General features: G+C 34.7%; 3 protein-coding genes across 3 annotated transcripts; all 3 read left to right on the top strand.

Moving 5' to 3' along the window:
* Positions 1-16,810: 16,810 nt before the first annotated feature.
* On the top strand, positions 16,811-36,335 carry LOC103491559 (uncharacterized). Its single transcript, XM_008451555.3, has 12 exons — positions 16,811-17,144; positions 18,072-18,218; positions 18,319-18,433; positions 18,548-18,642; positions 20,992-21,095; positions 21,531-21,568; positions 25,155-25,390; positions 26,104-26,197; positions 26,301-26,491; positions 28,055-28,274; positions 35,798-35,965; positions 36,060-36,335. Exons 1-12 carry the CDS (start codon positions 16,926-16,928, stop codon positions 36,209-36,211), a joined length of 1,779 nt encoding a protein of 592 aa, XP_008449777.1. The 5' UTR covers positions 16,811-16,925; the 3' UTR covers positions 36,212-36,335.
* A 1,349-nt stretch (positions 36,336-37,684) lies between these two features.
* Positions 37,685-43,213, top strand: LOC103491550 (glucose-6-phosphate 1-dehydrogenase 1, chloroplastic-like). The gene is made up of 10 exons (XM_008451544.2): positions 37,685-38,122; positions 38,811-38,995; positions 39,080-39,174; positions 40,007-40,121; positions 40,886-41,091; positions 41,164-41,313; positions 41,428-41,548; positions 42,054-42,283; positions 42,395-42,595; positions 42,720-43,213. The coding sequence occupies exons 1-10, from the start codon at positions 37,897-37,899 to the stop codon at positions 42,973-42,975; spliced, it is 1,785 nt and encodes a 594-aa protein (XP_008449766.2). The 5' UTR covers positions 37,685-37,896; the 3' UTR covers positions 42,976-43,213.
* A 10,353-nt stretch (positions 43,214-53,566) lies between these two features.
* LOC103491899 (uncharacterized) lies at positions 53,567-55,992 on the top strand. Its single transcript, XM_051089241.1, has 4 exons — positions 53,567-53,571; positions 53,666-54,145; positions 54,857-54,979; positions 55,086-55,992. Exons 1-4 carry the CDS (start codon positions 53,567-53,569, stop codon positions 55,435-55,437), a joined length of 960 nt encoding a protein of 319 aa, XP_050945198.1. The 3' UTR covers positions 55,438-55,992.
* The last annotated feature ends 16,097 nt before the right edge of the window (positions 55,993-72,089 follow it).

The raw sequence follows: 72,089 nt of genomic DNA, 5'->3' as shown, positions 1-72,089 counted from the left end.
TCCTCCTAACCTTATCATCGTGCATTTCACTAGTCCGATAATACGTAGGACAGCAAATTCACAACTTTCATTCTCCTAATATCCTTCTCCTAACAAAGATTTAATCGTCTAGCTTCTACCTCTGTTATAAAATTTTGAGTTGTACCGGAACCTACCATAGTGCTCTTGATCAAATCTGATTGATCCAAGTGTCAACATACATTTGGCCCCTTGTACTTGCCTCCTCTACCCTTTTTTTAAGAGACGACATGAATTTTAAGGCCTCCATTCGAGGGTTATCACTTTCCTCTGTCTGGCCCACTTTCTCTTCTGTTTGACCCAGTCTATCATTTGAACCTAAGACTAAAGATGCCTGAAAGGCATTGAAGGTGGTTTTGTTCAGACATTCTCTAGCCAAATATGTTTCCTTACATATGAAACAACTTAGAGGACGGTTGGACACATTTTGATTATTTGGTCCTTGCCAAGTATTTCCTGTATTCGGTTGGCAAGGCCTGCAATCTCCACTAGGACGTTTGTCTCCTCCAGCAGCTTTGGGAGAATTTGAGCGGTTGTTTTTATTTCCTCCAGATGAAGAGTTTTGGGACGTCTCACATCTTGAGAGTCATTGGACAAGTCAAACAACTGTTCGATCACGACATACATTAATGTGAGGTCTAAAGGAATGGAATTCCTAAAGCGGAAGCGTATGAACGCCGTGCAAGTAAAATTCAATTTATGAAACCAATAAATTCAAAGAAAAATAATAAACATGCTTCTCATGGAGGAAAAGGTGAAAATAAACTAACATTTGTAAAACCAATTCTTCTTCCAAGCTTCGAGACACCACAAAATCTTCCTCGTTATTCTCCAAGTAAAGAATCACAGAGAGTTGTGGGCTTCTGTAATTTTGGTGAGGGAAGAAGTTTTTGAGAGAATTTTTGTTTCCTTTTTTTGAAATACAGAGAGATCGTAAGATTGTTTTTTCTTTTTACTTCTTTTTCTTTTTAAAAACAAATCTTAACTATGGAGGGGGAAGTTATCAAAATAACTTCCCCTTCTTTCCCACGTAGAATAACTCCCTGGGAGTTATTCATTCTATATATATATATATGTATGTATGTATATATATTAAATAAAATAAAAATAATATAAATATAATTAAAATATATTATATCTCATATAATATAAACTTTATATTATATCATATATAATATAACCAATGGTTTAGATCTCTCATATAATCTATAGTTCTAATATGAATCGAATTCAATTTTAACCTTTAGTTTATTTATGAATCTTATTCATATTATTATTATTATTATTTGAATCATATTCAAATATTAACTTCTCTCATAAAAACTTTACATTATAATGTATCAAATACATTATATTAATTGTATCATATACAATTTATTCCCTTTAATCAATTTGAACAATTCAAATTAAACCAAAATAAATTTGATTCTCATTTATCCTTATTGAGCTAACAAGGGGACCTTATGGACCTACGATTGAAGCTCCAATGAAATGAGATTAATTAATTAAACTCTTTAATTAAATTAATCTTTATTCATTAACTATTAGTCATTCCACTAAAGACTAATAGTTGCACTCTTCTTACTGTAGATATATTTTTGTGTCCATTAGATATAACCAATCAACAGTGCAATGACCCTTCACAAATTGCTCGTAAGTACAGCTAGGCCAAAATTACTGTTTTGCCCCTGTAGTTACATCTAACTCCTTAAGTACCACTGATTCCTCTAATGAACAATAATTATAGTCCTACTATAACTGAACTCCTCTCAGGCCAAGAGAGGGTGTGACGCCACATTGTTCAAGCCCTGAAATCAACCCTTAAGAGATCAATTTCTCTACTTACTCTATCTATAAAGGAGTGAATTCCTTCTTGTGTAGTTGCGTTCCCAGCTCCCCAATCAGACGAATCCCTAAAATGGTAGGCATATTGAGTCGGCTACATAGGCCACTCTCACCCATACAAATCAAAGGATCGCCTTCATAGGCAGGAGTTCACAACTCACTCAGGATTCAAGTCAAGTCACCTATAGTCATCCTGGTGAAATGTAGTCTCAACTAGTAACGGTGTTAATAAGAGAGACTATTCATTTCATGGTCCGGTCTTATACAAACTCTTTGTATAGAATACCCCCACTCTAATGTCTCGACATGAATGATTAAGATCAAATCATTTGTAGCACTTTAGAACAACTGTAACAACTACAAAGCAGGTTGTATTCGTAGTGTCACCAGGATAAGGTATCCAACCTTATCCATTTACTACAGACCATTTAGGTTATCACTTAAACATGATCCACTTATATGTCTCCACATACATGTTTAGGTTACAGAAGATAACCTTGGATGTTAGTTTATTGGTTTTGTGAGTTAATGCAACTAAATGTCAAATAAAATAAAACACTTTATTTTATTAGATAAATAAAAAGTTTGTATAATATATACAATTACAAACTACAATACCACGAAATTTAGGGCATCAACCCCAACAAGGTCTCGGACCCTTTGTTCACATAACTTTGTCTTTACCCACGGTTTCAGCCCTTTGACAAAACAGAAAACAGTCTTTCTTTGACATATCGCGTATGTCTAACATGAGTCCCGCAAACTATTTTACATACTCGGAATACGGTCGGTGTGTTTCAGTTCATGCAATTTTTGACGAGCCAAGATTTCAACATTCTTAGGAAAGAATTGCGAGCGGAGTTCTTTCTTTAAAGCATCCTAAATGTCTATTATGCAACATCCTTCTTGAATGTCAAATACCAAAACCTCCACCATAACTCTACATCCTCAGATAGATGCATCGTCGCCAATGTCATTTTGGTTTCTTCTATGATCATGTTTGTGGCCTTGAAGTATTGCTCGAGATAAAAAATGAAGTTCTCTAAGGCCTTTACATCTCTTGCTCTATAGAAGGGATTGGGTTTCGGAATCTTTACTCTGCTAACAGGAATTGCTCCTCCAACCGAAGCTTGGTTTGCCATTGCTCGCATTGTGAGATTCAGTCTTGTGCTCACATCTGTGATTTAGTTCCTGACGACATTGAAGGTAGCTAAAAAATCCTCCGACATGCCATTTATCATCTCTAAAAGTGTCTTTTAAGAGTTATTTAGCACAATGACACGTTCCTCAATATAGGGAACAGAGCCCGTTGAACTGTCTTAATGTCCGTGGCTACTAGTTCTTTCAACTTTTCCTTCTAGAGTGTTGACTCTTGCCAACAACTCTTGTATCGGTAATCCTTTAACACGATCAGCCACCGTACCGATAGTACCAGTTTTCTGAATAATTTCTTTAAGATGGGACTCCAAGAAGTGGATGGAGTCAAGAACTTCCACTAGGTAGAGCATCTGCTCTCCTAGTTCTACTAGTCGATCTTTCTAGGCCTTGTCCGACTGTTTCGTCGTCGACATGTTTTTGTCTTAACTGTCAATTTGCCAATTTGGCTCTGATACCACTTGTCACAATTGTAACCTTTCAAACATGATTATCCGACACTTGTTTTGCTTAGTCAACAAGTCAGTCGTATAAAATTCGAAAACCGTGGACAAACTCATGTTATGATGTAGCCTCCTTTCACGTTCTTGAGAAAATTATTTCTAAAATGTGAGAGAGAAAGGAATAGTTAGCAACATTCATGAAAAATCACTAATGGTGTAGAGAATAGTTAAAACCATTTTTGACGTTATGCATGGGGTGGTGGGAATCTTGATCTGACATAATTAATGTTTGAATATTTTTCAATGGCTCGTGCACGACGTTAGGAATGGTTTTAACTATTCCCAACACATGATGATTGTCGTCGAAAATAGGGTGTCCATTCTTGATATCATGCATGGAGCGTTGGGAGAATATATATATTTTATTTAATTATGAACTATTTTCGACGCCTTAGACCCAAACATCATGAATGATGTCTTGTTTCCCGACATCCCATCACGACATCAGAAAAAGGTAATATTAAAATATTGTGTTAGTCGTTTTCTGACGTGTGCAAAATAGTGTTAAAGAAAGGTGTCTGTCCCGACGTGCTTTCTTTAGATGTTGTTTTGTGCATCGAGAACTCTCCGATTTCTTGTATTGTCCACCATGTAGTCCTTTTCTACCTGGATGCCTTTAGTTCTTATGTGCACTTAATAGTTAGCTCATTTATAGATAGTAGAATAATGGTTTAAACACTATTTCATAATCATTGAAACACAAACATGCTTTAAACATAGAATAGACTTTACTTAGAAATCTCTTTAGAAACATTTGTATTGAAATCATCACTTCAACAGTAAACACTTTATTAAAGAAGGTTTGAAATCATTTAAATACTTTGACCAAAACACTCACAACACTTGATGAACTAAACCCGAAATGCCTTTCTTCTTCCTCTTCTCGCGTAGTCTAGTAGCAAAACTTCAGCACTTGGTCTTTTCCTCTTTAAACTTTCAAAATAACATCCCTTTAACATTCTAATCCCATCCTCTATTTATACTAATCTTAAAATAGCTTAGTCACCCTTAAATCCATAATAAGTCGCCAACTCCTACTTCTTAGTGGTACACGTTTAAACTTAAGGTTTAGCTTAATCATGCTTAGCTTAAACCTTACACGTGGCTCATTAAGTAAATTTAGGACATTTATGAGAAGTTTCCTTGTTTCTTCTTGTCAAGTTCCATTTCGCAAAAAACTCTAATTGCCTAATATTACCATGATCATTAAGTTAATCTTTCATAGGTTGTTCGTAACCTTAGTTTGGTTAAAATACCATTTTATCCTCGAGACTACAATTTGCTCTTTAAGTCCCAAATTGCTCTTTAAGTTTTACTGATCCAGTATTGAACAATTGGTTTAAGGTCCAATAAATCGAATCCCTCTCGGACCAATGAAAGGGGGGCCCCTTGTTCAAGACTTAAATTCAGTCCTTATGGGTACAACCTATCTACTAGCTCTAAAGCAGGTAGGAGTGAATTTCATCTTGTGTCTTATGTCCCTACCTATCTGTTGGGTTTTATGTCCTAAAACTCGTAGATAGTAAATATAATCAATTGACCGTCATTAATAAAGTATTTTATTATTTAATTTCAATAAGTGTTATTGATTATTTTATTAGTTTTGTCTTAATAACCCAAATCCAATAAACTAACATCCTAAGCTGTTTGATGAGTCTTGAACAGTATGTAGAGACATACAGGGATTAATGTTCAAGATCAGCTTAAAGAGTCTATAGTATAGGGTTAAGGTTGGGTACCTTATCTTGTTAACACTATGGATACGGCTCACTTTGTATTTGATACAGACACATTGATCAAATGCGTTCATGTATGTGACATGCGAGTGAGGGTATCCTATGCAATGAGTTTGCATAAGACTGGACCACGAAATAGTAATCACTAGATGTAACTCCGTTAACTAGTTGGATTGCTATTTCATTAGGATGACCTAGGTAACTTAGTCTTAATCCTGAGTGTATTATGAACTCCTGTTTGCGAGGGATTGTCCTTTGATTTATACGAGTGAGAGTGGCCAGATTGCCGACTCAATATTCTTATCATTTTGGGGACAATACCGAGTGGAGAGCTGGGAACATAATCACACAAGATGGAATTCACTCCTTCCCACCTTTAGGGTAAGTAGATAAGTGTTCCCTTAAATGGTGTCTCCGAGACTTGAACAAAGGGCCCTACCCTCTCAATGGCACGAGAGGGGTTTCTGTTTAGTGGTTGGACCATAAACAGGTTGTTCACTAGAGGAGCACTGGTATTTAAGGACCAGAGGTAACCCAGGGGTAAAACGGTAATTTGACCCAGCTGGAGTTACGAACACTTGTGAAGGACTAACTTACTGGTATTGGTCTATATCCGTGGACACAGAAATATATCTACAGTGAGAAGAGTTCAGCTGTGAGTCTTTAGTGGAGTGTACACACAGTTAACGAATATTGATTAATGTGGTTAATGAGTTTAGCCAATTAATCTCATATCGTTGTAGCTTCTGATCTGTAGGTCCATTAGGTCCCCTTCCTAGCTCATAAAGAGTAATGAGATTTATTTATATTGGTTGTAATTTGAAATGTTCAAATTTACTTTGGGAATTAATATAATGTATATTGATACATTATAATATAAAGTTTATATTTTAATTAGACTTTATTATATAAATTTAATTTTGGATATGATTCAAAATTAAATTATGAGAGAATAAAATATTTGAATAAGTTCAAATATCAGTTTAATGTGAATTAGATTCATATTAAAACTATAAGTTAAAATTTAATGTGTATATGATACATATTAAAACTATAAGTTATGAGAGAAATTTATATTTGAATATGATTCAAATTATGGATTAAATTAAATATAAGATATTTAATTTAGAAATTAATTAATTGGAGCATTAATTAATAGTTTTGTTTAATTTGATTTAATTAAATTTGATTTAATTAAATTAATTAAATTAAAACTATAGGTTATGTGAGAGATATTCATTTAAATATGATTTAAATGAAATATTAATTAAATATGATTTAATTATTTAATTATTTATTTAATTAATATAATTAATATAATTAATTAATTAATTAATATTAATTTAATATTAATTTATTTAATAAGGAACGTGGGTGGTTTTCCCACGTTCCCAATTATTCTCTCTAACTTCCCTCTTCTTCCGACTGAAGAAGAGGGAATTTTTGCGTAACAAATTTTTTCTCTCAAACGGGAGAGAGTTCTGCGAAGAAGTCTATCCATTCTCTCTAAAAAAAAAAAAATCTCTCCATTCCCTTATTCCAATTTTGGTTCCCACAAACCATCTCAATCAGAGAATAGGAAGGTTTTCAAGTGGTGGTGCCCCAAAAATTTGGTGATTGGCAGATTCAGAGTCGTCAACGAGCGTAAGTTATATTCTCTGTAATTTTTAAAGCATGTTTAATCAATATTTTTTGCCAATGTATTGGTATTTTTAAGGTTTTAATTAAAATTGAGTTTCTGTATATTTTCCGCTGTAAAGGGTTTTCATCCCTTCAATTGGTATCAGAGCCATCTCAGTTTTAATTGAGAATTTTAAAAATTTGCATTGGTTAGGTGGGATCTCTGCATTATGAATGTGGTTTTTGCAATTGAATGTTTCTGTAATTTTGGCCATAGATTTACTGTTTTGATAAGATCAAAATGTAAAGGCCCCTGCGTTTTTGGGCATTTTAATTTGTAAATCTGTAATTTAGAGTCCAATTTTTGGATTCGGGGTGTTTTTCTGAGTTTTTTGACACCAAATTTGCCCAAAACGGACACCCGGAAGGCCATCAACGAGAGTTTTTCGATTCTGTACGGAAACCGAGAAAAAAAAAAAAAAAAAAAAAAAAAAAAAAAAAAAAAAAAAATCCGCGGCTGGAGGTTGAAGAAGGGATGACGTCATCGTGACGTCACTGGATGTACGGACGGCTCCCGCGGCTCGGCTCGGCGGCACTTGTACGGACGGCTCGGGTGTACGGACGGCTCGGCTCGGGGTGTACGGACGGCTCGGCTCGGGGTGTACGGACGGCTCGGCTCGGGGTGTACGGACGCTCGGCTCGGCTGTACGGACGGCTCGGTTCACTCGGCTGTACGGACGGCTCGGCGCGGTCGGCTCGGTTCGACTCCGATTTTTTCATATGGTGCCGGTTCAAGGGGTTTTGGGCCGGTTCTTCCTATTTTAGGCCGGTTCAAGCTTTTTTTAGCCGGTTTGAAGTTTTTTGAAGGTTTTGAGGCCGGTTTTGGAGCTTTGAAAGCACTTTTAGGATTTTTTAAGGCTTTATTATTGTAATTATTGCTTTATTTTATCCTAGAGGCCAATTTTACAGGTTCAATTGTTATTTAATGCTTTATGGATGTCATTTAGATGAATCCCACCTTAGGTTAAGCATGTTCATGCATTTTTATATATTATAAATGTTATAATGTATGGTTTTAATGCATGATTATGAATTTCATGAGTAATTTAAAATATGTTGATATTTTAAATATATGAAATTGAATAAGCATGATGCATGACATTACTTAGTTAAATATAATTTGTTATATTTAAATTAATGTATTGTGTATGCTTGATTGTTTTTCATATTTTTTAATATAATTGTTATATTAATAAAAGATGAAAATTAATTTGCATTGTGCATATTACATCCATAGTTTAATATAATTGTTATATTAATATAATGTATGCATGTAATATGGTTTTATTTAATTATAATTTGATTTTAATTATTTAAACCATAGTATGTATGATTATAGGGCTAATTAACTAATTTTATAATAGTTATAAAATTTGATTATTAGAAACCGTCAACCTATAATAAAGAGTTGCATGCAAACGTAGGATCTTAGGATTAATTTGGTTTAATTTTAAATTGTTTAAAATTAAATAGACCTAAGATCACATTAATTCTAATAGGATTAGAATTAAGTCTTATTTTTAGTTTAATGAAACTAAATAGGACAAATAGGATTTAAGGTTATAAGGGAACTCCACCGGTAAAGTTCTGTCTAAGGCTGGGGGTACTTAAGTTGACGGTTTACGAAACACCTCCTACCTGGGAACTGACCCGGAACCGGCGTTGAATTAACCTTATTCCTATTAGCATAAGATGTCACTAGGTAAATTAAATGGTTTAATACACCTAGAAACTTTAGTGTAAAGTTTTATTATAAGTGTTATAATAAGAATAGACTTAGTTAGATTCATTTAGCCGGAATTTAGCTAAGTGCAACTAAACCTAAATTAATAGAACATTTTAGTGGGAGAAAAATGGTATATATGATATATCAATTTTTATTTTTGCTTTCACGTCCCTAAGAGTTCACACGTGAGATCCATACTCGGCTTCGTGTCGCCCTGGGCGCGGCCTCCTTTCGGAAAGTGTTTGTATGGGTCAATAACAAGGTGAATAGGGGAAATGTTCATAGTAAGTGGGAGAAGGACGCGTGTCAACGTATCCTACGGTCTCCTCCATTAGGTTGCACCGTGAGATTTCTATGATCCGCCTGCGTGTCGTCCTGGAGCGACCATCCCTTCGGAGGGCTTGATCATATAAGTCGGAACATCGCAAACTCCAGAAATGGATAGGATTTCTTAGGTTAATCTTCAACAGTTGTCTTTCCTAAACGGTAGCCTGTTGAAGCGTACCTCTGGGATCTGAAAATGGTAGGGTCACACTTACGGGATGAATTAAGTTAGTTAATGAATCCTTGACCGAACAACGATAGCTAAGAACTATAGGAATAAGAGTTATTCTGGTATTAGTAATTAGTTGAGATTGTCTCAATTCAGAAGAAGAGTAATTGATCACCCTTCGGTGATTTTTGTTCTAAACTTCTGAAGTATCGTTGCAAAAACTAAATCATTAGTTTTATTAGGGTTCTTTGATTGTTTGTTTTTGCTGAATTGATTGGATTGTTTTATGTAATGGGTTAAGACAAAGATAACTAATATGGTCAATTGTTTGCTATTTCAGCATGTCTTCCTCAATTATTGCATTGCTTAAAAAAGATCAATTAACCGGTGAAAATTATGCGACGTGGAAATCGAAACTGAATATGATTTTAGTTATCGTTGATCTAAGCTTCGTCTTAATGGAGGAATGTCCTCCTTTCCCCACTAAACATGCATCCCAAAGTGTTAGGGATGCATATGACCGTTGGACAAAGGCCAATGACAAGGCTCGCCTCCACATCTTGGCTAGTATGTCTGACATACTAAGCAAGAAACATGAGATCATGGTCACTGCACGTCAGATCATGGACTCTCTTAGAGAGATGTTTGGACAACCGTCCATTCAGATCAAACAAGAGGCAAATGTTGCCCATTCTAAGAGGAGGTTTGTACCTTCACCTTCTGGATCTGAGAAAATTCAAAAGAGGAAAGAAGGGAAAGGGAAAGGTCCTACTATTGCTGTTGAGGACAAAGGGAAGGCTAAGGTAGCCATCAAGAGGAAATGTTTTCACTGCAATGTTGATGAGCATTGGAAAACAAATTGCCCTAAGTACCTTGTTAAGAAGAAAGAAAAGGAAGGTAAATATGATTTACTTGTCTTGGAAACATGTTTAGTGGAAAATGACCAAAATGCCTGGATACTTGATTCAGGGGCCACTAACCATGTTTGTTCTTCTTTACAAGAAACTAGTTCCTTCAAGCAGCTTGAGGACAGTGAGATGACACTCAAGGTTGGAACGGGAGATGTCATTTCAGCTCGTGCAGTGGGAGATGCTAAGTTGTTTTTCGGAAATAAATTCATGTTTTTGGAAAACTTGTACATAGTTCCTAAAATTAAAAGGAACTTAGTTTCCGTTTCTTGTCTTATTGAACATATGTACTCAATTAATTTTTCTATGAATGAAGCGTTCATTTATAAGAATGGTGTACATATTTGTTCAGCTAAGCTTGAAAACAACTTGTATGTATTAAGACCTAATGAAGCAAAAGCAGTTTTAAATCATGAGATGTTTAGAACTGCTAATACTCAAAATAAAAGGCAAAGAATTTCTCCAAATAACAATACCTATCTTTGGCATTTAAGATTAGGTCACATAAATCTCGATCGGATCGGGAGATTGGTAAAGAATGGACTTCTAAACAAGTTAAAAGATGTTTCATTACCTCCATGTGAATCTTGTCTTGAAGGTAAAATGACAAAGAGACCTTTTACTGGAAAAGGTTATAGAGCCAAAGAGCCTTTAGAACTTATACATTCAGACCTCTGTGGTCCGATGAATGTAAAAGCTAGAGGGGGTTTTGAATACTTCATCTCTTTTATAGATGATTATTCTAGGTATGGTTATTTATACTTAATGGAGCATAAGTCTGAAGCTCTTGAAAAGTTCAAGGAATATAAGACTGAAGTTGAAAATCTATTAAGTAAAAAGATTAAAATACTTCGATCTGATCGAGGTGGAGAGTACATGGATTTGAGATTTCAGGACTATATGATAGAACATGGAATCCAATCCCAACTCTCAGCACCTGGTACACCTCAACAAAATGGTGTATCAGAGAGGAGAAATAGAACCTTGTTAGACATGGTTCGTTCAATGATGAGTTACGCTCAATTGCCTAGCTCGTTTTGGGGGTATGCAGTAGAGACTGCAGTTCATATCTTGAACAATGTTCCCTCGAAGAGTGTTTCTGAAACACCTTTCGAGCTATGGAGAGGACGTAAACCTAGTTTAAGTCATTTCAGAATTTGGGGTTGTCCAGCACACGTATTAGTGACAAATCCCAAGAAGTTGGAACCTCGTTCAAGGTTATGCCAATTTGTTGGTTACCCTAAAGAGACGAGAGGTGGTCTATTCTTTGATCCACAAGAAAATAGAGTGTTTGTATCGACAAATGCTACTTTCTTGGAAGAAGACCACATGAGAAATCATAAACCACGAAGCAAATTAGTATTAAGTGAAGCTACTGATGAATCAACAAGGGTTGTTGATGAAGTTGGTCCCTCATCAAGGGTTGATGAAACCACCACATCAGGTCAATCTCATCCTTCTCAATCGTTGAGAATGCCTCGACGCAGTGGGAGGGTTGTATCACAACCTAACCGCTATTTGGGTTTAACTGAAACTCAAGTTGTCATACCAGATGATGGTGTTGAGGATCCATTGTCCTATAAACAGGCAATGAATGATGTAGATAAGGACCAATGGGTCAAAGCCATGGACCTTGAAATGGAGTCTATGTACTTCAATTCAGTGTGGGAGCTTGTAGATCTACCTGAAGGGGTAAAACCTATAGGGTGCAAATGGATCTATAAGAGAAAGAGAGATTCAGCTGGGAAGGTACAGACCTTTAAAGCTAGACTTGTGGCAAAAGGGTATACCCAAAGGGAAGGGGTTGACTATGAGGAAACTTTCTCTCCTGTTGCTATGTTAAAGTCTATAAGGATTCTCTTGTCCATCGCCACATTTTATGATTATGAAATATGGCAAATGGATGTCAAGACTGCTTTTCTGAATGGCAATCTTGAAGAGAGTATCTTTATGTCTCAGCCCGAGGGGTTCATAACCCAAGGTCAAGAGCAAAAAGTTTGCAAGCTGAATCGATCCATTTATGGGTTGAAACAAGCATCAAGATCTTGGAACATTAGGTTTGATACTGCAATCAAATCCTATGGTTTTGACCAGAATGTTGATGAACCTTGTGTATATAAGAAAATCAACAAAGGAAAAGTAGCTTTCTTAGTACTTTATGTGGACGATATCCTCCTCATTGGGAATGATGTGGGTTACCTTACTGACGTTAAAGCTTGGCTAGCAGCCCAATTCCAAATGAAAGATTTAGGAGAGGCACAATATGTTCTTGGGATCCAAATCATAAGGGATCGTAAGAACAAAACGCTAGCACTGTCTCAAGCAACCTATATCGACAAATTGTTGGTTCGATATTCGATGCAGAACTCTAAGAAGGGTTTATTACCTTTCAGGCATGGAGTTCACTTGTCTAAGGAACAGAGTCCTAAGACACCTCAAGAAGTTGAGGATATGAGACGTATTCCCTATGCCTCAGCTGTGGGCAGCTTAATGTATGCTATGCTCTGCACTAGGCCAGACATTTGTTATGCAGTGGGAATAGTCAGCAGGTATCAGTCCAACCCAGGGTTAGACCATTGGACGGCGGTTAAAATTGTTCTCAAGTATCTTAGGAGAACGAGAGACTACATGCTTGTGTATGGAGCTAAGGATTTGATCCTTACAGGATACACTGATTCTGATTTCCAAACCGATAAGGATTCTAGGAAATCCACATCGGGATCAGTGTTCACCCTAAATGGGGGAGCTGTAGTATGGCGTAGCATCAAGCAAGGATGCATTGCAGACTCTACAATGGAGGCTGAATACGTCGCTGCTTGTGAAGCAGCAAAAGAAGCAGTTTGGCTTAGGAAGTTCCTACATGATTTGGAAGTTGTTCCAAATATGAACTTGCCCATCACTCTATATTGTGATAACAGTGGGGCAGTAGCCAATTCTAAAGAACCTCGCAGCCATAAACGAGGGAAACACATAGAGAGGAAGTATCATCTGATACGGGAGATTGTGCAACGAGGGGATGTGATCGTCACCAAGATCGCTTCGGAGCACAACATTGCTGATCCATTTACGAAGACTCTCACGGCTAAAGTGTTCGAGGGTCATCTAGAAAGTCTAGGTCTACGAGATATGTACATTAGGTAACCTAGGGCAAGTGGGAGATGTGTAATGGGTATGATGATGCCCTAGTTTATTGTATTTGTATATATACGTTTTATGTAATATACTTGTACATTTTACCATTTCCAATGTTTGAGGATTACTCTACTATGTACATCCCATAAGGACTAGAGTTTTAGTCCAAGTGGGAGTTTGTTGGGTTTTATGTCCTAAAACTCGTAGATAGTAAATATAATCAATTGACCGTCATTAATAAAGTATTTTATTATTTAATTTCAATAAGTGTTATTGATTATTTTATTAGTTTTGTCTTAATAACCCAAATCCAATAAACTAACATCCTAAGCTGTTTGATGAGTCTTGAACAGTATGTAGAGACATACAGGGATTAATGTTCAAGATCAGCTTAAAGAGTCTATAGTATAGGGTTAAGGTTGGGTACCTTATCCTGTTAACACTATGGATACGGCTCACTTTGTATTTGATACAGACACATTGATCAAATGCGTTCATGTATGTGACATGCGAGTGAGGGTATCCTATGCAATGAGTTTGCATAAGACTGGACCACGAAATAGTAATCACTAGATGTAACTCCGTTAACTAGTTGGATTGCTATTTCATTAGGATGACCTAGGTAACTTAGTCTTAATCCTGAGTGTATTATGAACTCCTGTTTGCGAGGGATTGTCCTTTGATTTATACGAGTGAGAGTGGCCAGATTGCCGACTCAATATTCTTATCATTTTGGGGACAATACCGAGTGGAGAGCTGGGAACATAATCACACAAGATGGAATTCACTCCTTCCCACCTTTAGGGTAAGTAGATAAGTGTTCCCTTAAATGGTGTCTCCGAGACTTGAACAAAGGGCCCTACCCTCTCAATGGCACGAGAGGGGTTTCTGTTTAGTGGTTGGACCATAAACAGGTTGTTCATTAGAGGAGCACTGGTATTTAAGGACCAGAGGTAACCCAGGGGTAAAACGGTAATTTGACCCAGCTGGAGTTACGAACACTTGTGAAGGACTAACTTACTGGTATTGGTCTATATCCGTGGACACAGAAATATATCTACAGTGAGAAGAGTTCAGCTGTGAGTCTTTAGTGGAGTGTACACACAGTTAACGAATATTGATTAATGTGGTTAATGAGTTTAGCCAATTAATCTCATATCGTTGTAGCTTCTGATCTGTAGGTCCATTAGGTCCCCTTCCTAGCTCATAAAGAGTAATGAGATTTATTTATATTGGTTGTAATTTGAAATGTTCAAATTTACTTTGGGAATTAATATAATGTATATTGATACATTATAATATAAAGTTTATATTTTAATTAGACTTTATTATATAAATTTAATTTTGGATATGATTCAAAATTAAATTATGAGAGAATAAAATATTTGAATAAGTTCAAATATCAGTTTAATGTGAATTAGATTCATATTAAAACTATAAGTTAAAATTTAATGTGTATATGATACATATTAAAACTATAAGTTATGAGAGAAATTTATATTTGAATATGATTCAAATTATGGATTAAATTAAATATAAGATATTTAATTTAGAAATTAATTAATTGGAGCATTAATTAATAGTTTTGTTTAATTTGATTTAATTAAATTTGATTTAATTAAATTAATTAAATTAAAACTATAGGTTATGTGAGAGATATTCATTTAAATATGATTTAAATGAAATATTAATTAAATATGATTTAATTATTTAATTATTTATTTAATTAATATAATTAATATAATTAATTAATTAATTAATATTAATTTAATATTAATTTATTTAATAAGGAACGTGGGTGGTTTTCCCACGTTCCCAATTATTCTCTCTAACTTCCCTCTTCTTCCGACTGAAGAAGAGGGAATTTTTGCGTAACAAATTTTTTCTCTCAAACGGGAGAGAGTTCTGCGAAGAAGTCTATCCATTCTCTCTAAAAAAAAAAAAATCTCTCCATTCCCTTATTCCAATTTTGGTTCCCACAAACCATCTCAATCAGAGAATAGGAAGGTTTTCAAGTGGTGGTGCCCCAAAAATTTGGTGATTGGCAGATTCAGAGTCGTCAACGAGCGTAAGTTATATTCTCTGTAATTTTTAAAGCATGTTTAATCAATATTTTTTGCCAATGTATTGGTATTTTTAAGGTTTTAATTAAAATTGAGTTTCTGTATATTTTCCGCTGTAAAGGGTTTTCATCCCTTCACTATCCACCTAGTCTTACCCCTAAAATTGGAGGCTTATCAGGCTAGCGCTATTGCGCTGCCCTCACCTATGTAGATCGAAGGATAATTCTATGGGAATAGAAGTTCATAGTTAGCTCAGGATTAAGATTAAGTTACCTAGGTCATCAATAATCAAAATAGTCAGTTTTATACAGTCAACAGTGTTATAACTTAAAATTAACTATTTCATGGTTAAGTCAAACTCTTACATATGATGCTCTCACTTTCATGTCTTTACATGAACGATTCATGATCACATCGTTTGTACTAATTACAAAGCATACCATATACATAGTGTCCTTAGAATAAGACGCCCAACTTTATTCATATGCTATAGATCGTTTGAGCTATATACTCAAACGTGATTCACGTTTGTCTCTATATAAAGTTCAAGTCTACACTAGATAGCCCCAGAACCTTAGTTTATTCGATTCAAGATTATAATATCCAATTTTCATTAATAAGTTCTTAATAACAACTTTATTGAATAAAATATAATTTAAACTATAAACTATGAATCTTGATATATAAATTCCAACAAATAAACATTTAAATAAATGTAACAAAACCAAAAAATATTTTCGGCTCATGTAACAAAAAATTAATGCCCATGAAACCACCATTGTTTTTTCATAAATTCTAGATTTGTCCTTTGTGATTTTTGAATATTGTGAGACCATTCTTCACTTCACTTCTTTTTCTTCTTCTTTGCAATTTATTCTTCTCCTCTTCATATTATTACTTCTCCTTCTTCATATTCCCACTTCTTCTTATTTGTGATTTCTTCATTTTCTCTTCTAGAATTTCTTTCTTCTTCTTAATCTCTCATCTTCTTTTCTTCTTCTTACTAGAAGAGCTAAACGATCATGTGCCGATATCTAAACGACTAGCTGTCAGTCTTAGATAGATATTGATAGATCACTATCACTAATCGATCGTTTAGATTTAATACAAAATTGTTTAGATTGCATACAAGATCGTTTAGATTGGGTACAAGTATACAAAATCGTTTAGACTTGGTACAAGGGTATAATATTATTTAGATTGGGGCACACGATCATTTAGTTTGAATACAAAATCGTTTTTAATCATTTTTTCATGCTTGTGTGATCAAAGGGTATTTTTGTTATTTCATGTTTGTGAACTTTTTCATTTTTCAAAATTGTTCAATATAGTGTAAATATTTTTACGTTTTTTTCTATTTTTGGAAAAACGCCAATAATAAACCATATAATTGGGTTTTTTTTCTTTTTTGGTACATATAGATAATTGAACTTGCCATATAATATACATATATCGGAAAGATATTTATATTTTCTGCGTGACGTGGCCATCACCTCGCATCTATCAAACTATGAAAGCAATTCTCCAAAAAAGAGAGAAAAAGAAGTAAAAAATAACAAATCTTTGCTTTTTATATAAAAGCAAAACAAAGCTCGTTAGTGTAAACTCTCTCACCGAGTTCTCTCTCTGCGCCTATCTCTTCGATTTGCACAGAGGGAAGAAGAAAATGGCTACGCCGGCGGTACAGGGAGGTCCCGGCGGCGGAGGAGGAGTAGCAGCAGCTCCAAGACCAGGACAACAGCAACAGGGAGGTTTCGGACAGTCTCTTACTGGAATCATTAGGATCGCCGTCTTCTGGTATTTCGCTTCTAAATTCTTCGCCCCCAAGAAGCCCTCTGATCCTGCTATTCTCATGTCCAATCTCTTTCAGAAGGGCGAACCGTTGGTAATTACGTACTGAGATTGTTTGATGTGCTGTTAAATAATTGAATTGAATGGTTGATTATTACGTCGTACTTGCTATCGAGTAATTCTCTGGAAAAGTTCTGGAATCGGTTTGCTTTACGAATATTGTATTTTGTTTATGTGGATTTTTCTTGGAGATTCAAACTCGGCCGGCTTGATGCCGAGAACTTATACAGTATCTTCTTTACTCAATTAAAGTCGGCTAGTTAGGTTTTCGATTTTTATCGTTGAAGATTAAAGTGATTGAAATTCTTAATTCTGTTATTGTTGATTATAGAAGTGATCCTAAAGCTTCCATGTCATGCGATACTAAGCTTAATGTAAATTACTGCATTGAAATTTATGTGAAGAACTCTTACTGGTTCTTCCGCTCTTGAGTTCTCTCCTTTATTATCATTTTATATTTATTTTCCATGGGTAAATTCATGAAATCGCATGTGTGTCATTATACTCATTTCGCTCATTTCGTGTGTACACGAACATGTATGGTGCGTTCACATTTCGCTCATTTCGTGTGTACACGAACATGTATGGTGTACGTTTAAAATGAAAAATATATCATTTTCTTTATTCTGATTAGGAAACTCATAGAATTATAAGAACTTAGATAGATTTCCACCATCGAGTTGAACTCATTCCCTCCGACTCACTTGTATTTTTCTTCTTTTCCTTCTTGAGTCTGAATGACCTTAGCCAACCATGGTGAACTGAGAGTTATCTATTTTGATGTTCAAGCAGTTCTTCCCGTAGAAAGTAAAACTTCTCTGTTCTTAAGTTCTTATGATAAATATTATATAGGGTTTTTGTTTTACTTCTAGTCATGTGTACTGTATTAATTTTCTATCTATTTTTCTACTTTTAATTATATATCCTGTAAACCCTTAACAGTTGCATCAATTTGCTTCAGGACATGTGGCTATATCTTTCTGAGCATGAAAGGTTTGATGACTTTGGAAATGAAGGTGCGCTTGTCTGGCATGAGAATGGTATACCCTATGCTGTATGGGGACCAGAAAGTACCAGATCTCTTTCAGTAAAGTATTATCCATCTGAGGTATTGCTAAACTATTGCCTACACTTTGCATATTGTCTTTTTAGCCCCCTTTTTAGATCTTGGTGTTATGAGGGGTTTGATGCAATAGTCCTTCTTGTAGGCTTTGAAACAAAATGGATCTTTGTATGCACATGTCTTCTTTGCACGGTCAGGATACACTCCAGACCCCAATGACCCTGAGTTTCAGCCTCTTGCTACATTTGGAAGGACACATCGTAAGATCATATATCTCTCCTTGTTTTCTTGACTTTAGAATTTTCTGTTTCATCTATAACCAAGTGACACGTATTGTATCATTATGTGAGGATGTGTACTTTAATTTATTTCAGCTGTTGTGGTGTATTTGCCCAAGTCAAAAGCTGGTAAAAGGAGGAGTTTATTGGGTAATTCTGAAGGTTCTGATACTGGTGAAATTCTGAAAGAGGTGACTCCTTTACTGTTGAATAGTTTGATTTGAAAGTCTTGTTCACTGATATAAAAGTCATGCACAGTTGCGATGCATAAGAGATGTTAATTAGGCAACGCACCCTTGAATAGTCACATGTTTTATGTGACTGTTATTTGGTTTATATGAGTTTTTTTCTTTTATTATTATTTTATTATAATAATTTATCAAGTTTCTTTTGAGGTGAATCGCATTTATTATTATTGTTGCGTTCATTATGTTCATTTTTTCTCTAGTCACCTGTATAAACCTAAAGAAAATAATCTATAATCTGCAAAAAGATTGTTGATATCACGTATTAGTCTCTGATACTTGTTTACTAGATTGGAAGGGAAGCATGTTGATTGTATAGCTTGGTGCTTATATGTGTTGTTAAACTTATATGACACGTCAGTTGAATCGTAAGAGCCAAAACAGAATGGAGCTAACACAAGTTAGCTCATTCATTTGAATTGGAAATCAGATGAATGGTCTGATTCAGAAGGTTGAATTGTAAAAAGTCGTAGTAAATATGAACTTCTGATTCAAGAAATAAAAAAAGTTCAAAACTAAAAAAACCATTGTTTGCAATCAGTTGAGAAGGCGAACTTGTGCTGGTGTTGATCACAATGGTTGGAGAAGAAATGAAGTGAAGCAAAATGAAAAGAGAGGAGAAGAAATAGAAAAAGTGAAGAAGAAAATGAAAAACAAAAAGTTTGAAAAGCCTGGAAAAGGAGAGGCACACGCAAGAGATGGCAATCTTGAAATCTGAAAATCATGAATTTAAACTAATTGGCTGGCTTTTTTTTGAGGACTCTATATTTACTTTATTTATTTATTATTATTATTATTAAATTTTTGTTTTCAATGGTTTTGTTTTTCTATCTCTGTACATTACATGCATATCACATCATATTCGTTTAATGGTTCAAGTTTCTTATGTTTTTGTTAGGATACCATCTAACAAGAATTAAACATTGAAATATAAACGATAAAGAACTACAAGATTAACCAAGTTTAAGGCATTTGGAACCTCCCTTCTTGAGTTTGCTAACCCAAGCTCGAAATTGCTAACTTGCTTACCTTCCCTCAATTCCTGTCCCTCTATTTATAAACAAATACGCTAACTCCCTAACTAATTACTCATATGTCTTTACTAATACCATATTACCAGTGTTGTTAAAATCTTATGATATACGAAGTGTGTCGTCTATTCAAATCAAAATTAAAGGAAAATGATTCAAATTTTGGATTCACATCAAAATCATAAGGATTGTACGATTGTACGATTCAAGTTTTGTGAATCATGCATATAGTTCTTGAATCAAAGCGTTCGATTTGAGAACAATTAAAATTGTTTTTCTTTTTTAATACGGAAAAATATTACTGTTAGGGTTTAGTATTAGATTGTTGCTGGTTATGGAGAGACTTCATGGATGGTTGTCAACAATGCACGGACGAAAATCACAAAACAAAAAATATTCTTGTAGACAATTAGAAAGAAAATGGAAAATGGAAGTTGTGAAGGAAGAATTTTGAAGAAGACGATAAAGGAAGAGGGGCTAAAAGGTAGAAGATGAAAGGTTTCCTAGATATCTGCAATATTTAATGCAGTTAAATTCAAAAATATCAAAATATAATTAACAACACTTTTGAAGATCATTAAAGCTATCTCTTCTTTCTGTCATGTATACAGGTGCAAGTGTGACTTCTTATATACTTTTTTCTTTTTGCAAATTTACGTAGTCCTTCTCTTTGCAATTTTTTAAATGATCTGTTTAGAGTTATTTAACTAAATATTTCATTGTTATTTATTAACTTAAAACATACAATACACGATGCATTCCAATTCACAATACACAAATTTCATTTTGATACGTGGTCCATTTTATGAGTTAACAACCTTTCATATTGCTCATGCCCATAACCCCTTTAGTATTTTTGAGCATTAGCCTCTTTTCTTTTTTGGTCAATGGAAAATTTCGTGTTTCTTTTTTTTAAAAAAAGTTACGGTTTTTATCCATTTTAGACATAACTATTTATGGGTTTATGGTTCCTGAATATTTAAGCTTTGTGTTTGTAAGGACATGGAATAGGTTGCTCAAAGGAACTGTGAAATAGTTGGTCTATGGGATCATAGTTCTAGTGTGTGAAGTGTATTTTCTATTAGCTACTGATTCAGATTGCACTAGTATTCCTGTTCTGTTCTAATTTCGTGTTGCTTTGCTTTCTTCATTGGTTTCATTTGATGGTACATTGACATCGACATTTGATTGATATTTAAGAAATTTCAGTCTTCTGTAGTACTTACAATCTTGACTAAACAAAAATCACTTTTGGTGGCTCAAGGTTGTTGATGATAACCAAGTTGATGTGAAAGATGATGGCCCTGTGGAGTGGGTTTCCTATTGGAAACCTAATGTTACTATTAATCTAGTTGATGATTTTACACGGTATGTTCATTACATTTTAATCTTTTTAATCTCTGCCAGTTTTTAGAGCAATAAAATTATGACAAATTATTTGTTGGTACAGTGACTTAGAAGGTTGTTGCTCTTAAATATTATGTTTCTTACATATGTATTCTTGCTTTTCTTAGTTTCTTATAATATTATGTTTTTTTGTAATTGAATTTTTATAAATCAGTAACCAAACCTGGTATTCTACTATGATGGTTCTCTTTGCATATCAATTTTATTTCTGTAACCTCTATCATGTGGCTTCAAAGCATCGCTATCGGTTATTCATTTCCCTTAATTAAACTGTTGTAAGTAGGTAATAACACAAACCACATGCTTTCTTGTTTCCTCCTGTTCTGCACCTTGGCTTGTTTTGGATCTGTTAATACCTAAGATATTTCTACCCTGATTTTTTTCCTATTGTTGCAGATATGCTCATAATGGCGTTCCACCAAATATTGCTCCTTGTATCCTTTTATATTCCTTCACCCATCTCCATGCATTTGTTTTTCTTTTATTTTTCCTTTAACTTACTGTGCTTCAAGGCTATAGAGCTAACAAAAGAAGTGCAAAAGTTGATTGAAAGTGTCCCGCCTAGCAACGCGTCCTGAATCTCGAGTTGGGGCATGCGAACTCTATTTAAGCAGCCCTGATGTCTCAATCATGCAACGCCAGAACGCTCACTCTTATCCTTGAACCTTAACTTTACCACCTAGTTCCAATTTAAACCTTTTAGCTACTAAGTGATAACAAATATTTACAAAACAAGATAAGAAACACAACCTTCTTTTATTACTTAATCAATATGCTTTCCTATACAAAATACATGCTTTCTTTGCAACAAAGACTTAAAATGAAAACTTTAGGCCTTCAACGCTTAAGCACAGCTTCTTCAAACTTAAAATGCTTGGCTAACGCTCAACGTCTTGTAACCTGGGGAAGGAAAACTTAAAACATAAGTCAAATATTTAGTGAGTGAGGTTTTAGAAATCCTTTTTGGGACATACAATACAATCAAGTAAATTCATTTTCATAAACTGGCTTATGATGCCTCATTCAAATCATAAATCACACATTGGCCATTCTTATTCCTTTTACTAAGAACATGAACCATTCCCGTGCATAGACTACTGTGATGACCGCATCATCATCAACATCTTGGAGAATTTTCCGGTTTATTTCCTGTTGCTGAGGCTGTTAACTCAAAAGCATCAGCCGTTCTTATTCCTTTTGCCAAGAACATGAATCATTCTCACACATAGACTATTATGATGATTGCATCATCATTAGCATCCTCTGGAGAATTTCCCAGTTTATTTCCTGTTGCTTAGGTTGTTAACTCAAATGCATTGGTCAACTTCTTATCGTCGTGTGTCCGCAGACCCCATGGTTGTCTTGACTTATTATGTGCACATAATAGCTAGCTCATTGATAGGAACAAAGCTAATGGTTTACTTGCATACATACATATAATAATCAAATGGAGAATTTAGCTTTAGAAACTTTCTTTTCAAATAAACAAACTGTTTAATAAACATCAAGAACATTACAACATAAAGACTCTGAAAGAATGTTTTTCAAAATACTATTCTTTCTTTTAGAAAATCACTCACAAAACACTAAGTTCCCTTCTTTCTTCGAACGCTTAACACTAGAACCCTTCTTCTCGCCTATTGACTTTTCAGCAGCACGACACTTAAGTAATTTTCTTGGTGAAAGTTCATAGTAACATTCTTTTCTTCAAACCTTTCACTTTTATTTATACTAGTCCTAAATTGGATTAGTCACTCCTTAAGCTTCCTTAATTCGCCAGCTCCTACTTGAGGTGTTACACGTGTAGGCTCATTAATTTTTTAGACCATGTTTGCTTTACTGAGTTTGGACGTGTACTTCCTGATCTCATTGCTTAGCTTCAACACGTTCTATCTTTCAAAACGCTTAATGCTTTAAAATTCCTTCTTCAAAAATCCTTCTTTTCCAGACTCGGGTCTCACAGAAAGTCTAATATGGTCAGGCTATTTCTGCAGTTCTGATTATTAAGCTTTCAGACATGCCTCTTTTTTGTTAGTTTTGCTGTTGACTTCTTTTTTGTTTGCATTAATGAATCTACTGAGTTATAATGATCTTTGTTACAATTAAGTTAAGGGCCTTCTTAAGTTTTCAAGATATGATGAAAACTCATTTTGTTATTTTAAACTTTTGTATTTATATTTTGTTTTCTTGTCCTCCTTGGATTTTGTTTTGTTTATGTTCATTGTTTTCCCTCTTAGGTCTCTCCTTTCTTCTAAGCACTGCCTTGGTTTACCTATCACCCTGTTGTTTTCTTTGCGTTGGAAGATTAAAATCCTCAAGAAGGTAAAGTTCTTTGCTCGATAGGGCTTGCATGGAAAAGTTGATACTTTAGATTGCTTGTAGGGACACTCTTCCTTATTTTTGGGCCTTACTGGTGCTCTGTTTGTTGAGGTGGGATGACGTAGACCATATTCTTTGGAGTTTGTATTGTGTCCCGTTAATATGGTCTAGGTTTTTGGATGCTTTTAGAGTATCTTTGGTTTGGAGAAGGGAGGGTTATGATGGGATGTAGGACAAGGTTTTGTTGTGCCGGGAGAAGGGAAAAATCCTTTGGAGGCTTTTTTTTCCCTCAAAGCTCACAAAGTTCTGTTTATTTTTTTTTTGTTTTTTTGCTTTTTGTTTTTGTTTTTTAGTTCTGGTTTTTTTCGTGCAATGGGTGGAAATCACAGTTAGTACACCTAATAATATACACTAACATGAAAGTATAGCCGCTATTATACTCTCAGAATGTTCTTTCATTTAATTCCACTGTCCTTCAGTGATACACTGATGGGTGATGGGTGATGGGTGATGGGTGATGGGTGATGGGCGAAGGGTGATGGGTGAAGGGTGATAGTAGTCTTTCAATGTCTATTAGTATCGAAAATGCTGAGATCATTTTTGCTATATTTGTAAATTTTTCAGCAGTTTTGCCATTTAAACAATTATCCTATGTATATTGAAAAGGAATAAATGTTCTAAGGAGACAAACCCCCAAAGGTAGTGAAAAAGGAAAAAGAAAAGCACTAACAGCAGATACTGCTTCATAGAGATTAGCCAAGAAAAAGAATAGAAGTTTTAAAAAACCAAGAGTTTTTCTAATCTTTGATTGAGAGACTTAGCTGTGATGGGAGTAAGGATTTTGATGGTTTATTTTTGGTATGTTTTCCAGAATGGTCATTCAATGGCATCAGTGTTTTTAAAGTTCTGATGTGCACTGAAATACACACTGCAACAACTCTAGCTTTTTTCATTCTTTCTGAACATAACTGTATATTCCATAGACCAGCGAAAGGGGAAAATACAATGGCATTCTGGAGGCTGAATTACCTTCAAATGATCTCTAGTAGTGTCCTTCCTCTAATCAACTTGTTTATATTTTACTTCTTGCCTCATGTTGCCGACAATTATAAGTAATTGAGTGTAAAGTGCAAGGTCAAAATTACATTTTGTAGCAGGCAGTGGATTTTCATGGTTTTAATGGCCATGTATTTAGAACATGTTTGGGAGTGATTTTAAAATGATTGAAATTACTTTTGTCATTTTCTAAATCATTATGAAACATGCTTTTAATGGTTTAAAGCCAATTTTCAAGAAATGAATATTACATTTAAAAGTTTAAAACGAAATATTAGATCAATTTTGATTGATTAGAAGTGTGTTTCAAAGTGATTTTGAGTATGGGACAAAAGTGATTTAATGGTTTCAAAATTACTACCAAACATGCACTATCATTATTTTCTGTGAGAAAGGTTTATTTGATCTGAATAATTGACCCTACTGCCACAATGATGGTTGCACACTACGTTTGGTTCTTTACTCTTAAATCTCTGTGTACTATGAATTAGATTTGTTGTCTTTTTTCTTTTTATTATCCTGGTACTTGAGTAATTAGCATAACAGTAGGCTGGAGAATCGTTTTAAAGTTGATGAATGTATTCTGTTGGACATGCAAACCATAGGAATTGTGCAAATTTAGCTTGAGTTTCTTGACTTTAGTAGACTTGAATGTTGAGCCCACTACAGGAAACTACTATCCAACCATTTTCTTCAACGAGTTTTGGCTACTTAGAGATAAGCTAGTTCGAATCAACGAGACAGTAAATGAGCTGGTACTTAATTTAGAAGTGGCTCCTATAAGCATGATGAAGTGGCAGTTATTCCTCCAAATTGATCAGTCATTCCAGATTCACCGTAGCTATGGAAGCATGATTGAAGGTGAGGCTGATGAATTGAAGGTACTAGCTCTCCTTGAACTTGGATTTCTTTTCTGAACATTTTTTTTTTTAAATTTGGGGGTTGGTCTTTGTTTGAAATTGTAGTGATTGCATTTAATTTTTAACATCTCATGTATTGATAGGTTATTTAATTTTTTTCAATATGTTGGTGAGAACTGTGAAGAATATGGTCTTTTTCCAAGAACCTTTTACAGGGAGAAGATAACTGCTTAGTACTACTTGAAGTGGTAGTATCTATCCCTATGGCAAGCAAAAACCCGAAACTAAAAGAAAATCCTACACGGATTTTATGAACATGTAACTCCGGAGAATTTAAGATTTCCTCTACTTCCAACATAGAATACAACAAATTGGCTCTACTAGCGATATTTTCCTCACAAGTCGAGTTGAACTTTAGGACAAGTTATCTTTGTTGGAACGGTGGAATTGATGTAGATTATTTATAAGAACTGACTTTCTTTTAGTTTTCTTGTAATATTTTCAAGATCTTGCAAATCTTGGAAATTTGTGAAATTTTTTAGTTTTAATATTTTCATTGTAGGTTAGTTGGGGATTTACTGTTATTTAGTGTGTTCAACCTGTGAAAGGGTCTTTTTGAAGAAATAACGTGTTGATTGTGTTGGTTTGCATCACATAGATAGTTAATGCCACAAAATACTATTTTTTGTCTGCCCAATGCTTAGCCATATGGTGATCAGTGAATTATATTTCAGAGGGTGTTCTTGGAAGGAAATCCCTATCTCCTGGCCGTTACTATGATTGTCTCATTACTTCATTCAGTTTTTGACATGCTCGCCTTCAAGAATGGTAAAGAAATGTTTTATCTCTATTTAACTTTGTTAGTTAATTCTTTATTATCTAGTGAAACGATATGTACTTTGCTAACTTAAGTTGTTGGTTTCTACTTCAGATATCCAATTTTGGAACAAAAATAAGTCTATGGAAGGACTTTCTGCGAAGTCTGTCATTGTCAGCTTTATATCTCAACTGATTGTCTTCTTGTATCTACTTGATAACGATACTTCGTGGATGATACTTGCAAGTTCTGGCATTGGTTGCTGCATCGAGTTCTGGAAAATAGGAAAAGCTATGCATATTGAGGTAGCTATTATTCTTAATTTCTTCGCTGCAAACTCTCTTTGCTGGGTTTTATTTTGTTTTTTCATATTTTTACAATTTCTTTAATTCCATATGTTAGTATATATTGGCATAGTAACTTTATAACTAGCATTCTTTCATGTTTGCTAGGTTCTCTTTTTCATGCGCTCCTTAGGGCAGGCTTTAATGTGGTCCAAATCCTTAGTCTTTCATTCTTGTTTCTTCTTCTTCTTCTTCTTCTTCTTTTTTTTTTTTGTGAGTGTGACTTCCTGTTTTCTTACTTGCCATCTATCCAATGTGTTTGTCTCCTATTTTTTATCTTATATTTGGAGGTTTTTTTTAAATTTTAATTTGGTGCATTAGTTTCTTTTCATTGTAGCAATGGAATTTTTGTTTCTGCTTAAAAGAATGTTGAACCTAGTAGTCAGTTAAGGCGAAACTAAGCAGCAAAGGGCAAGGTTGTTAAGTTGTAGAATAGGAAGAGTATGGTTTTATAAAAATAGTGTGTCTCATGTATTCTAAATTTCAATTATCTTCTATATCATATGAAAACGATAATATTACTAACAAATAACTTAAACAGGAACTACCACGGTTTAGAAACCGCACAAACTTTTCTACACTTCAATATATGTTGCTGAAAAATCTAACGGGTTTAAGGTTTGGGAAGAAATGATAACAAGGCAAGGCCCTGATCCCATAGTCATTATTGTGTGTCTATTTAGCTCGGTTAATATTGGATTTGTATAATTAGACTTCTAACACATATATTGTGTTAAGAAGTGTCAAATACGTGCCCAATGAGTTGCAGTGTCCTAATTTTTTGATAGTGTCTAATATGGATTATGGACACATTAGCCCAAATTGAAGTGTTTGTGCTTTTTAGTCTAGTCTAATGCTGTTAGCTGTCACTGTAACTCATAGTCTTAGGATACTTAATCATAAGTTGGTAGCCACCATAGCTTGAGTCCATTTTATCTAAGCCTATTTACATGGCTATTGTTGACCAATTGCACATCATTGAGATGTCTAAATGTGGAACAAAAAATATGACATTGCTCTAAATTGTTTTAAATATCTATGGTTGGAGGTGCTTTGCTTGATGAGCACATTTGACAAGTTGACATCATAAACACTCGAGAGAGTTGCAATCTGGACGAGCACTTATTCACAATTTTTGGAGTCTTTTTGCATGCCAACTTTCATACTACTCAACTCTTCTCGTGCCATCTTCACTTCATTCTCTCCTTCACATGTACTAACACTATCAATAAATTTGTCTCTTCTCGTATATTAGCTAAGCCTTTGGAGATATAATGTGAAATCCTCTTCCGTTTCCTTTCAGGGAAAAAAAAAGTGAAGCCTCTTAATTTTTTTTCGCTAGATTCTTGTAGTAGTTCCTTTAAGTATATGCAATGGATTAATGGTTAGATTCACACCATTAATTCTCTCTTATTTCTTTAAAACGTGTAGCTTATTTATCTGTCCTATAAATGTTGTTTTTACCTTCTTAATAACAATAGTGCAACTGTGTATTGTCTCATTGTCCTTTTTCTTCTGTTCCAGATTGATAGGAGTGGAAGAATACCTAGGTTGAGATTCCGTGATCGCGAGTCGTATGCAGGAAATAAGACGAAGGAGTATGATGATCTTGCAATGAAGTATTTGTCCTATGTTCTTTTCTTCCTTGTTGCTTGCTCATCTGTTTATTCGCTCATGTATGAACAACATAAGAGCTGGTATTCATGGATTCTTTCTTCACTTACAAGCTGCGTATACATGTTCGGTAAGTTACTTTGACTGCTTTTGGCATGTTCTTTTACCTCACTTTTAATATCTTATTTATTATACAATCAAAATTCTGATTCCTGTATGTTAGGTATGTCACACCCCCTCCCACCCTCCCAGAGCCTCCTCTCTCCCTGACTCCTAAAGAGGGTGCGAGGGCTAGGAAGCATTGTCGTACTTTGACAACACTCACCAACCAACTAAAACTAACTAACTCAGTAGTCTCAGAACTAACAATGCATACTAATTTAAATAAAAGCAACACAAGCTAAATGCTTTCAAATTCTAATTGCAACTCTATTACAAACTCTTAGCAGAAACATAAATCTTAACATCCTTACTACCTAGACTCTTAATTCATGCTAAATGCATACACATGCCAACTACTAAGAACATTTTGAAAGGATAAGTTGAAGAACTTAGTGAGGGGCTGTTGAAGAACTTAGTGAGTGGCTATTTTATAAAACATGCTTTTCTAAATATTATACTCAATCCTTAAACTTTTAAACTATGCAAGCAATTAATAACATTTCATAAGCTTAACTTGTACAAATAATCTGTAACCCATCTATAACTATAACACTGTCGTTTGACGTAACTCTCGAAAATTAGGCATAGTTCAAATTGTAACCTTGCCAGGCCTTACTGCTTTCACATCGGTATGGAAACAATGTGTGCACAACTCACAATATAGCTTCATGCAAAACATTCTTGAAATCATAGCTTGACAGCCTGCTTGTTTAAATACTTGCTTTAACTGAAATCTTTAAAACAGATTAGGAACATGCTTGCATCAAATACTTTAGAACTCAACTTACAAGTCTCATGCGTAAAAGACGTGTTTGGAAATATCTTATCAAACATGCTTTAGATAAACTCTTTCTCAAACTCATGCTTTAAACTCACGTTTTGCGAATCATTTACTAAACAATAAAGATATCACTTCAGATGTCTCAAAGCATGCTTAGAAATATTCAGCTAGAAACTCATGTTCAAGAATAAACATTGAAATTCATTTTTGTCACTCACAACTTGTAGCTCAACTGTTTAGCTTAAGAATTCCTCTTCCCTCTTCTTGATTCGAAACAAAGGAATTAATATTCCAAATTAACTTCCTCATACTTAGAAAATATCAACAAACCACTTAATAATCACCAAACTTCCAAAAATCTACTTTTAGCACCATGCCACTGCACATGCCAAGACACTGTCCATACATGTGCACCCCAGGTGCCTGCCTCACCCCCAACAGGTCATGGCACTGCCTTGCATAACACACTCAGTCGTGCACACGACTAACCTTACTATGGCCGTGACTCTTGTCCTGTGTGCTGACTTGCCTTACTCCCTAGGTTGTGCGTGGAACTTTGCTTGACAACTTCTTGCTGCCTAGCTTTAACCTTCGAAAATCCAGATTCCACTTTAGAAATTTATAACTAAAAACCTAGAACTCAAATGAAGAAACTTCCTTTTACAAACTTGTTCCTTATCCTCTTAACTACGTTACCTCAAAATTTCAGCTTCAAATTCGAAGTGATGAGTTCTGTAGCCTCTGAACATTCAATACTTCTCAACCTTCATCCAAGAAATGGCCTTTGAAGCTTTTCTTCTTTGAATGAATGCCCTCCTCGTGTCCTCTTTGTCTGGCAGCGAACCCCATAAACTAGACACAGTTTGAGAGCTTGTGCAATTGGAATCACCCAAGATGCACGAGTGAAATGAGAGAATTTCCTCTTCGAAGTTTCTATAAAAACGGGTCCTTGCATGGCTGCTTTAACACAAGCCTTTGCATGCCTCGACACTTGGATTCCACTCCACCGAGCAGTACCAAAACGCCTAAGGCTTCCTTGGTCGCATGACATCTAAAATCATCTCACAAAGCCTTCACCTTAACTTGCATGGCTTGCTTGCATGGGTTTGAACATGTCATGCCGCCTAACTTGCTCACCTTACTTGGCCATCTCGCATGGGACCCAAAAGTTTGGACGCCTACCTCAATGCATATCTCTTGCTGCATAGAGGTTCTTGGCACAACACCCTAATGTCACGGGCATACTTGTCCAAGGCATTGTTTGCCTATGGTTGTATGTCCGAATACCCCCAAATCGCTTTGTCTTTATGTATTGCAAGTAGTTTAGTCTATTGCTTTCACTTTTGAGTCGCCGAGCTAGAGTGACATTTCGGCATTTTCATATGTAAGCTTGTCAAGGCCAAAAATCTCAATATGTACTATAGGGGTAGCATATTGGTTGAACCCCTGTCCAAGCCTTGTCGCACTCTTTACAATTGACAATCTTCAATGCTTTCATTTATGATGTTTTCAACAATTTATTCTTTCACGTTTTATAAAATTTTTTTCTCAAGAACGTGAAGGGAGACTGCATCATATTGCGAGTTTTTCTGCGGATTTCGAATTTTGAACGGCTGACTTGTTGACCGAGCAGTACAAGTGCTGTTTGAAGGGTTACGGTTATGACAAGTGGTATCAGAGCCAAGTTGGCTTATCGACAATTAAGACAGAAACATGTCGACGACAAACCAATCGGGCAAGGCCCAGAGAGACCGACTAGTAGAGCATCTGCTCTCCGTCTTGAAGGAATTTTCGTAAAAGCTGATACAATCGATGCAATAGCTGGTTGTGTCAAAGGATTACTGATTCAAGAGTTGTTGGCAAGAGTCGACACTTTAGAAGCTCTAGAAGTGAATGTTCGTTGGGCTTTGCTGCCCACATGGAGGAACGTGGCAATGAGCTAGATAGCTCTCAGAAGACTCTCTTAGAGATGATAAACAACATGTCGGAGGATTTTCGAGCTACCCTCGATGTCGTTAGGAATGAAATCGCAGATTTGAAGTGACTGAATCTCACAATGCGAGCAATAGTAAACCAAGCTCCGGTTGGAGGGGCAATTTTCGTTAATAAGGTGAAGATTTTGGAACTCAAGCTCTTCTGTGGGGCAAGGGATGCAAATGCTTTAGAGAACTTCATATTTGATCTCGAGCAGTACTTCAAGACCACAAACACAGTCATCGAGGAAGCCAAAATGACATTGACGACGATGCATCTGTCTGAGGATGCCAAATTGTGGTAGAGGTCCTGATACATTGACATACAAGAAGGGTGTTGCACAATAGATACTTGGGACACTTTGAAGGAAGAACTCTGCTCGCAATTCTTCCCCGAGAATGTGGAAATCTTGGCTCGGCGAAAATTGCGTGAGCTGAAACACACCGGCAACATTCAGGAGTACGTGAAATAGTTCACGGGGTTGATGTTAGACATTCATGATATGTTAGAGAAAGCCAAAGTTTTCTGTTTTGTCGAAGGGTTGAAACCGTGGGCAAAGACCAAATTATATGAACAATGGGTCGAAGAACTCACGTCAGCGTATGCAGCAACCGAACGGTTGTTCGATCTGACCAGTGACTCTAAAGATGTGAGATGTCACCAAAGTTCCTCACCTGGAAGGAATAGGAATAGTTGCCCGAGTTCTCCAGAACTGTCGGGCGAGACAAACGTTCTGGTAGAGATCGCAGGCCTTACCAATCAAACATAGTGTATACATGGCGAAGGCCGAATAATCGAAGATCACCCAAGCGTCCCCTCAGTTGTTTCATATGTGGGGCAACATTTGGCAAGAGAATGCCCGAAGAGAGCTGACTTCTATGCTTTTTTAGGCCTCATTAATCCCGGATTCAGATGATAAATCGGATCAAGCCGAAGGTGAAGTGGACCAGATAGAAGGAGGCGAGAAGCTTAGAATAGGGGCCTTAAAATACCTGACGTCTCTCCAGAAAAAGGCAGGGGAGAGAAGCGTATCAGCGGAAAGGGGTGCTTATTGCAATTTTGACACTTAGATCAACCAAAAACAGACTAAGAGCACTATGGTTGATTCTGGTGCAACTCACAGAGGCATAAGCTAGATGTATAAGACTCCATTGGGAGAAAGATTCAGAAAGAATGAAGGCCGTGAATTTCGTTGTCCTACCTATCGTCGAACTAGTAAAACGAACTATGATAAAGTTGGGAGGATGGAAAGGCCCTGTAGACTTTGTGGTTGTAAAGATGGATGACTTCGATGTAGTACTGGGAATGAAGTTCCTCCTTGAACATCAGGTCGTACCAATGCCCTCAGCCAAATATCTAGTGATTATTAGATCTTTCCCCGCCGTCGTGCAAGCAGATATTCGTCAGCCTAGCGGGTTTAAAATGATATCGACCATGCAACTAGATAAGAGTCCCGTCCAAGAGGAACTACTATCTGTGGCGATCCTGCTTGGGGCGTAAGGGAAAACTGGGGGAGACAGTCCCCAAAGACACTCTGTATGTCCCAGAGAAGTGCCATAATGCGATGCCAAATAGTTGGCCCAAATCCTTGTCGATGCGAAGGATGATTGACCATGGGATAGAATCGCTGCCAGAGGCAAAAGCGCCCACGAAAAATGCTTATCGTATGGAGCCACTGGAGTTAGCCGAACTTCGGAAATTGTTAAAGAAATTGTTGAGTACAGGATTTAGTAGACCTGTACAAGCTCCGTATGGAGCCTCGGTCCTTTCCCTGAAGAAGAAGGACAGAAACCTACAACGGTGTATCGACCGCCGTATCCTGAATAAGCTTACAGCTAGCAGCTTATATCCACTTCCTTTACTCACAACCTATTTAACCGCTCACGTGGGGTGAAGTATTTCCCGAAGTTAGACATCCGACCGAGGTTCTGTCAAGTAAGAGCAACGGAGGCAAAGGGACTCGACACGACTTGTGTTCCCCATAGTGCCATTTAGTCTTACTGACGCCATTGCAACCTTCTATGTACCGACGAACCAGATCTTTCAAGACCACCTTCAAAAGAGGTTTCGAAAACTAGAGGAAAACCAATCGGTTGCCAAGGGAGGAAGATGTTACTTTGTGCAAGGACAGATAAACGTGCTAGGTCATGTGGTGGAGTTTTACCGAATTGATGTGGGAAAAAGGAAGATTGCCGCAACGTATGGCAACGTGTGATTGGAAAATATCGAAATCAGTCGCGGAGTTATGCTCAGGCCCCAGGTCGGCTAATAACAACAAGCAGTTCGTGGAAGGATTCTTAAAAAGAGCAAGCTTGTTGATTGAGTTGTTGAAAGAAGACATTCACTGGGGTAGGAACTTCGAGTGTTAGGCCGCCTTCGATGGTCTGAAGCAAGCCACGATTAAGGGGCCTAGTCTTGGGGTCGCCGATGCGACCAAGCCTTCCGAAGATGAGGTCGAGCGATTCAATTGTATGCTCGGAGAATATCTGCATCATTTTGTTGATGGTAGACAAAGGAATTGGGTTCAACTGCTGAATGTAGCCCAATTCGATCACAGTCCTCGAGTAGATTCCCTGATCAGGAGAATTCAATTTGAGATCAATGGTAGTAGGCATTCTATATTGCTACTGTTCGCTGATGACCCTTATGTAGGGAACAACCCTCAAGTTCACAGAGTTTTCAAAGGAATGGGAACGGATGGCTGACATCGCTCGAGTGTGCCTAGAAGAAGCTTCAAGGCCGATGGAGGAGAGGGTGGATCAAAAGCGATGCCCTCTTGAATTCGAGCGGATGACCAAGTTTTCGATCAAAATGCAACAATGTCGTACGGTTATCTATCAACCTGAAACCGGAAAAAGATAGAGAAGTCAAGGAAGTCCTTACTGACAGAGTAAGGAAAGGTAGAAGGCCCACGAGGGAGATACATAAATTCCTAGTGAAGTGGAAGAACCTCCTTGTGGAGGTAACAAGCTGAGAACATGTCGAAGATCTTGAAGCGTGGAAGCAGAAGACCGAAGAACTCTAACTTTGCCCGTTGACAGGGACGTCAACCGTTTAGGTGAGAGAGAATGTCATGAACATACTTGTCTAAGGCACTGTTTGCCTATGGTCGTATGCTCGAATACCTCCAAATCGCTTTGTCTTTATGTCTTGTAAGTAGTTTAGTCTATTGCTTTCATTTTCGTATTGCCAAGCTAGAGTGTGACATTTCAGCATTTTCATATGTAAGTCTGTCAAGGCCATAAATCTCAATAGGTACTATAGGGGTAGCATAGTAGTTGAACCCCCACCCGAGCCTTGTTGCACTCTTTGCAAACTATCTTTGCAAACTAAGCATTTTCTTTGTAATTGACAATCTTCAATGCTCTCATTTATGATGTTTTCAACAATTTATTTTCTCTCACGTTTTATAAAACAATTTTCTCAAGAATGTGAAGGGAGACTATTATATCGCGAGTTTGTATGCGGATTTCGAATTTTGAATAACTGATTTGTTGATCGAACAGAACAAGTGTCGCACAATCGTGTTTGAAGGGTTACGATTGTGACACCTAGCAAGCATGATATTTCTCGGCTAGCACTTCCCTTTCCTTTGCTCAATGCCCAGAGTCCATTGTTGCTTAAGTCTCGTGGAGGTCCTATGACATGGTTAGCCGCCTAGCTTGAACTCTCAGGCTTCAACACTTCAACAAAATTCTAATATTTCCTTCTTTCCTCCGGCCTCTATCTCCAAACCTCAAACTAAACTCAACCACAATTCTCTTGAAAATTTCTGGTAACTAGGGTTTACAAGGTACCTAGATAGTATGCTCATTAGATGGAAAAATAGTTATTGGATGTTGTATAAATAGTAAGAGGGTGAATGAGTGAAGGTTGGACTATTTTGTGGAGTGATATTGGTGTTCCTTTTACGCTTTGATTATCTTGTAGTTTCATCTTTGACTTTGATTCTTAATATATTTCAGATCTTGATTCTGGTTAGGAAGTATCCTAACACTTCATTAAAAAAATGCACTAACTTTTCATTTCCGCCAGAGGTCGGTTGTGGATGTGTGGTATTTTAGTTTGTATGATAAGAATGCATCACTTATGTATGATGTAGAACTTCTCAACGAAACAGGAACTTCATGTGGGGTTGCGAGGATGTACTAGTGTCTAAATAATTATAAACTGGGTCCAGATCATGCTCTCTCATATGAGGTTTTCTTCTTCTTAAAGGTCCTCCCAATAACTGGGTAAATACAATACGAGAAAAGATTCAACTAAGGCAACTAATTATAAAAGAAAAGAACAACAAAAATACTAAAAAATAGAAGACTAGTAGAAAAAGAAAAACTCAATTATTAAATACAAACTGCACTCCCCATGATGATGCAATTAGAAGAGCTGAACCTAAGCGAAAAGACGAAGAAAGGGCTTTATCATGGAAAACCTGCTGATTTCTTTCAAACGGAAAATTTTCACTGTGTTGAACAATAAGATTTAAGAAGTATTTGCTAAAAGAGAACCCAACAAGAGCTGAAGAATATTATCCCAAAAAGACTTGGCGATTAAAAAAATTTTCCATGCTGATTTAGAAAAGCTACACTCAAAAGAACAAATGTTGCGAGTTATTCACTTTCAGCCACGGGTTCCCTTATGAATTTCCAACCCCATTTAGATAATACTCCAATTATAGTTTTAATAAGTTTGCAATTCGTTTGTTATATCTGAATTTGGATCCTTTGTTTTGCCAGGCTTCATTATGATGTGCCCACAGTTGTTCATAAATTACAAGCTCAAGTCTGTGGCTCATCTACCCTGGAGACAGATGACATACAAGTTCCTTAATACCATCATTGACGACTTGTTTGCTTTTGTCATCAAAATGCCTACTCTACACCGACTTTCCGTGTTTCGAGATGGTGAGAAAACTATGGATCCAAGTCTATTTTTGTTTATATTATGGAAAAGAAGAATATATTTGATTGTGATGCCTGTAAATTTGTTGTCCTGCAGATGTCATATTTCTTATCATTCTATATCAGAGATGGATTTACCCGGTCGACAGGAAACGTATAAATGAATTTGGTTTTGGCGGTGAAGAAATTCAAGAAACTGAGACAACAAATCCGAATGCCATAAAAGAAGACGACAAGAAAACTAACTAACTGCATAATGTTAGGGTTTTTAGAATGTATAATTCAGTGACTGAAAATCTCAAACAGGGATTTAAACTTTTAAGATTTTGTTTCTGATTGCGAGGCTTAAAAGAAAGGATTTTTTTTTTTTTTTGATTGACCTTCTGCTTCCTTTATTGAATTTGATTATATTTATTATGCGTTATTTTTTCCCCTAAAATGATTTTGTAGGATATCATCTAATCATGAAATTTGCCTCTGATATTCACTTATTTGACACTGTTTTTAAAGAGAAGTTTATGGGTTAATTTAAGTTTTACAAATCCAGGTTGCTACGGTTGTAACAATCTATTCTCTAGGAAAATCATTGATATCTTAAGTTGGTGTTGAAGTTAGAGGGTTAGTTAGCCCAAGTTAAGAGAATTTTAGTGTTGCATACAAAAGGCGTAAAAACTAACCTTATATCCCATGTATTTTGATTCTCTTTCTAATTATCTTTTATGATTATTTTATATAGTTCAATTAAAAAGTAAATCCTATTCAAAACTCTATTTTAAATTGAATACCAACTTTAAAATGTCTTTTCTCATAATAAAGAATCACAACTTCAAAATGTCTTTGTAAAAAATATAATAATGCACCAACTAAATATTATTAAAATGTATATCCATTATGCTTAATGTCCATTATCAATGGACATTATGTTTTAGGAATACATCTCTGGTGGGTTTTATAAGTGAAATAGATTGGTGGATTTTTCTAATTTTATCGAGATCTCCGACGACAATCTTCCTTCGTCCGTCGAAGCTGCCACCGTCACTTTAATTCTCCGTCAAGCTTCTGTTCGTCGTTAACCCAAGTTGCTCCCCTTTCTGTCAATCATCTCCTCTGCGTCGCGATGTCCGAATCTGAAGCAAGTGGATTGTGTTTGTTTCAACCAATGTTTGTCCACGAAGATTCGATTTGTTGTCGCATCTCCACAAACCCAATCGTCGTCGTCACAATCTACCATTTGTATGGAGCTTGTTGCACCATCCATCCTTCTACGTAGCACGCTACCACACCAGGGCGTGCTCTCCTCATCGTTGAATAAGCCTCCGTCCTCGAGCAGTCATGTCCCAAGTGTTGGTGCATAGTTTGTATTAATTATAAGATATTTGTGGATGTGGGTATATAGTTTGTATTAATTACAGGGTATTCGTGGATTCTGTTATTTAGAAATCACATTTGTCAATTAAGTAGAAGTATTTAAGATATTGTTCTTCCATTTATTATTTAAAAATTTTCTGTTTTATTATTTTGTTAGTTTAAAAATAAAATTATCATTTACTCAAAATAAACCTCTAATTTCATTCATCTAAAAATCAGGTGATTTCACTCATCTACGAACTCCTGAAAATGAAGATCTCTAAGTTGACTTTCCACGACTCTCTCACTTGTCGGCCCAATAAGGCCCAACACGAATCCGGAAAAACAATCCATCGGCCTCGGAATTTCCGTCCTGTCTGTGAACTCAATTTGTCCCTTCTTTTTTATTTCCTTCGGCCTCTTCGATAACTCTAAAGGTCATCCCCATTTCATCTTTTCGGCTTAGTCGCATTTGATGGCTTCAGATTTGAGCGCCTCCAATTTGTTCCCGATGCTATATATTTCCATTTGAATTCCCACTTAAGAATCCGATTCCTTCTTCATCACCTTCTCAATCTGCGTATTCCATGTTCATGGATTGTCAATTCAGGACCCCTTCTTCTTCCTCACCTACCTTTGTGCCTTCCTCTCTTAAGAATGAGACGATATTACCCAGAAAATTTGTCTCCTCCCCAAGAAAAACACATTTCCCTTCGTGGGTTTCTCAGATTTCTGTAAGAAATTGTGTTACCAGCCATCTTCAGCTTAAGTCATCGAATGGCCATTCCTTGAATGCTGTTTTTTTACCAGATGGTGGGTACTTTTTTGCATGAGCCTTATTTTTTGCTTTTGGTTCTAGAATTCTTATGAATGAAAATCAAATTTCCTTCCGATTTTAACTTGACGTTTTTTCTTTCTGGCCTGTGTTGATAGCCTTAAATACTAACAGCTCGTCTATGATACTGTTTGCTTTTTGGTTTTTAGATTTTGAAAATTAAGTATCTAAACACTATTTCCACTCATGAGTTTTATTTATTTATCATCTACCTTTGACTATTGTATTCTAAATTCAAGCCAAGAATTCAAATCTTTTTTCTCTTTCACTTAGGATTCAAATCTTTCCTCGATGACATCCATTGTCTAGAAATGGCATGAAAACATCCTTAGTTTTCATAAGCAAAAAATAAAAAGTCAAATTATAATTAATCATGGCCTAACATTTTGCTGATCAGCATACTCTTGCTTGAGAAGTTAATCTTTCTTCTGTGAAGCTTTTTGGTTTTTTTATGCATTTACGTATATAATCCTTCTTAAGTGCTGCTATCTTGAAAGAGTGAGTGCGAGTTTGTGAAAGCTGCATTCCTCATTGTTTGAATGCCTTTTTTTTTTTTTTTTTTTTAATATCTCTGTTTAGTTGACTCAAATAGTCAAATGTATGTTTTTTTTTCTCTTTCTTGCTTATCCATTTTGTTGCTTAAACCTGAGTGGGACGTGAACTTAGGTAGTCCTGGAAGTTCTCTTCTCAATGAACAAATTGCACTTCAAGAGGAAGACAAATCGGTTCCGGATTCAGATAAAGTTCAATCTACCCTCAGTATAACTGTTGTTGGAGCTTCAGGTGACCTGGCAAAAAAGAAGATCTTTCCTGCACTTTTTGCTCTTTATTATGAGGATTGTCTACCAGAGGTCTTATCTCATGCCAAAAGTCTGTCTTCTAGTCTTTTGTCTGAAAAAGCTGACTAATTATATTGTTTTCTTTCTCACTTTCAGGATTTTATCGTGTTTGGTTATGCTCGCACTAATATGACCGATGAGCAACTTCGAAACATGATTAGTAAAACTTTGACTTGCAGAATTGATAAGAGGTAATGTAGCCTGTTTGATAATGATTTTGTTTTTTGTATTTCTTTTGTAATTTATGCTTGTTTTCTCACAATTTCTTTAACATGTTTCTTATTTTAATATAGAAACATTTTAAATTACTACTCAAATTCCAAAAGTAAAAACAAATTTTTATATGATTTTTTAAAAATGAATTTATTTACTTATTTATTCATTTATTATTATTATTATTATTATTATTATTATTATTATTATTATTATTATTATTATTATTTTGTTAAAAAAAACTTGGCTTGGATTTCAACATTTTTAGAATGTCGATAACATTACAAAGAAAGTCATAAGTGAGAGCAAGGATTGAAATATCCATCAATACGTTGATATATATGTAAATTGGATCAATATTACATAAGGATTAAGATTAATAATCAATGTCTTCAATATCTTTTACAAATAATACATAATATACATGCATACATACATACATACATACATATACATATATATATATATATATATATATATTCTCTATAAATAACCATCATGGGTTGACCTATTGGTAAAAAAGGAGACATAGTTTAGTCGAGTTGCATGTAAGCTAGCTCGGACACTCACGGATATCAAAATAAATATATTCTCTATAAATCCCAATATGAAGATATTCACTAATATCAAGATCTATAAGTATAGCTTAGTTTGAAAGTAAAACAACTTATAATTATTCTACATAATTTTTCTATATACAAAAGTATCCGTTAGCATCCATATGTTAATCTTGACCTAGGTATTGTTAACATTTATGATCACATACTTTTGTTTCGATTTGCATATATTGATAAGTAACATTGGTCACAGGGCAAACTGTGAGGACAAGATGGATGAATTTTTAAAAAGATGCTTTTACCATTCTGGTCAATACAGCTCTGAGGAAGATTTCTCTGAGTTGGACAGGAAGTTGAAAGAGAAAGAGGTAATTTGCGAACTCCTATTCTATTTAATATGTGATTTTCCCTTGGTAACAATTATTATTAGTTATTAGAAGCACTCAACAAAGTAACAGTATAAAATGCTATTGAAAGCTCCTTCTATACTCAGCGGTGACTTTATGCTATCCATTAAGTGTTCTTCAGATAGTTTTAACAACTTATCAAAACTCCAGATTGATTCCCTTATTTTATGGAAATTCAAGCATGACTGTTATACTGGCTTTTGATTTCTTGTCTTTGTTTTGTTATCTCTGAGTGGTGTACTGGTCTCGCTTTTGGCCATGTTGGTTCATTAGCACTAAGGTGAAAATGGGAAAACCTGGGCCTCATTTGATAATGATTTTGGCCTTGTTTGGTAGCCATTTTGTTTTTGGTTTTTAGCTTTTAAAAATTAAGCCTATAAACATCCATTCTACCTCTAAATTTGTTGCTTTCTTATCTACTTTTTACCATTGTTTTAAAAACCAAGCCAATATTTGAAAATTAAATAGAAAGTAGCTTTTAGAAACTTCTTTTTTGCTTTTGAAATTTGGCTAAGAATTCAACTCGGCTCTTTTGCTTTTGCTGAAGTCTAGGATATGTTGGAACCTTGAAGACCAATATGGATTTGCCATTGTTTTCATCTGCGAAACTATACTCTTCCTCATTTGGACGCTTGTGTATTGATGTTCATATACATCATAGCTAGTTGAATAAAGCAATCTGTTCTGTGTTTTGAATCTTTTTATGATAATCTTCTTCCTTTCAGGATGGGAAGGTTTCAAATAGGTTATTTTATTTATCAATTCCTCCAAACATATTCGTCGATGTTGTCAAGTGTGCTAGCCAACGGGCATCTTCAGGAAGTGGTTGGACTAGAGTCATTGTTGAAAAGCCATTTGGCCGTGATTCAGATTCTTCTGGTGAGCTGACAAGAAGCTTAAAGCGATATTTAACAGAAGACCAAATATTTAGGTAAAACCTCTTAGACTAATCAAGTTGCCAGATCTAAAGAGAGAAATTGACTTTTAATGACAACTTTTTTAGGATTGACCATTATTTGGGGAAGGAGCTTGTAGAGAATCTGTCAGTTCTTCGGTTCTCCAATCTTGTTTTTGAGCCTCTTTGGTCCAGGAGTTATATCCGCAATGTTCAACTGATATTTTCTGAAGATTTTGGAACGGAGGGGCGGGGAGGGTAAGTGTCACGTCCTTCTGATATTGCAGCTTGGAAAATCTTAGTAGGGTAGAGTAACGAATTATTTTGTTTTTCATGGACAGGATTAGTCAACTGTCTTTTGTTCTTTTCCAGGTACTTCGATAACTATGGGATCATACGTGATATAATGCAAAACCATCTCCTTCAAATTTTGGCTTTATTTGCTATGGAAACACCTGTTAGTTTAGACGCCGAGGATATCAGGAATGAAAAGGTACCCAATCATTTTTCTTCTTATGCTTATGGTGTTCTGGCAATTTATTGTTGCATCAGGTAACATGTAGAAGAGCAGTGCTCTGGTATTGGTTAAATCACATTTGTGGTCCTTGAATTTTTAGGTTTGAGATTTGAATACTAGTGTGTCTAATCGGTCTCTAACTTTCAATTTTGTGTTTAATAATTCATTAATCAAAATTCATAGTTCTATTGTTACAAAATGGACTGTTTATTGTTAGTCTAATAATTCAATTTTATGTCTAACAAAAAATTGATAGTTCATTAGCTTTTAAGGTTAGGAAATTATTAGAGGCAAAATTAAAAATTATGAACTTATTTTTCACTTTCTAAAGTTCAGCAACCTATTAGATACAAAGAAAAAAGAGTTTGACTCAACTTGAAATTTAATCTTTGATATTTACTGGAGAGATTCTTTAGCTTTTGACATTATGGTTACTTGGTTGTGGTAATACTATAGTATAGTGTTTATCATTCTGATTCAGGTAAAGGTGCTGAAGTCAATGAGACCTCTTCAACTTGAAGATGTAGTTGTTGGGCAATACAAGGGGCATAGCAAAGGTGGTAAATCATACCCTGCATATATAGACGATCCAACTGTTCCCAACGATAGCATCACTCCGACATTTGCAGCAGCTGCAATTTTTATCGATAATGCTAGATGGGATGGAGTGCCCTTCTTGATGAAAGCTGGAAAGGCTTTACATACAAGGAGGTTGTTATTTCATTCTTTACTATGCTTTTCTTTTATTGTTGTTATCAGTTTGTGCACATTATGGCAATTTGATTTTGAATAATCTCACACATTTCTTATGATGCGTCCCAGAGCAGAGATCAGGGTTCAATTCAGACATGTCCCAGGTAATTTGTACAAGAGGAACTTCGGTACAGATTTGGACAAAGCTACAAATGAGCTTGTCTTGCGCGTTCAACCCAACGAGGCTATCTATTTGAAGATCAACAATAAAGTTCCAGGTCTCGGAATGCGGTTAGATCGTAGTGATCTGAACTTGCTGTATCGATCTAGGTATATGAACTTCAACTGTGTAATTGACGGGGTTGCTTTCATATTTTATATTTCTATTTTGTTTGTTAATATAATAGAGAAGTACTAGGTTGGGTTTTGTTGACAATTCAATGACCATGTGAAGGTACCCGAGTGAAATACCAGATGCATATGAGAGGTTGCTTTTGGATGCTGTTGAAGGGGAGCGAAGGTTATTCATTAGAAGCGATGAGCTCGACGCTGCATGGTCATTGTTCACTCCGTTGTTAAATGAACTTGAAGAGAAAAAGATTGCTCCAGAGCTTTATCCCTATGGTAGCAGGGGACCGGTCGGGGCTCACTACTTAGCTGCCAAGTATAATGTAAGATGGGGAGATCTAGGCGAGGATCGAGACCCTTAGGTGTGTAGCAAATGTCGATGTACAATTGGTCTGGGCATGGGTTAGTAGTTTCACCTTCTCAGCAAAATGATATAATCATGTGCTTAACACAGTGGATTAAGACTTTGTTTGAATGGGGGGTGTAGTCGTGAATGATAAACGATCCATACTTCTATCAAGTGATCAATCTCAATTCATTTAAGGCAATGAATTTGCATTTGCAATAATAAAATGCCTACGTAGACTTTTCAGTGTCAAAGTTGTATTTAACCTTTTTAGGGTTAATTGGAGAATTTTGTTGTGATTTAGAATTTATATTGTTTTCAGGTTTTTTATATCTCATGTTTTATCTGGGTTCTTCATTTTGATCCCACTTTCAAATTTTGATTTTGAGCAAAGCTTCTGCACCCTTTTTCTTTTTACATATAGTCGAGGCAAGCTAAAAAAATACCATGAACTGCATTACGTTATAATAGCTTGAGAATTTTGGAAAATAAAAAGGCTCATGGTTTTAAAGGACCGAACTCTTGATTTGCTATCTCTGTTCAATAGACATCTCTAGATTATTGTAATCTGCTTGTAAACAACTTTTTTTAAAAAATCAAAAATAGAGGACAGAAATTATTTACAAAATAGAGTAGTGACATCAATTTGATTATTTCCATATTAACGATCTTACTTTATTTTCCATTCTTTTTTTCTTTTATTAAATATTCAAATCTCCAATTTTTAATCTTAACTAACATTGTCTTCAAACTTTTTCATAAAAATATTTGTTTAAAATTTAAGATATAATAACATATTTTATTATATATATTTTTTTAAAAAAATATATATTTCTACCATCAATATTAAAAGGGGTCTTTTAAAAAATATAACAAAGAGGTAAAATATTTACAAAGCCCAGACGTCCAGCGTGTAAAATACCAAAATAATTGTAAGACAAATTGGACAATTCTAGATCAAATTAATTATTTTGGTTCAATTAAATATTATTTTTTTAGGTTAAAATTTAATTAAGTGCAAAAAAAAATAAGCTTAATTTACTTCAAAATAAAATATGACTCAAATCCATGACATTGAGCCAATGGATATGGTTCATGGACCAGTTTAGGTCCAAGTCCATAAAAGCCCACCAGGAACTCTATAAAAAATAGAGGAGTTCTTTTCATTTGTGGAGATTGAAATTTTTTGACTCTAGAAGGTCTAGAGAGAATTCTATCAAAACTTCGACCACCCTCAAAGATTGAAGCTCATACAAGAACACTCTCGAATATTGAAGCTCCTTTGAAGATACAAACTTTCTTCTAGGATTCCAACTTCAAGAATACCCTCGAAGATTGAAACTCCTTTGAAGATATAAGCTTTCTTTCAAGACTCCAACTTTAAGAACATCACGTGTTTTGTTTCCTCAAATCAAGCGTAAGCATCCAACCGAGAGAGAATCAGAGGATCAAATTCTAGAGATCGAACATCGCATCAAATCGATATAAATACAACATCAATACAAGTTCAACTCTACGAACCAAATTTCTCTAGAAATCTCGTGTAAACAACGCCCGCGTAATATATTTGCGATCGTTTAGATTTGGTTATTGTTTGGTACACGATCATTTAGATATGACTACAATTTATCTTTTTAATTCTATCGTTTAATTTTGTTACGATCGTTTAATTTGGTTACGTTTAAATTTGGTTACACGATCGTTTAGATTTGATCGTTTATCTAAACAATTTTTTTGCCCAAAATTTGGTACATGATTTTTTTAATTCTTTTGGTATACGATTGTTTACTTTTTTTTTTACAGATCGTTTAAATTTGGCTATTTCAATCTAAATGATTTTTTTTTCAAGATTTTTTTATTTTTTTTACACGATCGTTTACCTTTTTTTTACACGATCATTTACATTTGGCTACTCCAATCTAAATGATTTTTTTCAAGATTCTTTTTACATGATATTTTATTTTTTTTACACCATCGTTTACATTTGGTTACTCTAATCTAAATGATTTTTTTTCAAAATTCTTTATACACAATCTTTTAGATTTTGCTATTTTTTTTTATATAGTCATTTAGATTTGGTTACCCAAATTTAAACGATGTAAAAAAAGAGAAAAAAAGAAAGACGATGGAAAGAAATCACAACGAAAAAAAGAGGAAAAAAGAAATACGATGATGAAAAAAGAATCAAACAAGAAGAAAGACGATGGAAAGAAATCAGAGCAGAAAAAAGAAGAGGAAAAGAAGAAATACGATGGAAAGAAAAAGAAGAGAAAAAGAAAAAAGACAATGGAAAGAAATCGCTGAAGAAAAAAGAAGGAAAAGAAAAAAAAGAAGAAAGACGATGAAAGAAATCACGAGAGAAGAAAGATAAAAGGACAAACCTGGAATATTAAAAAAATGACTAACTTTATGGGTTTTGTTACAGGAACCGTAAATAATTTGGTATTTTGTTACATTTAAGAAAGTTTCCATATTAAAATCTAGATTCTAATTACATTTACTGATTTCAATTTTCATCTTTTTCTTAAAAATATGTTTTTAATATTTTAAATTTTCATCTTTTCTTTCTAAATAATGATATTTACATAATTTGATAAATTTTGTTTGTGGTTATTCGTTTATCAAATAATGAATTGCGTCGATCATGTTACTTTTTATTTTTTGTATTGTGTTGGAATAAATTTCATTGTTATTTTAGAAATTTTGGAGGATTATGCTTGTTAGTGATTAATTTGATTTTATGCTTTTGAATTTTTGTTTCATAAATTGGACATGTAATATTTTTAACTAATTAGAATAATTTTGTTTCATCAATAGGTTTTTGAGTGATTCCCATAATCAAAATTAGAATAGACAATGAATAATTTTTTTTTTAAGGAAGTTGTGTATAGAGTACACGACTTCTATTAATCCAAGTCAGCCCACGTGGGTTAAACTGGTCAAAATATAGGTGACGTGGATTAAAGGAATTTGATAACCCTAAACTTCCCTATTTTTTCAATAGTTTAAGATTATTATACTTCAGATACTATCCTATTTTTGTTATTATTTAGAAATTATTTTATTTCTAAAAATACTCCCATTTTTTATCATTGGTTTCATTTTCTTAAATAATCTTTAAATTCTTCATCATTTTTTTTAACAAAAGGTTTTTAAAACCCATATCTTTTAGTTTCAAAACTTGGATAGGATTTTAAAAATGGTTAACATGAGAAATACCATAATTAAATGGAACTACTTAGAAAATTGACAAAAAGATTTTTTGAAAATAACTAAACATTTAGGATAATTTACATGAATGCAGTAAAATCAACAAATATTAACACGTTGTGTAACAATTTATTAAAGTCTATCAAGTCACGTTTTTTCATTAATTTCATATTTACCCTTTGTTGGTTTTGAATATTGCTGGACCATTCTTTATTTCACTTCTTTTTCTTTTTCTTTACGATTTATTCTTCTCCTCTTCATATTATTGATTTATTCATATTATTACTTCTCCTTTATATTATTACTTGTCCTTCTTCATATTTCTACTTCTTGTTTGCAATTTCTTTATTTTTTCTCTTCCAAAACTTTTTCCTTCTTCTTCTTCTCTCATCTTCTTTTTTTCTTCTTGGTACAAGATCTAAACGATATTGGTACATGATCTATGTACCAATATCTAAACGATCAGTTGTCTATTCCAAAGAGACAAAAATAGATCACTATCACTAATAGATCATTTAGATTTTGTACAAGATCATTTAGGGTACTAGGGTAAAAGATTGTTTAGATTGGGTACAATAATATAAGATCGTTTAGACTGGGTACAAGATCGTTTAGACTAGGTACAAAGATACAAGATAGTTTAGACTAGGTATAAAATCATTCATTCACGCGCGTGTGACCAATTAATCACATAGTATTTTTGTTATTTCACGTTATGGCTTGTGGGCTTTTTCTTTTTCAAAATTATTCTATAATGTACAAATATTTTATTTATGTTTTTATAAGCTTTTCTATTTGTTTTTTTTTCTCTATTTCTTTTGCTTTTTTTTTTTCTGTTTCTTATGTTTTTTTTTCATTTTTTATTGTGTCTTCTCACTTTTTTTTTATGTGTTTCAGTATCGAGGACTAATAAGGGGCATGGAGCGTAAACATTTAGCATCGAGTGAAATTCTGAATGAAGCATGGATTCTAAAGCATAAAGCACAAAGCATTGTGCAAGTATAGATTGTAGAGCATGGAGTGTCAATAATAACACTTAATGTGCTATCTTATTCCACTTAATTTAAAGTCGTTCCAGGAATTTGATTTTGTCTATTTGACTTTTTTTTTTTAGGTTTTGAGCACTTAAATGGTAGAACAAGTTGTTGACAAAATGGAGCTAAAACGAGCCAAAACAGAGCTTAATTGCACCAATCAAAAAGAGTGACGAAATGATGAAATGATGAAATGGCCTTTGAAGATGGCACAAAGCGTCCAACTAGGCATTGCACTCGTTGCAAGGCAAAGAGCACAAATTTTATACAAACCGTAAAGCATCGCGGTGCTCCGATGACTTTCTGCAAACAATTTTTGTCTAGCGTCGCAACATTGTACCCTAGCATTGCGATGCTTCAACATTTATATATATCATTTTTTAGTTGGCTTTGGGTTACTTTTTTGTCTGAGCTTGTAACTCCGCCAATTTGTATCAACCTTCTCTTTATTTTTCCTCTACTTTTTTATTTTGGATGCATCGAAACTCAACCTCATTGATCATCATGTCGATTACGAGCTAATGTTACTCATTCTAGCTTGAGTTTAATTTTAGGATTTTGCCACCTATTCAAGTAAGAATTTGAACTAGAATTTGTCTGTATTTAATCAAGATATCGTTAAATTATTGTACAATGGGAGACTTTATGATATTGTGTTACATTTTTTTTTTTTTGACAAATATGAGATTAGTATCTTTTTATTTAAAGAAAAATAAAAGATCTTCCATGTCTTTAGGGATTTTTTAAAAATATATTTTATCTTTTAAAAAGATTTGTTCTATGCATCTTAAAGAATAAAATTTCAAATCTACCATTTATCTCTCCCCATTATAAAAGGAGAAGGTATTTTTCATTCACTGCGTTCTGCTAAGACGTTTTCCAAGCTACAGTTCGTGAAGAATATTTGTAAAGGTAAGTTATTACTTGTTTAGATATTATATGAAGATTGTTTGATGTCTTCATAGAAAATTCAAGATGTATTCGGGATAAGAGATTTAAAGAAGACTTTGTACTTTGATATAAGGATCAATTACTTCTATAGAGGAAGTCTGACCGTCTTTATTAGATTCCAATACAATTCAGGGGGAGCTTCATTATTTTTAGTTTTTGTTTATAACTAAAAAGAGTACTAGATCTAGGGGAGTGTCTTCTAGATTGTTAAAGTGTTATGCTCGTTTGAATCTTAATAAAATTTTCTTATCTGAGCTATAAAAGCTCTCTAGATGTAGGTGTGTTCACCGAACTGGGGTTAACAAAGCTTTTTGCGTTCTCTGCGTTATTTATCTTTTTGCTCTTTTAGCTATTCCTTTAGTTGTTAACAACTACAAGAAAATTATTTCACTTTTTCAGATTGCTTTAAATTGACATATACTATGTGACATATTTTTGTAGGTTGATCTCTAAGAAGCAATAGATTAGGTTAGTTTGTGAATTGAAGAGGATGAGTATTGCTCTAACCAACTAGGGTTGAATAAAATGGATATTTAATTAGATACTTCAAAGTTAAAATATGTGAGACCCTTGTTTGAAATAGAAGGGTCAATTGAAAATAAGTGTTTGTTTATTAAGTTTTGAAGAAGGCGTTTTGAGAAAAGTAATTTTGGAAGTAGGCATTTTGATTGGTAGCTCGGGTTGAAGTTAGGTGCGCGGAAAAAAGGAAGGCGTTTTGGATGTAAGGCAAACTAAAGTTAGGTGTTGAGAGTTAGGAATTTTTTGGAAAATTTCCTAATTGTACTTAGTGGACCACATGTAAAGGTTTAAGCTAAGCATAGTTTGAAAAGTTATTAGATTTACATGTGTATTATTTTAAGTAAGAGCTGGCAAGTTTAAGAAAAATTATGGATGACTAATCCAATTTAGGATTAGTATAAATAGAGATGAAGGATCAATACAAAAGAAGGTTATGCTAAATTCTTGAAGTTATTCTGCTGAAAGGAAGACTCATCAGGCCAGAAGAAGATTTTTGGGGGAAACTAGATGTTTTGAAGAAGTGAGTTAGTTTGTGAGTGATTTTCCAAAATGTTTAAAGATTTTAAAGCTTTCTTCTAATTTTCTTGTTGATTTGTAATGTTGTTCATATGTTAATGTTTATAAAAGAAATGATTTTGAAAGAAAACTTGTGCTATATTGATGAATGTATGCAATGTTTGTTTGTAAACTATTAATCTTATTCTTATCAATGAAGCTAACTATTATATGCACATAAGAAGTAAAGAAAACCACATAGAAAAGGACTGCATGGTGGAGTGAAGTTGGCCAATGCGTAAAAGGAGCGTATTGAGCTTAGCGGCCTAAGCAATAAGAAATGAAACAAAAAATTCTCCAAGGGATGTTGTTGATGAAAAGGACATCACAGTAGTCTATGCGTGGAAATGATTCATATTCTTGGCGAAAGGAATATAAAAGGCTAATGTGAGATTTATGCTTTATAAAGTAGGCGATGAAATATAAAGTAGGCGATGAAAGCCATTTTTATGAAGATGATTTCATATATTGTATGCCAAAAAGGTTTTCAAACACTATCACTCACTAAGTTTTTAATTATGGTTTTAAGTTTTGTCTCCCTCAGGTTTTCAGACATTAAGGCCAAGTTTAGATAAGGAAGGCAAGTTTGCTACGTGAGGAAGCTGAACAACGCGTTCTAAGTTGTATTTCATAGTAGTTTATGTATTTGAGAGAGTGTTCAACATGTATATTTGGATCGTATATTGCTAAGGAAAAAAAGAAATCTTTATTATTAATATCTTGTATTGCCTATTTTCTTATTGCTTAATGATTTAGTATTAAGCTAATTGAATTGGAACCAGATGATTAAGCTAAGTTCAAGAATTTTTAAGTTGAGCATTATGGCATTTCACTTAAGGCGTCAGGGCTACTCAAGTCGCGTCACATGCTGCATAGCGAGATTTGGACTCGTGTGGGGTGGGACAAGACAAAATATTATGATCTTAATGCATTTATGATAAACTTGAATTCACATGCTTTTCATCAATTTAGCATTTGGTAATTAATTGGCTTTGGTAATTAATCCGATTAGGTGAAGACAAATACATAATTTTGTAATAACTCGAGTTAGGATTTCTCCATGAATTATCTATCATAACCTTGTTTGGTTGTGTTTACCGTTAAGCAATTTAAATTTTCTTGCATCAAATTAAATTCCAAACCCACATTAAATTACCGGCTAACAATTTAATAGGGAAATTCAACATTTCTCTGAGTTTGACCTGCGTTACCGCTACTATAGAATTGGTGGAAACAATTAAACTATTTGGTTCGAAATTATGTGACAAATTTCATCTGACCACATTGTGTTGTCAGGGAGCCAAGAAATTTCTCTTATTTAGAAGGTTCTTAGTTCTTTATCCATTCTAATTCCTTATTCATTCTTTGATTTTCTATCTGTATATATGACTCGATACTCTTAAGATGATCCCGTTTTGTTATTGTATTTTGCATTAATTCTCAACTTTATATGTTAAATCAATGACAGATAATCAACCTAGCTAGCTTCCCTACTCCAACTTTTACAATCAAGACAATTCTAAATAATATTGTGTTCTAAAATCAACTAAAAACTAAAATAACTTTACTTCTACATTGCAATTTTACATTTTCTTGCATTAGAACAGCCACACCCCCTCCATCCCATTGAGTTCTTGCAACTTAATTTAAACAAGGTCGTTGAGCACTATTGAATTTTACAAACAAGAATCTTAAAGATTTAACATAGAATACAATCAAGAATGAAAAACATGGATTCTCAAGATAACCAACACCGAATCCCCAAGAACCCTGGTGAATTTCAAATTGTTATGTTTGATTGCTCCAATTTTCTTTTATTTATTTGATTAAATGGTTAGTCTTAATTTTTATCCTAACCAACCAAAATATTTGTTGCTTTGAGTTGTTTGGATTCGACTAGATTTTCTGGAATTGGTTTTGTGTTTTGTTGTGGGTCTTTATGAGCAGGTTTGTGGCTTTTCGGCATGTAAGCTTTTTGACCGAACTTTGCATTTGAACTTTTAGGATTGCTCATTGATGCTAGGAGTTGTTTCTCTTCTCGTGGTGAGTTCCTCACATGTAAGCTGCTATTATGATAGGACGTGGTTAAGAGAATGCTTGACAGTTATGGTGCTTTATGATATCTCATCTAGGGGAGCATGCTTTGACATTTTCCTATCTATGTGTTTCTAATTTCCAAATGATATGCATGTAGTACAAGTTTTCCTCTCTCTTGCCCAAGTGTAAGCGAAGCGAGAGGTTTTCTAGGTAAGCCAGGGTCGAACACAAAATATCTATATTAAACATAGTTATAAAGTTTTCACTTCTTATCCAGGTGGTATATAATATCTATACAGTATAAAGTAAATGTATGTATGTATTAAATCTATTATTTACACTAAAGATTCTATAAAAGGTGGCATGGAATGATGTGGTTGTGGAAAATGAAGTAACTTGCATTAAAGAACTATGGAGGAATTTCTCTGCATTGTTGGGTGATTAAACCAAGCAGTGGTCCTTGATGTGATAGAGATTTCATAATTATCTTCTAATTAAGGCGAGCAACCTCACGACACCTAACACCACACTTGCTCGACTCTCGGGATACAAATACAAAGATAAGTTATTCGATAGCTGCCTAGGTTTCTTTATTTATAAGAATCATATTGCCTCTCCATTTAAGGCGAGTTGCCTCTCGATTCCTAAACACCACACTTGTCACCTTTCGGGATACAAATGGTGGAGGCCAAATGCAAGAACTGAGCTTGTCACTAAGCCCCTCTCCGTGCACGTTTAACTTGTTCTTCACTACTTATTCTTTCGAGTAGTTGGCGAACAACACCTGATTCCTTCTCTCAAAGAGAATCAGGCGATGGGATAAAGCATAGGTTAAACGCAATCAACCTTATAACTAGAGATCCCTTATCAAGCACTTATCACATACTTAAACTACTTATAACACAGAAACAATATGAACAGTAGAGAGATGGAAGATTGATAGTGAATAAATAAGATATACATTGATCAATTAAGGCCTTTCAACCATTGAAAAATATAAAAGTCAAACATTACATTAAAAGTACAAAAGTGGAAAGCAAGAAGGGGGTCGAGTTGTACAATGCCTAAGCATTTCTTGGCTCATTTACAAGTAAGGGAGAAGAAGATGATGGTTTCTCTTTCTAATTCTCTCTAAGCTCTCACTCAAATGTTGATTGGAGAAGAGACGAAAGAAGGAAGAGCATTTACAGAAGGGGAAGAGCTATTCTCTTTCTGCAAGCTCTTATGGAGTTTTCTAGGGTTTGGTCCATTTAGACCAACCAAATTTACATGGTAAGGATTGAAACTTTGTATAGACTACATTAGGCGAGAAACTTCTATTCCTCTACACATGTTAGCACCAAAAGTAGCATTGTCAAGTCACCTCAACTCCAACTACCATTCTTGTCTTCTAGTGAACCTTCATCGCGTGATGGTATGGCATATTGACTAATGGTGTTAATCGCCAGACAGCTTCCTATCGTTTAATTCTTGCACGCTTTTCTCATGCGATTCACTTTTTCTTCTTTTCTTCATAATCCTACGATAAGACACTAAAAAGTATGATAAAACAAGCACGAAGACTTATGCAAGTTATATACTCTTATCTTTATCAATTTACGACGGAAGCTACGCATTTTGACATTTTATCTTACATTCTGAATTCATTGTTCTACCAAAAAGACCATAATAACTTGCATTTCTACATGCTACCACCAACCCATAGCAATTATAGATTTCAAGTGGACTTCTCATTATTTTCTATTTTCTCTTTGCATAAAATTCTGTCTATTGGGCTTTTATTAGGTTACTAGGCCAAAAAGGCATATGCTTTGAACATCTTTTTCAATTTTGGGATATTGACACTTGGCGTTCTCTCTTCTAAATCGATGTGTATGTCTCTTCTTCTCCGTTGCTTCTTTGTTTACTCTGTTCGTAGGTTTATAGTGTACTTAGTACGCTCAAAATTGTAGCCACTTGCAAAGGCAATTATTGTTCCTCTAGCTAGATTTTGATAATGCTTCGTCTCCTCCTTCGAAACGTCTCAAGATGATACCACAACGACGACATCGGTTGCGCAAAATTGGCATTATGGCTTTACAGCCTAAACTAAGTGGCTCTTCGCCCTTGCATGTTGAGACTTCTTCTGTTTCAGCCTCTATGGTCCTTTTGCTTCTTGGCCGTTGACTTCATATTTCCCTATATTTGATGGGTCTACTCGTCCTACTATTGATTCTTCGATTTCTGCTTCTATAGTGTTTTTCGAGTCTCTAAAAGCTGCTTAAGCGACTGCTCCAAGGGTTGCTTTAGAGTGTTCTAATCATGAGGTGCATTTTGCTAATCCTGATACGTTAGTTGTGGTCTATGATTCTTCAAATGAAGATCACATTACTATTGACATCTTTTGCATCATCCTTGAAGGGCTCCTATTGCATTTCCTCGCCGCCCTCCTTATGGTTCCTCTGATTCCACTAAGAAGGTCTTTGCTACCTCTGTTAGAGTTTTTGCTTCAAATGTTGATGAGTTTGTTCTTGGTAGTACATCTCATTATATAGAGAATGTCTCTACTCCTTCCATCGATGACTCTACTCCTCATATTGACGACTTTGCTCTTAACGTTGACAATCCTACTTCTATTGAAATCACTGCTCCGCCTCATTCTTCTGCTCCTCTAGAGGAATTTCCTACTCAAACAGAAGGGGTTTTGCTCCGACTGGCTCTTCCGTGCCTCCGCCTCCTAAGCCTCCTCGACGTCCCCCTTTCATTGGACAAAAAGTTATCACTATTAAGACTGAGTGTAGAAAGCTGCCTTCTAATGTCCTTATTGCTGGTGTTTCATTCTATTCTGAGGATAGTATCCACTAATGAAAGTATGTGGTTCAACACTTCCTTGCTGACGAGGTAAATATTTCTGACCAGCATCATTCTTGCCTGGTTGTTATGGATCTTATTCATCATGCAGGGTTATCTAAAACCATGTCTTCTGTTGGTCATTTCAGCCACGGCTAATAAGTTTCGAAAGTCTATGAATTCATTATCAATCTACCTATTGAGTTTTATGATCTTATTACTTTTAAGTTTCGAAAAGTTCATGTTTATGGTTTCTGCTTTAATATTTCTCCCTATAATAAATCAGTTTCTTGGAGTCAGTTTGTCCTTCGAATTTTTCCCTCTCTTCCTACTCCCAAGATATTGGTGCTGGAATTAACTGAAGGAACTATGAATGTATGGCCTGCTGATGGTCAACTTTCGGTTATCTCATCAACTGTTAAATATTTTATTCTTCATAAAATTGGTATTTCTAACAGGTATCCCTCAAGTTATGCTTCTACTATATCCACCATCTTGGCTAACTTGATTTATCTTGTTGGGGCTAGCTCTCCTATAGATGTGGGTCAATTTGTATTCAACCATATTCTGAGGCATGTTGAGATTTTGGTATCAAGATCCCCATTTGTTTCCCCCGCCTACTATGTCGTATTCTTCTTGCACAACATCCTTTTCTTCTCACTAAATAGGATGCTCCTAGTCCTGCTCATAAGACTCTTACCATTAATTATTGCGTATTTCAAGGATCTCATGTTTCTAATATTGCCCATAATATTCGTCCAGCGAGAAGGTTGATCAAGGTCTTCCAACTGCTATTCAATGCCTAATGATGATGTGTTGCTCCCTCCTTCTTTGGCCACTCGAATTATGCAACTTCTCTTTGCTAAGTTTCAATTGTTTAGTCAGGTTATCCAATCTCTTGGTTGTCTTATTCATGGGTTGATTGAGAGTCGAACTACTGTTGATTCCTTGCTCCAATCACTCACTAAGCTTCTTCCAACTGATGGCGCAGGTACATCTGGTTAAGAATCATCTTCTTGAGTTTATACTCTATGCAAGCAAGGGGGAGTAGAGGAGAAAAGAGAGGAGGAGTTTGTTTGTTTTGTTGGTGGGTTGTGGACATAATTTTTTTTATTGGATTGCTAATTGTCCTGCTTTTATTTCTGCTGAATATGTTATTCTGGACTGTGTTCTATTATTATTTTGGGACTACTAAATGGTCTTATGTTGGATTTCTTTCTTTGCTAAATATATCATTTGGTTTGGTTTGGCCTTCTGTAAATATATCTCTTAGCTTGTGCTGGCTTTGTTCTCTTTATCTTCTATTTAGTTTGGTTGGTGGTTGGTTGATTGCACTTGCTTAGATAAATAAAAGAAGGATTACATTTGGTTGCTCCCATTTTCTTTTATTTATTTATTTGATTAAATGGTTAGTCTTAATTTTTATCCTAATTAACAAACTGGAAGATATATTGCTCTAGGTTGTTTGCACTCGGCTAAAATTTCATGAGTTGGTTTTGTGTTTTGTTGTGGGCCTTTATGTGCAGTTTATGGCTTTTCGACATGTAAACTTTTCGACCGAACTGTGCATTTGAACTTCTGAGATTGGTCATTGATATTGAGAGCTATTTCTCTTATTGTGGTAAGTTCGTCACATATGATATCTTGCTATTGTGATATAACGTGGTTAAGGAAATGCTTGACAGTTGATGGTGCTTTATGATATCTCATTCAAGGGGAGCATAGTCTGGCATACGTGAGACGGGTTTAGTGCAGAATAATCCAAGAACTTTGTATCTATAAAACTTGGATTGACTGTGTACAAGATTATTCTATATCATGTTGATGTTCATATAGTTGACAATTATATTGTACTCATGAACTTTTTCATAAGGCAATATATGACCTTTTTCTATGGGTAAGACCCCTTAAATGCAGATGTTATGGCATCAAACTGGGTCACAAATTCTCTTGTGTTGTGATTATTATTTCAGCCTTTAGTGACTCATACTGTTACTTCAATTATTAGTTGTAATGTTAGCGTAAGACACCTAGTTAATTATGCGTTTTCTTTCCACAAAAAAATCTTCAAAGGAATTGAGAGAAAGTTTTGATAATTTTTTAGAGAGTTTACAAGTGATTTTTGTGTTCCCATAAAACAAGAGCACACATTATGAAGTAAAAATGAGCAAATAGGTTTTCATATTCAAATTTCTAGTACAAAGGCATACGAACGCGCTTTGAAATTTTCTATCAAACTTCGAAGCGTTGTTGATCCTCAAGGGGCACTACGACACTTGCCAATTTTTCTCGAAACGCAGCCTTGTGATTGGGTGTTATCAATAGCACAACGATGCCTCGAGGGAACACTACAATGCTTTTTGCTTTGTTGCTCTCGAGTTTTGGCTTATAACAGGCGCTTTGCACTTTAGGTTGTGCTTGTTTTTAAACTTGAATTTGATCGATATTTTACCTTTGTGATATTCACATGTTTATGTTACTTTAATTGCATTCAATGTATGTAATTATTGGTGTTCTTCGCCCATTATTTTTTATACAATAATATAATAATATTATATTATTGTGTTTTATATTATGGACTGAATTGGGCAAAAGCAAAATAACATTTTGCAAAGTAGATTAGTTTAGTTCTAAAATATAAGATGTTCATATTCATTGATTTACCAAAAAAAATTCTGTCCAAAGGAAGATAATTGTTTGGTCAATTTATGGGTATGCATGTGGTAATGAGTAGGTGACAATTATAAGGATTGCTTATGTGAAAATAATCGATTCAAAGAAATATTATTTTTTTTATAGAGTTTATTGTCACTACTTTGATTACTACGTTAAGAGTAATTTATAGTTGGTGTTTTTGCCCAAAGGCTTATCAATGTTGTGTTAGGTATCCCATAAAAGGAGTCAACCATTTATGTGAAATTATTTTGTCGTATTTTATTTTATGACATTATATTAATTGTGAGTGTATGTTTTATTTTCTTGTTCTTTAATCAGTTAGTCTTACTCAAATATCTAGAAATTTGAGTTCAATCCCTAAGTTGAATGGATTGAATTACAAGTTTGGAAGAAAAACCTAGAGATACTTCTCGAATATATGGATTTGGACCTTACATTAAGGATTGATAAACCTACTTCTGCAAAGAATAGTCGAATATGACTAATATTGAGAAGTGGAAAAGGTCAAATCGCATGTATCTAATGATCATTATACACTCCATTATGGAGTCTTCTTGGGGTTCTATCACAAGAGTGAAAATGTGCTTGTTTGATTAATATGACATGTTTTAGTTTTATTGTAAAAGTTACAATGTGGATCTAAGTATGTGACTAAGCTAGCTGACAAAACTAAGGTCATGCAATAAAAAGGGTAGACTCAATTTTTGTCATTGTCAACTCTTTGATATATAAGTCATGTGTATACAAGTTTTTCTCTCTCTTGCCTAAGTGTAATGGAAAAGAGTGGTTTCATGAGTAAGCTACTTGTTTTGTAATTTAATTACAAAATCATTTCGTGGATATGACATGCTAAGTTCTAATTATGCGACTAGAGTCAGCAATTAGACTAGGGTTATGCGATAAAAGGGACCCAATCCTACCTATGCATTGCTAACTTCATTAATTCAGCGTTTTAGTACAAGTTTTCCTCCCTCTTGCCCAAGTGTAAGCAAAAAAAGAGGTTTCCTAGATAAGCCAGGCTCAAAATGTAAACCCTAGATTTAAAGACCCTTAAGATTTGCAAGAACTTGGTAAAAGAAAGGGAAATTGAGTTAATAGGAAAATGAAAGGAAATTCCTTAAAAAGTGGGTTGATGGCTAATTGACAAGGTTTGTATGTCATTAAGGCCAAGGTGGAAAAAAAATTATAAATTGAAGTTAAGTGTGATGGTAGGTGGGTAAGATTGCTAGGCGACCAAGAGAAAGTATGAAAACCTCTAAAGAAAGGTGTTGGGCAACCAAGATTGTTGTGTGTCTGAGGCCAAGAGATGTGGTGTTGCCAAGATAACCTCTAAGCACACAAGGAAGGTAGGCGAGATAGAGATGCTAGGAGGCCAAAGGAAAGGCAAAACAACCTCTAAGAATTCAATTAGGCGCCAAAGTAGAAAGTTAAGAACCTTCAAGGACATGTCAAGGTGCCAAGCATTTAGAGATTGAGGTGTGGGCGAGATGGCTTTGCTAGACGAGTTGGTTCAAGGGTGGGCCTTGCGGCCATTTGAGTAAGGCTAGCACAGCGAGCAAATTGAAGTGTTGGGCATGGAACTAAAGGTTGGGCAAGATATTGAAGGTTGTAGGATTTCATGGCAAGTCGATGGAATGGAATCCAAGTGTCCACAACATGCATAATGCGGCAAGCAGGAGGTATTAAAGGGTGGAAATAAGTTGGCATGCAAGGTACTATATAGAAGGGCAACTTCAGACGTTGAGCGTGTTCAAACCAATCGAGTGTTTTCCCTCAAATAACTTGCAAACGCTTCCAAAATGAGTCTACTTTCTTAAGGAGGGCTATCAGACGAAAATTAGGAAAGGAGACTAGGGTTTGAAGTGTAAAAAAAGAAGAAAGATCATTTACAAAGGATTTTTTAGTAGTCTTAAGTTCTAGAAGGCTACGGGATGTGTTTCTGAAACTGAATTTTGAGGTAAGCAAGTCAAGAAAATTCTAAGAAAGTTTGTAGAAGGAATTTTTTCATTTTGAAGTCTAGATTAAAAGTTATAAGCATTGGAAGTTGAATGAAGTTTCTAGAATTTTCACAGTTTCTTCACAAGCTAGAAGTGGCCGAGCATCACGAGGTTAAAGGGCTTGTCAAGCATGTATTGTTCAAGTGAGGAAGGTTATTGGGTGCCCTGTGTACGTCGCGTGCTGCCTACGCCCATGCTATGTGACTAGTAGGGTCATGGCATTATTTTAGGGTTGTTTTGATGTTTTTGAGATTTTAAGAAAATTTTTGATATTTTGTCTTGGTCAGAGGATTAATTAAAACTTAAATATGAAATTTTCAGGTTAAGAAGGATTTGAAGGAATTTTTAAGCTAAGGATTAGATCAAGTTGTGTATGACTTGCATTAAAATGTTTTACCTAAATGCTTAAGATTTACAATTATGATTTCTATTGAGATTTGCAAAGCATGTGTTTAAAGTATTTGAAAGTTGAACTCGTGATTTAGCAAAGCATATATTTAAGCTAGATTCCCAAAGTTTATGTTATGTCCATAAGATTTGAAAGCCATAATATGTTTCAAGCCAAGTTTTTTCAAGGATGTTTTTATGAATCTATACCCGTATTTTTCATGTACTCTTTATGGCCCTATGTGCATATTTGGTTAACTTCACTACTGATGGAAAGGTTGACGAACCTATGCCAAAAATTTATCAAGGAAGGTATACTTTGTTGTGACTATGAGAAGAAGGATACAATAAAAAATTTATTCTATGTTTGTCTTTTAACAAAGAGGTGTTTCGATGGTTGTTAGTACTACCTAGATTTCATGCTAAGAAAGAGTTGTGGATGCATGATCAAGAATTATTTATGAAATGTTACAAATGTTTTAAGTTTAGAGTACCGTGTTTTCAAATGATTTTCCACTCTTTGAATGTTTCTATAAGCCAATGATTTATGTGTAGTTGTTTTGAAATATGTTTTAGGAAAATTGTCACTCACTAAGTCTTTTGACTTAAGCTTTCAAATTATTTCTCACTTCTCAAGTATGGACTTGATTATGTATTCTCGAGTGCTGAGCTTACTACTGCCCGACCAATCAGTAATTGGGTTTAGGGTTAGCATGTCTACGTTTATTATTAAAGTTTTAAATTTATGAGTCAAACTAGTTAAAAGGATGTTATCATGTTTATGTTTTCGTTGATGTATCACAAAAGTTTCAACTAGTAATCTACGTATGAGTAAAAGCATGTAGCATGTATTGTTGTTCTTTTCAAGCATGCATTTTTATTGTGACTGCTAGTTAAGTTAGACACTTTAGTTGGTTTGTGAGTATCGCCAAGCAATGCTTGCCAGCCTCGCACGCTATTTTGGAGCTAGGTTAGGAGTTTCGGGTAAGTTGCTTCAAGAGGGGTATGACACAAACACAGGAAATTGGCTATCCTAAAGGTTAATCGTGTGTTCTATCCTCATGTGATATCCAATATAGTATATTAATATGAACAATATATTTTTATTCCATGTATTTACATTAATGTGTGAGGGAACAACAAGATGGAGATGGCGATGAAGTGTGAACTCAAGTATTAGGCAGTGACATGCAAGAATATTTAACTAATTAAGTGTAAACCAAGGATAATTATAAAATTGAGGTAATACAAAGCATTTGTTAACTTTAGAGTTAAGGCGAGCAACCTCTTCGTGCCTTTACCATACTTGCTTGCTTTTTGGGATCTAAATACTTAAAGTTAAGAGATGATTTGTATCTGATCTTTTTGAATGAATTATAAGCACCCCATCCTAAATTAAGGCGAGCAAACTCTTGGTGCTTTTGTCAAACACACTTGCATTTTTTTATATGTATACTAAGGATAGGTTTGGCGACAAAATTGCATTACTGCAATCCTCTTTCAGCCTATTTAGCTAAATTCAGGTCACCACTCGTCAAATGACAACAGTTAACACTTTGTCTTTTCTCTAGAATAAAACAAGGCATTAATGGTCGCATTTAACTGAACAAGACAAATAACGCAGACATCTAGATTCTCTACTATTAACAACTCCTTACATTATTTACACGTGATTACTTAAACTTAAGTGAACTAGTGAGATAAGAAAATGGGAGAGTAAAAGTAGATGCATCATATTCATAATCAAATTTTTAGGCCTTCCGACCATGGAGTTTTCAATATAAATAAATACAAAGAATTTTAAATGGAAATACAAAGAAGTGAGGCGAGTCGAAAATTATGATTTTTCATACTCTTTGGCTTTGAATTCTACCTTTTACACTAAGGGAAAGCGGTAAGGGGATCCATCACTCTTTGTTCTAAGCTCTCACCTAAAACAGAGGAAGGTAATAATGGATGGAAGCTTCCTCTTTGGTAAATATTTTCGCACATTTTCTTCTTGAAGATGTAACCGCTGTTTATAGGCGAGGTGCAATAAAACGTGACATAGTCTAGGCTTCATTTAATTCTTTGATAAAGTTATTATGTGTTGCAGACATCCTTTTCGTCCTTCTTTAACATTTGCGCTAACCATTTTTGTTTGCTAGTGCTTTAAAACGCCAAGTTTCATTCTACTAGCTGCCTTGTTTGTTGCATTGTCTCCTTGCCTAAAGTTTCATCGTTGAGTTCCTCTTCTATTTTTTACCTGTAAACTTGCATCAAGACATGCAAAATGCAATAAACAGGGATAAAGGTCTTTTTAATCCATAATGCCTAACCTAATCATTTGATCTATTTTATTATGTGTTTTCTTCCTATTTATGCATTAAGGTTTCATTATTTTACCTAAAAGACTACAATAACTTGTATTTCTACAAGTTAACATAAACCAACTTCGAACACTGGGATTCCTAAGTAATGTTGGATCATAACTCCTATAAGGGTCTCATGCAGTATCTATACAATAAATGATATTCACAGTATCAAGTAATTTTTATAGTTATTATATAAATCATATTCACTGCTCTTTTCTTAATCCTTCATCATTTTTTGGTGTCTCTGTATTGCTAGGGAGGGATCTTCTCGATCTTTCTATCAACTCGCCTATGATCTGCCCCACTTAGATTTTCAAATTTCAAATAGTGGTGGTTTGACTATGCAGAAGGACGTCATTCTTCTGCATGTACACCTTTAAAAGGTTTTCTATAGAAGAGGTTGAAGAGGTTGTGGTACTCTATTTTTATGGAGGAGGGTTGTGCGACTTGACGTTATTCTTTTTTGGTGATGGCCAGATGTTTTGTTGCATCCACCATAATGGTCGCTTTGTCTACTTTGTTGTTGACCACTTCCTCCCTACCCAAAGTTAAGGTGGTTTCTCCATTTAAGGTTGTATGTGTTGGAGTAAGTTCTCTTGATGTACACAACAGACTCAGTGTTCTGTAGGAATGCATTCGTGGCGTGTGGACCATCGCATCCCACACATCCCATCTTCTCAATCTTCTTGGCCATTTGAACTTGACTTAACTTGCTTCAACACATAGATTAGAGTAAGTTGTTCATTGCATTAATTTGTTCTTGAAGTGCTATTTTTGCGTTCTAATCAATTTCGTCCTCATTTCCTCGCCTCCTTTCATAGTGCAATTCAAAGTTATTATTTTCTAACTTCTCATGGTTTCTGGACATTATGTCCAACGTATCCTTGATTTGTGTATATGTCTTTCTCATCAATTCACCAGCTCTAGTAAACATGGGATCAACATTTGGTTGCGTTGCTCTGTTCAAACCATCACAAAAGATTTCAATCAAGATACATTCAGGGAAGCCATTGTGTGGACATGCCTTGATCAACATCTTGTATCTATTCCATTCATCAAATAAAGCTTCTATGTCCTTTTGCTCAAAGTTCATTATGTCCCTCCTTTTTTGTCATTTCTTGTATCGAGAAGAACTTCTTCATGAATTTTTCAATAAGCTAGTCCCAAAAAGCCACCTTGCAACTTCCAGAGTTCCTACCCATTTCTTAATATCATCCTTGAGAGTGAATGTGAAGTAAGTGATATGGAGATCTTCTTGAGAAAGGCATGGCAGATGAAAGGAGGAGCACATGACGTAGAAACTTTTAATGTGATCTTGGGGATCTTCGTCTAGGTATCCACCAAATTGGACGGTTGTTTGGATCATATGAAGCATTGTAGGCTTCATCTTGAATCTCGCATTACCAAAAGCTGGGTATGTGATACCTAGGTTGAAAACATACAGGTCGGGTGAAGCGTATTCATTGATTGGGTTGTTTAGATTGTGGGCTATCAAAATCGGGTTCTCAGAGGCTATGTTCGCTTTTCTTTGGTTCATATCGCCTAAGTTCTGATTATCGGTTCTCTCGTTAGGCGCCACTGAGACATTTCCATCCAGGTTTTCATTCAAATTTTCCATTCTTTCTTCTAGTCTCCTCTGTCCTCTTTCTCTGCTTCTTGATGAAAAATTCGCTCAATTTTCAAGTCAAATTAAAATGCTTGGTTATCACATTCACTCATAAACTTGTTCACGTGCTCTTCGAGTAAACACGAGATTCAACATAAATTCAGCTTTCTACATAAGGCCATGTTAAACGTTTAATCCCATTTACTATTAAAAATCCTAAAAATGGCACAAAAAAACTTGCTTGTTTGCTTATATGACATCCTTTAGTTCTTTCATAAATGTGAAAATGTGGTTCTAAGTATGTGACTACGCTAGGCAACAAGACTAAGGTTGTGCGATAAAAAGGGTAGACTCAATCTTTTTTATTGCTTAACTCTATTGATATGTCATGTGTGTACAAGTCTTCGTCTATCTTGCCAAAGTGTAAGCGAAAATAGAGGTTTCATGGGTAAACCAGGGTCGAACGCAGAGATTTCTAGATAATTTTTTGACATAATGCTATAAAGGTCTTACGTGGTATACCAATTCAGTAAATTATATTCAAAGCATCAAGTAATTACTATAATTATTATATACACTAAAGGTGTGTAGTTAAAGGGGAATGGGCGTTAAAGTGATATATTGTCATGTCCCGCCCCACATGCACCCTATCTTGCCGTGCGACACGTGACACGACTTAGAGCTATTCTAGTGCCTCTAAAGCAAAACGACAACACGCTCACTTAGGTCCTTAAGCTTTGCTTAATCACCAAATAACTTCATAACTTAACTGAAATTCATACTTTAAGTGATATAATACGACTTAACACAATAGGATAAGATAAACCATTTCTTTTTATTAACTTTTAACCAAGCGTTCTACAACAATTCACATGACAAGAAAATAATACTAAAACTTAAACTAAATGCTTGTTTTCCTCTTCTCGTCTAGCAGCTTCTCACCCTTTCCTTACTTTGATCTTAACGTCTAATCACCTAGGGAGTGAAAACTTAAAAGTAAGTCCAAAGACTAAGTGAGGAAATTTTAAGAAAACCTTTTTTGTAATACCTTTCATAAACAATATCATTTCATATCATATAATGTAATATATTATATTACATAAATACACATTAGTCTCAAACAATCCTTTCGCCAAGAACATGAATTATTTCCTAAGCCAAGACTTATCATCTCGCATTTAGACTACTGTGATGTCCTTTTCATCAACAACATCCGGGAATATTCTAATTCACTCCTTGTTGCTCAGGTCGCTAAGCACAATACATATCTTTTATGCATTAGCCAGCTTCTCTTCACCATGCAGTCCTTTTTCTACATGGCTGCCTTTACTCCTTATTTGCACATAACAATTAGCTAATTGATAGGGAGAAGACTAATGGTTTGAACACAATTTCATTTTACATTCATATAAAACATACTTTGAACATAATAAAAATTTTCTTTCGAAATCCCTTTGTAAACAATCATATATACACCATTTCAAATAAATAATAATAAGGAAAACCTTTAATCATAAACAAACTTTTTTAAGAAGTGAAATCACTCCCAATAACTTGTCTTTCCTTCTTGCAAAACGCCTAGTGTCCACTTCAACACTTAAATTTTTTTTTCTGATCTCTAGTAGCCAAAAACTTCTTATTAATATAACTTCATCCTCTACTTATACTAATCTTGAATTGGATTAGTCATCCTTAATCTCTTAATAATTCGACAACTCTTACTCTTAGTGGTACACATATAAGCTTCATATTTACCTTAAACATGCTTAACTCTTAACCTTCCACATAAACCTCTATCAAATCAAGATTAGACTTTTCCTCATCTTGCTCCATTTCACGAAGAACACCAAACATCTAACCAGACCTTTCATCATGAACTGACTCAAAATACTAGCTTCTTATCGCAAGCTTTTTCTCAAAACACCTATTCAGCGCTTAGTCAAAACTTTTATTCTTTTTATCCAGTAATGGGCCTAATATGTATACTGTTGAACTAATTCTACTGAAGATAAAGAATATTAGAGGAAAGCTAGTTACATTACTATGTGCTACAAGGAAAGATTGTAATTCGTTGAGGCAATATAAATTGCGTAACTAATTCCAAATTAAGGCAGACAACCTCTCCATGTTTTTGCCATATTTGCTCGTCTCTTAGATCACAATGCCTAAGTTTCGTCTTTCACACACACTTGCATTACTTCTAAGTAGACTCTCGGTGCCTTTCACACACACTTGCAGTTTTTATATGCATGTTAAGGAGAAATCCAAAGAAAACACACCCCGCCCCACATATGTCCTTGCTTAGTACGCAGACGCAGTGTGACTTGAGTATCTCTAACGTGTTTAATGCCGAAAACACTTAGTCTTGAAGTCCTTAACCTTAGCTTAATTGCCCTATGACTTCCCTTTGTCTTATCTTATAACTTTACGAGTACTTTTAGGTGATATACATACTAAACACATAGAAGTAAACCAAACTAAAACTTTATAGTAAACCAAACTAAAACTTTATTAAACTTTGCTAAGCGTTTTACAATAACTTTATAATAATACACGAACAAAACTCTTAAAATTTTAAAAGTAAAACACCTTGACAGCCTTCTCGCTTAGCAAGCCCTTCAAACTCCCCTTACTTGGCCTTAACACTAAATTCTTGGAAGATGAGATTTAAAAAAGTAAGTCTACAGACTTAGTGATATTTTAAGAAATCTTTTTTCGCAATACCATGGTAAATATCATTTCATATACATAAAACAACAACATAATAACATTTCATCTAGCATAAAGCTTCATTTATCCTAACACATATTAGTTACCAAACAATCCTTTCGCCAAACATCTTGAATCATTCTCTACGCTAGGTCACATAATTTTTCATTTAGACTATTGTAATAATAGCATGCGAGACTAAACAGATTCGTCCTTGTTGCTCAGGTTTCTAAGCTTAATACACTCCACTCAATGTATTAGCCAGCTTCTCATCATCATGTAGCCCCTTTCACCCCATGACTGCCTTGACTCGTTATGTGCACATAGTTAGCTCATTAACAGGAAGTAACTAATAGGTTGAACACCATTTATCAACAAGTCATGCTCTGAAATACATAAATCATACTTTGAAACATATAAGCTTTTCATGTAAATATCTTTTAGAATCGTTTAAATTGAAATCATCATTTTAAACCATCAAAGACTTTATAAGAATGCTTAAAATCATTCAAACACTTTAAAGAACACTCATCAAACTTAACCTTAAACCTGGATTGCTTGTACTTTCCTCTTCTCGCGTAGGCCCTTTGGCATACTTTATCACTTTAGATTTTCTCTTAAATTGAGCAGAATAACAACAATTAATGGTATGACCTCAACCCATATTTATACTACTTCTTAACTGAGCTTAGTCACCCTTCAGGTCTTGTTTACTTGTCAGCTTCCACTCTCAATGGTGCATGTGTAAGCTTAAGGTTTAATCTAAACATGCTTAACATAATCTCTACACGTGGCCCATTAAGTAACCTTAAGAAATTTCTGAGAAGTTTTCCCACTTCTTCTTGTCTAGTCTTTCTTCTTGCATAAGGCCTTAACCACAAAGTAGCACTTTGTCCTTAAAGTTTTGCCGCTTAACCTATCTCGCGAACTACCTTAACATCAATTGCTTTTCGCATAACCCTGCTTCCAAAATGTCTTCTTTGTTCAAATCACCTCTTCCCCTCTTTAGAAATTTCGTACTCGAAATTTAAGTAACAAGAAAATAACTCCACACCTTCAAAGTTCTAACTTCATTAGTAACTTTGGTAAATACATCCTTACATGGTGTAACAAAATTATAAACAAAACTACAAACTTAAACTTTACACCATTTTTTTTTCTTTTCTCATTTCCCTTTGAATTCTACATTTACCACTTGCTTTTCTTTGTAAATTGTGAAGCCTCCTTGCTTAGGCTATTGTACTAAGTGAGATGCTACTTGTGTTTGCATGGATCCTTCTTCGCCTAACTTCATCTTAGTTTGGCATTCGTTCTTGCAATGCCCTTTCTCGCCACATCAGTAGTAAGTATTACTTTTTCTCCTACAAATTCTCATAAGATTTCTTGCACAATCTTTACAATGAGATTTTTTATGTTAGTCCAACGTGATCCTTGGCTAACAATAGTCTTAGTCTTCTTATTTCCCACACTTCCTTTTTCTTCTTCTTTGTTTAAGTCAGAACTTGGTGTTTTCACACCTAAACTCTTTTCTACCTCCAGAGTTGCATCTACCAACTGTGCATAATCACTTCTTATCGTAATGGGTACTACAAGAGTTTTGATTTCTCCTCTTAGTCCATTTACAAATCGCCCACATTGTTTAGTCTAGGAGTCAATTAGTGTCATAACATACTTAGCTAACTTCGTGAACTTCTTCTCATATTTCGTAACAGAGAGCTTTCATTGTTTCAAGTGGAGAAATTCATCTCTTTTTTCATCTCTATAAGTCTCAAAAAAGTATTTGCCATTGAGAATCTCTTTGAAGTATTCCCAATCTACACTCCCTCGCTAGTTCTCCTCAAAAGTCGACCAATCTTCAGCCTCTTCTTGTATTAAAAGCACAGAAAATTCTCTTTTCTCTCTTTTGGGCATTGCATAACGCGAAAACACTTTTCTAGTGTCCTTAGCCACTTTTCCTCTTCTTTCGGTTTAGTTGTCCCACTAAACCCAGTGGCTCCTAATGGTTTTAATCTTTAATTTCCATACTTTTTCTCAGGTTGCTGCCATAAAACATCTATCAACCTTTGAGCAACCCTATCATATAACACTTCTTCTTGCTCTCTCCTCACATCAGGGTTAACGGAGTGCGCTTCTGAGTCCATTATGGGCTCAATGGTTGCTCTTCATCTACTCCTTGCACCCTTTCCTCTTCTGAGCAGCATATCTACTTCTACTATTTTCTACAAAAATAACTTAAACACTTAGCCACCAAAATCACACTTAAAACTACTAAGTTCCCAAAATCATGCTTTGATACCAAGTTATCACACCCTGCTCCACACACGTTCTTGCTTAGTATGCGAGATGCAGTGTGACTTGAGAATCTCTAACACGTTTAACACCAAAGACATTCAGTCTTGAAGTCCTTAAGCTTAGCTTAATTGTCCCATGACTTTCCTTTGTCTTATCTCATAACTTTACCAGGACTTTTAGACGGTATACATACTAAACACAGAGAAGTAAACCAAACTAAAACTTTATTAAACTTTGCTAAGCGTTTTACAATAACTTTACAACAATACATGAACAGAACTCTTAAAATTTTAAAAGTAAAATGCCTTGATAGCCTTCTCACCTAGCAAGTCCCCCTTACTTGTCCTTAACGCCAAATTCTTAGAAGATGAGATTTAAAAACGTAAGTCTATAGACTTAGTGAGGTTTTAAGAAATCCTTTTCGCAATACCATGGTAAATATTATCATTTCATATACATAAAACAACAACATAATAACATTTCATCTCGTATAAAAGCTTCATTTCGCATAACACACTTTAGTGACCATACATTCCTTTCGCCAAGAATCCCAAATCATTCTCTATGCTAGGTCACATAACTTCACGTTTAGACTATTGTAATAACATTATCCAAGAATAAACAAATTCGTCCTTATTGCTCAGGCTGCTAAGCTTAATACACTCCACTCAATGTATTAGCCAACTTCTAATCACCATGTAGCCCCTTTCTCGTCATGGCTACCTTGACTCATTATGTGCACATAATAGTTAACTCATTAATAGGAAGTAACTAATGGTTTGAACACTATTTATCAACAAGTCATGCTTGAAATACATAAATCATACTTTGAAACATATAAGCTTTTCATGTAAATCTCTTTTATAACCGTTTAAATTGAAATCTTCATTTCAAACCATCAAAGATTTTATAAGAGTGCCTAAAATCATTCAAACATTTTAAAGAAAACACTCACCAAACTTAACCTTATACCTGAATTGCTTTTACTTTCCTCTTCTCGGATAGGCCCTGTGGCGGTACTTCAACCCCTTATATTTCCTCTTAATTGAGCAAGATAACAACAACTAATGGTTTCACATCAACTCCTATTGATACTACTTCTTAACTGAGCTCAGTCACCCTTCAGCTCTTGTTCGCTTGCTAGCTTCCACTCTCAGTGGTGCACGTGTAAGCTTAAGGTTTAACCTAAACATGCTTAACTTAATCTCTACATGTGGCCCATTAGGTAACCTTAGGAAATTTCTGAGAAGTTTCCTCACTTCTTCTTGCCTAGTTCTTCTTCTCGCGTAAGGCCTTAACCGCAAAGTAGCACTTGGTCCTTAAAGTTTTACCGCTTAACCTATCTCACGAACTACCTTAACATCAATTGTTTTTCGCATAACCTTGCTTCCAAAATGCCTTTTTTGTTCAAATCGCCTAATCCAAGGCACTTAGCCAAAATTTTAACTCTTTAGTTCTTAACTTAGGGGTGGGTCTTATAACTAGGCGCTGAATGAAGCTTTAACTAAACAAGATAAACATTACAAACTTCCGTACTTTTTAAGCAACTAAATACTTCGTTGTTTCATTCATAAAGTGTGTAAAGCACTAAAGTATCTGATGAGTAAAGAGACATTAGAATAAAACTACAATGAGTTTGCATTAACAATAAAAGCTTTAGGCCTCTTGTTGATAGCTATTGGCATCCACGAGTCAATATCACAATTCAAATTCGGCTCGTGGCCAGTAGTTAGATCCAAAGAGTTGCTAAAGGGGAAGTCATTGTATTGTGAGATTTTTTATGCTTAATTTACTAAATGCCTTTGTAAGAGACTGTAATCCCAATTATCTAAAAGCATAAAACAGGAAACTGTTTAGGCACAGTATGTTATAGAACTTTAGGCAAATAATTTTGTTTTTTTTTTGTAACTTAAGTTTTTGTTTCCTATATGATATGTTTATAGATTTTTTTTTTTGTTAATTTTACTTAGCTTTTGACATGTGTTTGTATTTGTTTAAATACCTTTAACAAACAATCTAGTAAATATAACATAAACAATGATGTACTCTATCTAAATGATCGCATAAATACTCTTAACGATCGTAAATTAAATTTAAATGATCGTGTAAATACTCTTAACGTTAGTTTTAGTTCTCCAAGGTATATGCTAAACAATCATAAACTAAATTATCTTTCAACTATATCTAAACGACCCTGTTATCAAATCAGAACAATCGTGTTAATAAATCTAAATGGTCGTATAGTTAAGTCAAAACAATCTTGTAATTACATCTAAACGATCTTCTAACTAAATTTAAACGATCCTGGTATTAAATCTAAACGGTCGTGTTATTAAAATCAAATCTAAACAATCTTGTAATATATCATAAACTATCATGTAGTTAAGTCAAAACAATATGTAATTAAAACTAAATGATGTTCTAACTAAATCTAAATGATCATGTTCTTAAATCTAAACGATCGTGTTATTAAATCTAAACGATCTTGTATTGTGTCTTACACAATCATGTAGTTAACTCTACACGATCTTGTAATTATATCTAAACGATCTCCTAACTAAATCTAAAGGATCCTCCTATTAAATCTAAATGATTTTGTAGTCATTCATCAACTCTAATGTCATACATTTGTACATATATGTATTACAATGCAAAAATAAATAAATAAATAATATCACATCTTTTCATTAATTATTCAAACGTTGCTTGCAAGTCTTACTATTGTGACCTTTACAATTACAATTAGAACATCTTGGTGCACGATTAAATTTGTCTACAAATGGAATTCTTTGTTTTTTAGGTCTTTCAGGTTGATGTTTAACGATAGGAGGTAATATTTTCATGGCATGATCATCTCCTCGACTCTCCAATCCAATAGGTTATGTTGTTGATGGTGTTTCTCTCTATTATTAAACTTAAATACATAAGAATAGGTATCTAAATTAAGCATTTGTAAAACAGCAAATGCATATGCACATGAAATTTTCTCAACACCTCAAACTCGACAACTATAAGATCCTAAGTTTAACTTCACTAAACTATTGATTTCCATCTATTACTTTGTATCCAATGATGCTAATGGGATTAACCTAATAGATAAGACAAGTAAGAGAAAATTACACTTTAGAGAAAATAAGCATAAATAGGCACATACATAGATTTCTATCTCTGTTTATCTCGGATAAACACAGATAGTAATCTATATCTATGTATCTATCTGAGACAGGTATAAATAGATTGCTATCTATTTGATATAGGTAGAGATAAAAATCTATCTGTGTCTATCTAAGACAAGTATAAATAGTTTTCTATCTCTATCTATATCAGATAGACACATATAGCAAACTATCTATATCTGTCTGAGACATGCATAGATAGATTTATATCTTTGTCTCTCACAGATAGACAAAGATTGCTATCTATTTGTGCCTATCTGAGATACAAACTCATAAACCATATAATAAGAAAAACAATATTCTTACCAATAAACTTCTTGGCTTTTTGTGTTCTATTCGTAACATATTCTCAGCTTAAAAAGTCAAATGAGTCTTCATTGTAAAAACAACTTTACTTCATTCGTAAAACCACTTTTGCAATACATCTCTAATTAAACTAAGCATGGTAGCCACAAGTAATTCTCTAAGATCTTTAAGCATTGAGTTTACATTTTCTGCACAATTTGATGTCATCATTTTGTACCTTTGTCTTCGTGAATATGTCCGAGACTATTGGGTTTTATGTTATAAAACTCGTAGATAGTAAATATAATCCACTGACTGTTATTAATAACCTAAATCCAATAAACTAACATCATAAGTTGTTTGATAAGTCTTGAACAGTATGTAAAGACATACAGAAATCAATCTTCAAGATCAACTTAAAGGGTATATAGTATAGGGTTAAGGCTGGGTACCTTATCCTGGTAACACTATGGATACGACTCACTTTGTATTTGATACAAATGCATTGATTCA

The sequence above is a fragment of the Cucumis melo genome, chromosome 8, assembly GCF_025177605.1.
Source record: "Cucumis melo cultivar AY chromosome 8, USDA_Cmelo_AY_1.0, whole genome shotgun sequence".
Classification (NCBI taxonomy): domain Eukaryota; kingdom Viridiplantae; phylum Streptophyta; class Magnoliopsida; order Cucurbitales; family Cucurbitaceae; genus Cucumis; species Cucumis melo.
Note: the sequence above shows the minus strand (reverse complement) of the source record. Positions and strands in the feature narration are given on the sequence as shown.

Bases quoted from the DNA above. Each gene is read 5' to 3' on its own strand.
- LOC103491559 (XM_008451555.3), top strand. From the start codon at position 16,926: ATGGCTACGCCGGCGGTACAGGGAGGTCCCGGCGGCGGAGGAGGAGTA. The intron at 18,434-18,547 runs GTAAGATCATAT...AATTTATTTCAG, and splicing joins TACATTTGGAAGGACACATC to CTGTTGTGGTGTATTTGCCC. The intron at 26,198-26,300 runs GTAAAGAAATGT...TTTCTACTTCAG, and splicing joins CATGCTCGCCTTCAAGAATG to ATATCCAATTTTGGAACAAA.
- LOC103491550 (XM_008451544.2), top strand. From the start codon at position 37,897: ATGTTCATGGATTGTCAATTCAGGACCCCTTCTTCTTCCTCACCTACC. The intron at 42,284-42,394 runs GTTGTTATTTCA...GATGCGTCCCAG, and splicing joins AAGGCTTTACATACAAGGAG to AGCAGAGATCAGGGTTCAAT. The intron at 42,596-42,719 runs GTATATGAACTT...GACCATGTGAAG, and splicing joins AACTTGCTGTATCGATCTAG to GTACCCGAGTGAAATACCAG.
- LOC103491899 (XM_051089241.1), top strand. The intron at 54,146-54,856 runs GTAAATATTTCT...ATATTCGTCCAG, and splicing joins AACACTTCCTTGCTGACGAG to CGAGAAGGTTGATCAAGGTC. The intron at 54,980-55,085 runs GTTATCCAATCT...CTGATGGCGCAG, and splicing joins AGTTTCAATTGTTTAGTCAG to GTACATCTGGTTAAGAATCA.